At 46.6% G+C, this 72,089-nt stretch overlaps 1 protein-coding gene across 2 annotated transcripts; it reads right to left on the bottom strand.

Annotated features, from left to right (window-relative positions):
- Positions 1-20,608: 20,608 nt before the first annotated feature.
- LOC100383729 (uncharacterized) lies at positions 20,609-64,360 on the bottom strand. Of its 2 annotated transcripts, none has more exons than XM_008679403.4 (10): positions 64,027-64,360; positions 56,816-56,927; positions 56,407-56,521; positions 36,554-37,792; positions 24,715-24,785; positions 22,789-24,204; positions 21,916-22,257; positions 21,584-21,775; positions 21,149-21,237; positions 20,609-21,065 (listed from the first exon to the last, which is right to left on the bottom strand). In XM_008679403.4, the coding sequence occupies exons 1-10, from the start codon at positions 64,167-64,169 to the stop codon at positions 20,861-20,863; spliced, it is 3,924 nt and encodes a 1,307-aa protein (XP_008677625.1). In that variant the 5' UTR covers positions 64,170-64,360; the 3' UTR covers positions 20,609-20,860. The 2 variants fall into 2 exon arrangements, with proteins under 2 accessions (XP_008677625.1, NP_001308562.1); NM_001321633.1 differs by having other exon boundaries at positions 20,654-21,068; positions 64,027-64,332.
- Positions 64,361-72,089: the final 7,729 nt, after the last annotated feature.

The following is a 72,089-nucleotide window of genomic DNA, read 5'->3' as shown; positions in this document are numbered from 1 at the left end:
TGCATTCAAAGTGTAGAGCCAAGCTAATGTATGGCTGACATCAACCTGCAGGACCCAAGAACATGCCCTACAGGCCACCGACCAGAAGATCAACCTGCATGACACCAAGAACATGCCCTACAGGCCGCTCAAGTGCCAGTCCTGCTGCCCAGGATTCTTCTGCCCAGGACCACTAAATTCTTGGCAATTTTAAATCGCCTAATCTATCGCACAGCGACATCCAAGAACAATAAAGAACAGGGAATGAGCTACTGGGCTTCAGATCTGATGATCCATTAGTATGGAACAGTCCGAGGTAAGGATTCTGCGTCATTAGAAATGTAACTCAGCAGATTGTGAATGCAAGAAGCAGACTCAAAGTCCCAGATCATCTGTTTAGATGCGCCTCAGCCATGCAAAAACTTAGATGAGTTGGGCAGATTGTTGGGCAGATTGTTTAGATGCGCCTCATCCATTAGTACGGAACAATCTGTAGTGACAGTTTAGATGGCTGCTAATTTTTAATAGCTTAGATCATCTGTTTGGCCCTTTCAAATAGCTTAGATGGCTGCTAATTTTTAATGCTAATGAATCCAATATATAATTATATGTACCACTCATATCAATAGTGACAGTTTGGTCGAGTGGTCTAAGGCGCCAGATTTAGGTTCATAGATGGATAGATGGAGTACATGGCCACTAACTACAAACTGAGCCCACAAAGCCTAGCCATGTACCATTTCATTTGCTAGAAATTAAATAGGTTCATAGTCACTAACTGTTTTTAGTGTGCATCACTTGCTGTTTTCACTTTTTTGCTGAATCTGTAGTTTGATTTCAGATAGTTTGATTTTCTAGTTTGATAGTCACTTTTTTGCTGAATCTGTAGTTTGATTTCAGATAGGTTCATAGTCACTATCTCAATTAAATAGGTCCATAGTCACTGAATTTGTAGTTTGATTTTAGATAGTTTCTGTAATACTCAATCATTGGCAGAAGAGCTCAGGTAGGTGAGAATTGAGAACTAGCCCAGGTAGGTGAAAATGGTGCACTGTGGCCCCCCTTTGATAGTGACTAAAGCTAGACGATAAAACCAATCTAGACTTAGTTTATTTAATTAGGAGGAAATCAACTAGCATTGAAATTCAGGAACGTACCGCTGGTGACGGAAGTGGCTGTGTTGGCCATGGGGGGCGTCCCCAAGGCCCCATTGGATGTGTAGGATATCCCCATGGTGGTGGTGGCCAATATCCCATACCTGGTTGTGGAGGAGGAAGAATTTGTCCTCTAGGAGGCATCGACCACTGAATGTCCATCTGTGGGTTTCCTTGTCCGGTCTCAGAACCCTATAACCAAATAAAACGATGCATGATTATAATTGTAAATGAAAGTAAATATACTACAAAACTATACCTGTGTTTCGTTGGTGTTTGGGGTCTGTCCAGATTGTGACGGACGGGTGAACTGGGGTCCCATTGGAGATCCCATCTGAGCACTATACATCTGCAAATACAATAAGCTTGAGTTTTATTTTAAACTAATGTATATATAGAGTTTAAACTCACACATGGGATGGTAATCTTATCTAGCACATGCATCATAGAAGCCACAAGCAAGTTACCAACTGAAGTCACAATTCACTGATGCAGGCAACTAGCAGATGACAGAAATTGCGATTACACATTACACAAAAATCAGCTAATCAAGAAAGCAAACAGGAAAAGCCTAGATTACACATAACACAAAAAATCAGCTAATTCACTGATGCATAGATGCTGATGGCCTTGTCATCAGGTTCAGGTATATATATATATCTTCTCTCTGAAGCTATGATGTCTGAAAAAAGTGAAATGAAACGCATGGTTGAACTGATTGGTTTTTACGAGCTCGATCGATTCGTTTCCATGTCGCGCAGCAAGAGAGCTGTCGCCACTGCTGGAGGGAGACGTGGACCCCGGAGACACCAAGTCGCAGTGGAAATGCTTCCGGCTGTGGGACAACTACTGCGTGAAGAACAAGAGATGCGTCGACGAGTGCCTGGGCGTCGAGGGGAAGGGCTACACCCACGGACACTACGAGCTATGGGCGTGCATCTGTTGCAAGAAGAATGGCGAGGATGAAATACTAGCTCCTAGCGGCTGGGCGGCCCTGAGCAGCGAGCAAAATCACCCATCAGTGTCAAACAAACGAAGCGTTAGGGGGGGAGCTCAAATGGTTTCCACATTTCGCTGTATTGTAGCGTTTGAGCTTGGCTAAACTTTTTGAGGCTACAGATCGATAGAGAGAATAAGACGTAATAAGTACGCAGTTTTTGGTTCACCCAGCTTCTTTCTAAGTGCACTTGGGAAGTTGGGATTGGGTCCAGTATTTTGATGAGCTTGCCGTGGATGCCTTTTCTATGGGCTATGAGGACGGCGTCCCTTTCTTGTTTGTTTCTGTTTGTTGAGAGAGAGAGGATTGAAGGAGGGCTTCGAAAGCAAAGAACCTTTGCACTGGAGAGATCTTTGCTGCTATCAGATGCACGCAGCAATATGCTTCGCTATCCTCAGAAAACCTATGGCCTCTCCTAGGATCGAAATATCCTCTCTTTCTTTTGAAAACTCCTACCAGCTGCCCAGATCACTGGCAGAGACAAGACGAGGAGAAGGCCGGGGAAGTAGCTCACTGTTGTTTGGAGTTGGAAAGGCTCGCTCGACCAGCTGCTTTCAATTCACTCCGTGGGGAAGTTTTTCTGAACTTAAGGGTACCAACCGGATGCACGCATGCACTGGCCATGAGATAGAGATTCACGGGCAATGGCCTGCCCTGAATGAACACTACAACAGTCTGTTTGAGGCAGATGATGTTCAGCTGAAGGATGTTCTTTCGGATATGGAAGAGGGGATACAACCTCCAGCGATGATCAGTGTGTGCAACTAATTCTGGAACCAGAGCAGCTGAGAACTTTCTTGTAGAAAGCCCATGGCAGCTTGGCGTTAGACAAGTGTGTCGATGTTCTTTAATTCTTTGAATTTGCCCCCAGTTTGCTTGGCTAACGTTAAGGGATTGACATTGTCTCACTTAGCCTAGATTCAACTAATCACATCCTGAATCTGAAGTGGTTGTGCTTGTGCAGTTAAGGGTATGTTCATATCACAGGCTGTGACAACCTTCTAATAAATGCAGAAATCACTCAACAATTGACCAGACCGATTTTAGGCTGTCTAAGGCTCAGAGCGATTTAGATAAAAAAAATATGGGCAGATTCTGAGCGGATTACTAAAATTATTACCTGCATCAGCATTCCCTGCATCATCTGAACTTGTTGAGATAGTTGTTGAACTTGTTGTTGTTGTTGTCTTAGTTGCTCATCAAGCTCTGATTCCCTCGAAGTTGAAGTTCGAGATCTACTCCCCGCCGAGGAAACTGACCGACGACCAAAGCTATCGCGACTCACAACCCCATCGCTGATCCCCAACCTAGAAACATCACAAGTTATGATAATATAGTGTTTATATATCACAACTTTGATCTTATCATACCTCCCATGTGGTAGCCCACCACCGGCAACATATGCTGCATCCGGATCGAAAGGTGCCTCCCTCCAATCTAGATCATCGTCTCCTGCTTTCCTCCTAACCTCCTCAACATAACGAGTCTACAAAACAATTTATGTTAATTATAAATGAGTCACAAGTTAATTAAGAATAGATAGTTATTATTTACACCTACCAGCTTTTCTGTCGCGCTTTCGTCACATAAAACTTCTGGATGATCTGGATCTGGACCTCGGTGTCCCTCCATGTAAACGTCAATGAATCGGGGTTCAACACCATCACGAGGCTCCTGCAGTAAGAGACATAATAAAATATACAAATTTGTCTGAGGGAAAAAGACTAAATGTTACTTAGCTCGTCATACCATTCGTTGTGATTTCCCAATAAATCCATCTGCTCCAAATCGATGGAGGCCCGGTTTGCTCTTCCGGTTCAAACGATTTCTATCTGACTTCACTTTGTACTCATCTGAGGACCAGTACTCGCAGAGCTTGACCCAAGCTTCAGGATGAGCAGTGAGCCAGTCCACTTCACTTTGTTTGTACTCCTCAGCTGTCAAGTGGATTTCACATGCCTGCTTGTTGGTCATTCTTTGACCCTTCACTTTCTTGAAGTACACGGTAACAGCTTTGACCCGTGCATCTGACATTGAACCATTTATAACTTTTCTAGCAGCATTGTGGAATACACGTTTTGCATGTTCTTCGTTCGCTGTTTCGTCCAATCTAAATTGTTCCTGCAAAATGAAGAAGCAATTAAATTCATTTATAGACGCCCACGATAAGTAAATTTAAAAGACATAATAAACTCACCCAAAACGATGACCACACTGCGTCTTGGTGAGTACGGTCGGGTCCATATGGTTTGAGGCCCCAGTGAGCCCAGTGATACGCCCCTATCTCTGCCCCGTTGAGTTGTACCACCCCTGGATAGTGAAAACGAGCTATAGATCCCAGCACTGTGTTAACTGGTGTCCGATGACCTTTGCCACTCCATGCCACCTCCACCCAACTCCTCTCTCCTGCAGGGTTTATGACCCTACGTTGGTCCAAGGGTTGTGTCGGTGGAACTCTAAGGGACCGCCTAAACCTACAAAATTGTAAATTGTGCACTGGTAATAATATCAATCCAACAAAAATGGAACTCCTCGTCAAAATAAAATTACCTGAAGTTTGTTGCATGTGTCGTTGTAACAACCTCGTCATCAGCCTCTCCATCGGCCTCTCCATCGTAGTCCTCCCCATAGTCATCATCATCACGCATCGGTGAATCATGGCGTGCCAGCTCGTCCTCCTGCCTAGGTGCATTGTGCTCTGCCGCCTCGCGCGCTTGCTCAAATGCATTGTGGTCCTGCTCTAGCATAGGTCCACTTGAGCCTATCGCCTCACGCTCTGGCTCAAGTGCATTGTGGCCTGCCACATCGCGCTCTTGCCCAGGTGCACTATGGCCTGCCACCTCGCGCTCGTGCCCAGGTGCACTATGGCTTCCCACTTCGCGCCCCTGCTCCTCCATGCAACCAAGGAGCTGCTCTAGCCGTTGCCTTGACGCTGTAGAGCCCTACAAACATAATCAACAATGAGATATATCAAGTACTCGATGTATACGTAAAAGAAAAGAAAATAAAACAAATTAAATACCTGGAACAACATAGAGGATGTATCCCCACCACCTGAACCCCTAGTCGACCGTGACCTCGAGGAGTCACCACGGTCTCCGCGCTTCTTCCCTTTGAGCTTGTCCATGACCCTCATCATCTGCACAAATTTCATTACAAGAATTTAAATATATATACTTTTAGTATTGAAATAGGAATGCATATACAAGAATTTAAATATATATACTTTTCAAAAATCATCGGCATCAGAATCTGCTTCAGCAACACGCTGCTCAATTATTTCAAGTCTTTGTTGTTTTTCAAGAATTCTCTGTGACTTACGAGTCCTTGCCCTAGAAGGACCTGGTTCTTCTGCCATGAAATCTATGGCAAGACTAGCTACTTCATTGAGCCCTAAATCCTCAGATATAGTAAATTCTCTATTTTCTGACTGATCGCCATCTTCTTGATAAATATTAACAGAATCATCATCTTCGTTATTTGTGTTGTAATAATCATATCGTAACGGATGGACTTCAGGATTAATTTTGTATACAACCCAACAAGACTTCAAGTTTTCATGAGGATATGTTAGATAGTACACCTGTTGCGCTTGATGTGCAAGCACAACATTGCTATAATCGCTGCCTTTAAACCGTGATTCATGCTTTACCTCCACAATTCCAAATTCATCCTCTCGCGTTTGTTGCGGATCAAACCATTCACAATCAAATAACACAAACATGAACTCTTTGGCCCCACCAAGAGTGTACTCTGTTATGTCTTGAAGAACACCATAATAGTCATGAGTGCCTCCGTCTGCATTTGTGGCAGTTGCTACTACTCCACTGTTTGTCGTGGCTGCCTGCGGGCGGATTTTTTCTAATTTTGATGTTCGAAAACGGTATCCATTAATATCATAGCGGCTATATTTTCTTGCTTTCAACTGACCATGTGATATTTGTCGCAAATCATCCGAGACTAGAGAGTCAAGTTTCTTACACTACATAGAGCAGAAAAAAGATATAGGTAAATAGCAAGTCATATGTGCAAACTAAGTACACAAAGGAAAATTATAAAGAGATAATTACATGCTCGTGGAACCATTCAACGAAACATGGACCTCCATTCATCCCTTTCATACGTAGATTATCCAGTTCCTTTGGTGTAGGTTTGTGGCCAGCTAAATATATGGAATCAAACATTTCAAAGTATGGATCAAGTTCCTCCATGTTGGTGTACAAGTAGAGCATGGTGAAATTACGCTCTCTTATGTCAACATAATGTGCAGTAGAAGACCCGACCCCTTTCCCCTTCTAGAGAAAAACACTAAGGTCGGTCGAAGGACCTTCTTCTTCAATATGATACCGTGTTGACTGAGCATTCACGTTGTTAGTGTGTGATAAATACTGACTTGAGAAGATTGTGATCTCTTTAGCTGCAAAGGCCTCTGCGATACACCCCTCAACCCTTGCTTTGTTCCGCACAGTAGCTCTAAGTTTTTTCAATTCTCTTTCTTGACTGTACATCCATCGGAACTGCACTGGTCCTCCTACCAATGCTTCATAAGGTAAGTGCACTAGCAAATGTTGCATCACATTCATAAATCCAGGCGGAAATACTTTTTCCATCTTGCATACAAGCACCGCGATTTGTTTCTCAAATTGAATCATCAATTTCTTTGAGATATGCTTAGCACATATATGTCTATATATGTAACTAAGTTCAGCAATCATCTTCCACAGAGGAGGCTTCAAATAGCACGGAACATTACCGGCATAAGTCTTTCCATCAAAATATGGTAATCGTGAGCCTTCAAACCATTTAATTTATTAGTGTCGAGGTTAACAGTACGTTTTATGTTAGCTGCATAGCGGTCTGGAAACTTCAACATTTTCAACCATCGAAATACTTCTTTTCGCTCTTCCGGCTTTAGACATTATGGAGCTCGTGGTGTCCTCTCCTTTCCATTAGGATTTAATTTGACCTCAAGGCTAGGGCGATCGCAAAGATTAGCTAAATCTTTCATGGCATTGATGTTGTCTTTTGTTTTACCCTTAATGTTTAGACACATGCTTATGATGCTTTCAGCAACATTGCGCTCTTGGTGCATCAAATCTATGTTGTGTGGTAAAATCAATACCTTCGCATACGGAAGTTCCCAGAGAAAAGAAATATGAGTCCAGTTGTGATCTTGACCATAGCCTTCAAACTCATGACCTTCTGCAGCCCTTTGAAGGGCACGATGTTGTATCATGATATCTTCACCCATTAAACGTTTTGGTGGACCGTCTTTAACTTTTATGCCTCTTCTAAATGACTTCGTATCATTTCGAAACAGATGATTGGATGGAAGAAACCGTCGATGACAATCAAAGAATGAGACCTTTTTACCATGCTCCAATCGATATGCTTGTGTGTCCCCCATGCATATGGGACAACATAGTCGACCGTGAACACACCAGCCAGACCAAATACCATATGCAGGAAAATCATGAATTGACCACAAATATGCCGCACGTAAGGTAAATTCACGTTTTAGATGACCATCATAAGCCTTTACCCCTACCCATAGCTCTTTGAACTCTTCAATCAACGGTTGCATGAATACATTGATCTTCTTTCCAGGATGTTTAGGCCCTGGAATAATAAGGGCAAGAAATATGAACCCTTCTTTCATGCATTTGTTGGGAGGGGGGTTGTAGGGCATGATGAAAACCGGCCAACAAGAGTATGAAGTTGAACTGTTGTCGTAAGGAGTGAAACCATCAGTGGACAAGCCTAGACGAACACTCCTAGCGTCTCTTCCAAATTCTGGGTCAAAACGATCCAGAGCCTTCCAAGCATCGCCATCTGATGGATGCATCATAATGTCTGGGTCTTGGATCTCACGTTCTCCTTCCTTATGCCACAACATTAGCTTCACAGTTTCTGGGGTTAAAAACAGACGTTTAAGCCTTGGAGTGATGTGCATATATCGAAGCTGTTTAACTGCCACTTTTGTAGCAAAAGTAGCTCCATCCTCTTTTAGTACCTCCGCATATCTTGATTTACCGCATTTCTGACAATAAGTGGTCGCTTCATATTCCTTCCAGAACAACATGCAATTATCTTCGCACACATCAATCTTCTTATACTTCATCCCAAGACCGGACACAATCTTTTTAGACTGGTATAAGTCTTTTGGCATCTTATGGTTCGATGGGATGAGATCAATAATCAGATTGATTATATCGTTATAGCAATTATTCGAGAAGTTATACTTTGCCTTCATTGCCATAAGACGTGTAACCACCTGCAACACGGTCATAGTGGTGTCGTCATGCACTTTTTCCTCTGACGCGTGAAGAAGCTTGTAAAACTCCTGCACTTCATTTGGTGTATCCTGTTCTGAGGCCAATGTTGGATACTCTCTACTAATATCAGCCACCAAGTCATCCATCCGATCCTCCTCATCATCATCAATTATTTCTGACTCTGTGATATTCTGCTCTACTTCTCCATGTGAGCGCCACACAAGATAGTTAGGCATAAACCCATTCTTGCAAAGGTGATGCTCCAGTTCTTCGATCTTTCTCACATACTTAAAATTCCGACACTTGGTACACGGACACTTCACCACACGAGGTCCACCGGAAAATGCGAGATCCACGAATTGTTTTGCAACCCTAACCCATTCCTTTGAGTGACCTAGAGTCACGCTATTGAATCCATCATACATCGCCCTTCTTCTATTGTCATCCATTTCCAAAACTAAATAACCCAATGTATAAAAAATGTGTAAATAAACATAATTAAGCATATAAACATAAATAAAAATTGTGTAAATAAACATCATTAAGCATACAAACATAAATAAAAAATGTGTAAACAAACATCATTAAGCCCTTCTTCTATTAGGAAGGATCACTAGACATAAAAAAACATTTAACCAAACATTGAACCTAACATTGATTAATTTACAATGAACAAGAAATTATGCATCAATTGTAACAACTAACCAAAAATCATGCATCAAATTTTAACTAACAAACTAATTCTAATAATATGCATCAAAGAAAGAAGAAAAATACCTTCACGGAGACCGTCAAGGTGGTGATGGTCGAGGAGACGCGAGCCGGCTGTAGTTAGAGTGGAGAGAGACCGGAGACTAGAGTCAAATGGGCCTACAATTAGATGGAAACACGGCTTTAGGTTTCATAAAAAAATGCAACAGTCAATGCAAGGAGGTGGGGTGTTGTTTGCTGCTTGTGTACAGTGCTACTGCTATCTATACCATCGTCGACAAGGAGCAAGCAAGTAATAGCAACACATGTGTATTCATCAACCCTAAGAGCCAGGCAAGTTTTTCAAGTTTAGAAAATACTAAAGGCCCCAGCCCATCATGCAACTCCCAGCAGCGGCTCCTATAAAAACAGCAGCTACCACTCGGACTCAAGACTCGGACAGCAGCCAGTAGGAACACAGAGATCATCGGCCGGGGCAGCACGTTCACGTTGACCGCCAGAGCTCAAACGCAACAGCCGTCAGCCATAAATCATCAGGAGGTGCTGACGGAAATAAAAATATCGATCCATCCATCCCATCGGTCGGCCAATCATGATTCTGGGCTTGGGAATTCAAGTTACTGAGGCAATTCAAGTTGTGAACTTATTTATTGCTTCTGTTACTAGATATTTTGATGTATGGCCAATTCATTTTTTTATCTCCATAACTGCTTGTGTAATTACTCATGAAGAAATGAATACTATGAATCATAATAGAGAACATAACTTTCTTTGCACAGGCTAATGCTGCTTCCATCTCTTAGCTGCTAGATTCAACTTTACATTAGATGAAGATTTGAAGGAAGCTACACCTGATGAAAAGGTGAAGTCAGAGCTCTGGCGACGGCGGTGACCTTTGGCTGCTGGGCAGCGAGCCGAGGAGCTCTGGCGGCGGCAGTGAGTCGAGGACCTCTGGCGACGGCGGCGTGATTTTCTGGCGGCGGCGGGTGGGAAACGATGGAGGACGATAGAGGCGAGCCGAGCTTAGGTGGCCTTGCGACGAAGGACGACTGGCGACCGCGGAGGACGATGGCGGAGGACGAGCTCGGGCAGCCTTGCGGCGGCGAGGTGCTGGCAGCGGCGCGGTCAGCTTTGGATGTGGGGCGGGGGGCGCGGTGAGCTTTGCCTGCGGGGCAGCGACCGAGGAAGGGTGGCGGCGCGGTCAGCTTTGGATTTGGCGTGCTGGCGGCGGCGGCGCAGTGCTGTGTGGCGGCGCGCGGCGCGGTGGGCGGAAAAGGGCGCGCTGGTGAGAGAGAGGCACGCGGCGTGGGTTAGGGATTTAGATGTTTTCAGTTAAGTTCGACGGGGTTCCGTTGGCCCACGAACTTAAATTAAGAATGTGGGTACCCACGTTCCTAATGAGTTAAGTTCGACGGTTTTGGCTGGGACCCACGAACTTAGTTTAAGAACGTGGGTACCCACGTTTTTAACTACACCCACGAACTTAACTCATATAAGAACGTCGGTACCCACGTTCTTAGTTTTACCCACGAACTTTTATCAGTTTCTTGTAGTGAAGGTGTTTTTCGCCTTCGGCTCAAAAAGTACAAGTTTCGTCCACATCAAAGCAATGCATTCATGGATGAAAAGGTAAAATATATTACAAGGTATTGACAAATTTACAGAATAATGTTTAATTCATAGATTACAATATTTTCTACAAAGTTAACTCAAAATTTTCTCTAGAACGTTTTTGCAGTAGCTTCGTCATTTCCCAACAAGCTTCGGTTCATTGATCTTTGGCTTCATCATCCTGTACATAACAAAGTAGTATAAGGAAAGCACAAATTTCAAGGAGAAGGTAAGGCAGCAGCCATAAGGTTATTACCGGCTTGAGGTGACTTCGAGCTTCGTCACCAGCTAAGTTTTATCCACCCTTCGCCCAAATTTGAGTTACAAATCTGTTCCCAATGCTTCGGGCCAGGCCGGGGATGTCATTCAAGTCCACTGGTGATAAGCTGAAGTTCGGCATGTTTACAATATTCCCATGCGTGCAACCAGCCTTCATAAAAGCAACAGTTGTGCCACGAGAAGCTAGCAGAGCGCAGAAGTCACCATGCCTAGCTATGACTTCATCAAGAGCATCAACTCCGCCTTCAATATGATCGAAGATGTCTGGCAGGTCTTCAGCTGAAGGTTTAAATTTTTCAGAACTGGCTCCAACTGAGTTGAAGACCTGCTTCAGTTGTTGCACGCACCGGTTGCCAAAGTTCAGACATTTATCTTGAAGTTCCTTCAATGACTTTCGCAAGTTCAAACTCTTTGTAACTTCAGCTTCAAGCTTTGCATCAAAATCCTTCTTCTCTTGTTCGAAGCTTTTTGATTTCGTGGAGAGTTCACTGTTTAATCTAGCAATCTCGGCTTGGGCTTCTGCCAGCGAACTCTCCATTGTTTGAAGCACGAAATCTTTCTTCTCCAGAGCAGCTTCGTGATGTTTAATTTTGCCCTCTAAGCCCTCAATTATATTCTCATTTTTCTTGTCCTGAGGTCCTGCTGCATCCTCAAGGTTTTACTTAGTAGTAGACTCTAAAAAAATAACCTTCATCAGAAGTAATCTTCATCTCGAAAACATTAAAAAGTTAAGGTAAAAATGTTACCTTAAAATTAGAATAAAATAAGCTACTAGCGATATGTTGCCGCTGGTATCTGCTGAGGTTGGCCTCAAGCTTCGAAAAGCCAACACTCTTCGATAGAGTGCTGACAACCTTCGCTCCAGTCCGGTCCCGGAGGCATCCTAAGCTCTCTTCGTCAACGCCACCGAAGAGCAACGCTCCTGGCTGGTAGCCGCAAGATATAGCATAATCTCTTAGCTCCTCTTTTTCAGTCTTGGATAACTCTTGACCAATCATGTTTTGAAAATTGAAGTCCCCTTCCTCCGAAATATCTTCGGTAATCTTCTTCTCTCTGTTAAACACCTTCTCCCCTTTTCCAGGCACTGTGGCCAGGGTTTCCTCAGCAGTTGCAACAGTTTCTTTCGTGGCCATATCCAAAATCATCTTATCAATATCATAAAATGCGCCCTCAAGATTTGTGGCTTCGGCCACCGCAGCTTCGGCAGTTGTAGCTTCGGTGGGAGCAGCTTCGGCAGCTGGTGTTTTTGACGCTGAAGCCAATGGTGGTGTTTCTTCAATAGCATCAATAACAGTAATAATCCTTCTCCTTTTTTCAGCAGGCTTCTTGATTGTCGCAGGCTCCTCCTTCTGTAAAAGCTTCATCAGTTGTGGCCCTAGTGGACTTAGCTTGAGAGGTAAAGATTCGGTCATTACCTTTAAAATTTCCTCCATGTCAGCAGTAGGAGGCGTTGAAGGAATTTCTTCCTCTAAATCAGTTGTTTTTTGCTTCGCAGCCGCAGCTTTTCTTTTCTTCGGAACAGCCACCTTCGACTCAGGGCTGGATTTTTTCTTTTTCAAAGCTTTCTCATCTTCTTCTATCATTCTAGCAGCTTGCCTCTACATAACACTGACAACTCTTTTTCACTTTGGCCCTTCGTCACCCTTGCTTAACTGTTCATAGACAGGGTATTCAAATTTTCAGGGCATCAATTACTCGGTTCAGCCTTCGTTTCGGTCAGGTGCCGAAGGCCGCGGTCATCAATTGATCTTCTTTCTTAGTATAGTTGCCCAAAATTTCATTACACATAGCTTCAATCATTTCCAACCATTCTTGGCAAGGCTCTTTGAAATGTTTCTTGAACTTGAAGTGATAGGGCAGTCGAACAAGTTCATTCTTTTTCTTTTCTCCTTTAAGCTTCGGCATATTCCATTCCTTTAACGTCGGAAATACTCTATTGGCTAAGTATTTCTGCACCAAATCTCTAGTACCGATATGCTCAGACACAACTCGGAATTCGCCCACAGCTTCTCGGCATGGTGACCCTTGCAGCATGTCGCACAGGGGCCTAGTTAACCCGAAGGTTAGGTCCAGTGGGCTCTAGACTATCTTCTCCTTTTTCTCATCAACCTTAACATAGAACCGCTCATTTTTCCAACCGGTTGGCCATTTGGTGCGATAGCTGATCACCGGAGTCTTCATATCTTTGCGGTAAGCAAAGTTGTAACAGCCGAAATTCTTGTGTAGCCCATCTTCTCTAGCCTTCGTCTGATAATGAAGCTCGTGCACCCGGCAGAAAGCTTCGGCAAGCGGGTCCACTACTTGGCTTTGGAGAGCCCAGATAAATACGCTGAGCCTAACAATAGCGTTAGGAGTCAGCTGATGAAGATAAATTTTGAAATCTTCCAAAACATCCCCAATTATTTCATGCAAAGGAAACCTCAATCCTGCTTTGAAGAAACTTCTGAAAACTACCACTTCATCATTTTCTGGCTTGGGAGTGGTTTCTTCCCTACCAAAATGAATCAGCCTCTTCTCGGCTTCCCCGAAGTAGCCTAGCTTTATCATCATGGGCATATCAGCCTTAGAGACAGTAGACTTTCCAAAGTCCAAGTGGATGGGTTTGGATGGCATGACGGTGTTATAATCTACCTCTTCTTCATTAGCATTACCCTCTTCAATGTCAGCTTGTTCAGCTTCGGCAGCAGGTGCACCTTCGTCAGAAGCACCCTCTGTCACAACCAGTCCCGATTGCCTCATTACTTTGGAGATTGGGGCAGTCTCGGCAGCTTCGGCCACCTCTCCGTTGCGTGTAACTCTAGCAGTTGAACGCACTCTGGCCATTTGATACTGAATTTCTTACGGTTTTGACGAAGTTGATGACTTTTTGCAATTTTGCTGAAGCTCCCTCTTATGACGAAGCTAAACCAAGACGATGCTCTAATTGAGAATACGATGAATAAGCTTCGGCTATGGTCAAATTTTTCAGCAGCACAACAGTGCAATAGTAATAAATGTTGTGGTAACTTCACACCTACCCGTCTGTTTATATAGTGCTGCAGGTGGGAAGGTCAATCGTCAAGCCGCTCGCACCCGCTGAACAGTCGCCCGCACCCACTGAATAGTGGACCACAGTGCACGAGAAGGTGAATCACCAGATCGCGTGTACCCGTCGTATGGTGGGACCACCTTGCACTCGGAATATTTAATCGTTTCTCGACAACGAGCTCAGGGAAGGTGTTTTTCGGACCTTCGGCATTCTGAAGCCTAAGAGAATTTTTCACGGGTCGAGCTCGTTACGAAAAACAATCTGGCACCGTGAAGGGGCTACTATTGGGGGTCTGCTTCGTCGCCGAAGGTCCTGTAAGAAGAAACACCTTCAGAAGATCAACACAGAAGCAAAGCCGAAGCTACCATCCGGGGAGCTTCGGCATAGTGACACGCCTTAAGACGAAGGGTGGCACCGACGTAAAGATAAAAAGACCAATTAGCCCATGATAATCTCTGTCATGATTGTAATCAGTTATAAAGGACATGAATGTAAATCCACACAGGATGCGTCCTGTGCCTATAAATAGATGAACAATATCCCTGTACTGTTCACGCGGACTGGTATTCATTCTTACGTCGCGCTTGTACTTTCACCTTCTGTCAAGGCAAAGGTATAGAATGTAATCCAATATTGTTTATATTCATTCATGATTAAATAACAATAAATGTATATTATAACATCATTCAATTATTCATGTTGTTTCCCATGTTTCATATGCTTCGTCTTTCATCTAAACATACTATGATCATGAAGGTATGTCCTTCATGACCTTCGTCCGAAGATCGTTATATCCTCAGGGAAATAATGTTTCGAAGGATGAAGGGTATTATCCTTTAACCCATTTTTTGTGTTGCCTTGTTCTTAATTCATAGTAATTGAGAACAAGTCCCCAACAAATTTCTTGGATACAGTTTGTTTTCTGTTAGTCAGTTATGTCACATGGGTTACAATTATTTATTTAAAAATGTTGATGTAACTGTCTTTAGAAGGAGTAATGGTTCATTAGCATTTAAAGGTCTATCTGACGGCAAACTTTATTTAGTAGATTTTACTAAAGAGAATGATGATCTAGGCGCATGTTTACTTAATAAGACCAACATGGGCTGGCTTTGGCATCACCTTCTAGCACATGTTGGGATGAAGAATCTTCATAAACTTCTAAAGGGAGAACATGTGTTAGGACTAACCAATGTCAGTTTTGAGAAAGATAGACCTTGTGCAGCATGTCAAGCAGGTAAACAAGTGGGAACAAGTCATCCAAGCAAGAATGTGATGACTACATCAAGACCATTGGAGCTTCTCCATATGGATCTCTTCGGGCCCATTGCTTACCTTAGCATCGGTGGAAGTAAGTATGGTCTAGTAATTGTTGATGACTATTCCCGCTTCACTTGGGTATTCTTTTTACAGGATAAGTCTGAAACCCAAGAAACTCTCAAGAGCTTCCTAAGACAGGCTCAAAATGAGTTTGAACTAAAAGTAAAGAAGATAAGGAACGACAATGGATCTGAGTTCAAGAATCTTCAAGTGGAGGAATATCTTGAGGAGGAAGGCATCAAGCATGAGTTCTCCACTCCCTACACGCCACAATAAAATGGTGTAGTGAAGAGGAAGAACAGGACGCTCATTGACATGGCAAGAACGATGCTAGGAGAATACAAGACGCCGGAACGGTTTTGGTTGGAAGCCTAGAATATGGTTTGCCATGCCATTAATCGTCTCTATCTTCATCGCCTCCTCAAGAAGGTGGCATATGAACTACTCACTGATAACAAACCCAATGTTTCCTACTTTCGTGTATTTAGGAGCAAATGCTACATCTTGCTAATGAAAGGTAGACATTCAAAGTTTGCTCCCAAAGTCGTTGAAGGGTTCTTACTTGGTTATGACTCAAATACAAAGGCATATAGAGTCTTTAACAAATCTTCAAGTTTAGTTGAAGTCTCTAATAATGTTGTATTTGATGAGACTAATGGCTCTCTAAGAGAGCAAGTTGATCTTGATGGCATAGATGAATATGAGGTTCTAAAGGCCGCAATGAGGACTATGGCGATAGGTGATGTGCAACCACAGGAACAACAAGTGCAAGATCAACCTTCTTCCTCAACAATGGTGGAACCCCCAACTCAAGATGAGGATCAAGTACATCAAGACGAAGCATGGATCAAGGGGGACCACAAGAATAAGAAGGAAGGGAGGAGGAAGGAGTACCACAGGCACCTCCAACCCAAGTCCGCACCAAAATTCAAAGAGATCATCCGATGGATCAAATTATTGGTGACATTAGTAAGGGAGTAACTACTCGTTCACATATTGCAATTTTTTGTGAGCACTACTCTTTTATTTCTTCTATTGAGCCTTTCAGGGTAGAAGAAGCCTTGTAGGATCCGAACTGGGTGTTGGCCATGCAAGAGGAGCTCAACAACTTCAAGAGAAATGAAGTATGGAGCCTAGGGCCACGTCCAAAGCAAAATATTGTGGGCACCAAGTGGGTGTTTCGCAACAAACAAGACAAGTATGGAGTGTTGACAAGAAATAAAGAAAGACTTGTAGCAAAAGGTTATGCTCAAGTCGTAGGTTTGGATTTTGAGAAGACTTTTGCTCCTGTAGCTAGGCTTGAGTCTATTCATATATCATTAGCCTATGTTGCTCACCATTCCTTTAAGCTCTTTCAAATGGATGTGAAGAGCGCTTTCCTCAATGGGCCAATCAAGGAGGAGGTGTACATGGAACAACCCTTGACTTCGAGGATGACAAGTACCCTAACCATGTGTACAAACTCTCTAAGGCGCTCTATGTACTTAAGCATTCCCCAAGAGCATGGTATGAATGCCTTAGAGATTTCCTTATTTCTAATTCTTTCAAGGTTGGGAAAGTTGATCCTACTCTTTTCACTAGGACTTGCAATGGTGATTTGTTTAGATGCCAAATATATGTCGATGACATAATATTTGGTCCTACTAATCAAAAGTCATGTGAAGAGTTTAGCAGGGTGATGACACAGAAACTCGAGATGTCAATGATGGGAGAGTTGACTTACTTCCTCGGATTTCTAGTAAAGGAACTCAAGGAAGGAACATTCCTCTCTCAAACCAAGTACATCCAAGATATACTAAAGAAGTTTGGAATGAAGGACACGAAGGCTGCTAAAACGCCAATGGCAACGGATGGACACTTGGACCTCAACGTGGGAGGTAAGTTCGTAGATCAAAAGGTATACCGATCTGTGATAGGATCCTTGCTTTATATTTTTGCAAGTAGACTGTACATTATGTTTTATGTTTGTATATGTGCTAGATTTCAATCTGATCCCAAGGAATGCCACCATGTGGCTGTGAAGCATTTTCTTAGATATTTAGTTCATACGCCTTACATCGGGCTCTGGTTTCCCAAGGGGTCTGCTATTGACTTGATTGGATACATAGACTCCGACTATGCCAAGTGCAAGGTTGATAGGAAGAGCACATCAGGGGCTTGTCAGTTTTTGGGAAGGTTCCTAGTGTCTTGGAGTTCAAAGAAACAAACTTACATTGCCCTATCCACCGTCGAGGCCAAGTATGTTGCCGCAGGCCAGTGTTGCGTGCAACTACTTTGGATGAGGCAAACCCTCCGAGACTTTGGATACAATATGAGCAAAGTCACACTCCTATGTGATAATGAGAGTGCAATCCGCTTCGCGGATAATCCCGTTGAACACAGCCGCACTAAGCACATAGACATCCGGCATCACTTTCTGAGAGATCACCAGCAAAAGGGAAATATCGATGTTTTCCATATTAGCACCAATCACTAGCTAGCTGATATCTTTACCAAGCCTTTAGATGAGAAAAGGTTTTGTAAGCTGTGTAGTGATCTAAATGTCTTAGATTCGTGGAACTTGGATTGATATAGAGCACATATGTTTTTATGTATTGATAATGTCATTATAAATTTAATTATGTATTTATGGTGTTCAAGTTGTAAAATATCATCCAATGCACTTGTGCAAATGATGCATATGTTTAGGGGGGAGGATATGTTAGAACTTGGCCCTTTGAGACTAACATGTTTGCTTAAGAAATTTTGGTGTAGTCTCAAAGGTGACTTGAAATGGAAATGGTGAACTTGGACAAAGAAAAGGCTTCCACTGCATTCTGGTATCAATGTATTTAGTTCCAAGTCGCCCATGTGTTTGTTCATTGCCTTCTTACTTTTATTTCGTGATTCTTGGTGAGGCAATGAGGTTTTAAAGGCCACTAGTTTCTCTGTTTTGGTGCTTAATGCTAAAGGGGGAGAAATTAAGGCCAAAGCAACTGGATCAACTACCACTTGTGATTTTTCAAAAAAAATGTGTTAGTACTTGTCTTTTGATCAAAACCCTCTTATTGCAAAACTACTCTCTTGTGCGGGAGAAATTTGATTAACCTCCAGACATAATCATTAAATCGACTAAGTCTAACTCATATTCTCCGAAGGAAAAAATACTGGCTCATATTCTCCTAATTATGTTAGGAATTGGCCTATGTCGTAGGGCTGCTAACTTGGAAACATCGGTTTAGTGTCCCGGAACCTCCGAATATAACCTTGTCGTAGGGCTGCTAAATCGACTAAGTCTAACTCATATTCTCTAGAGGAAAAAATGATCATGAAATTTTTTTCTCTAAATCCCTCCAAGAATAGATATAGTTAGGTGGCAAGGTGGCATACAGTACGAAAGCAGTATCGATTAGGGATAATGAAAATAAATGCACGCGAAAAGCCTCCCTATAGGCCAATTCCCCTAATTGTTCTAGGAATTGGCCTATGTGCTCGTGTGTGCTCCTGCTCTGGTCACTCGAAAATTTCGTAAATTCTGGTATCCTTGCCCCCTGTGGGAGTGGGTCATAGTCAAATTGGCTATCATATGGCTTCCGATAGGACTGTCCCCCATGGACCATGTTAACTCCAAGTTTGTCTCGAAATGCCCCAACTATCTCTTCTCTTAATATGCCAGTGGCGGTCGGTGGTAATACACCGGCCCTTTGGTCCAACGGTGGGGGCGCTTGTGTTTCTATGTGTCATTCTCTTGCCCATGGGTTTGCGTTCTTTGAGGCATTAATATTGGCTCTAGGTGCCCCATATTGGGTGTTGGATTTTTCCGACCTCGTGGGGGCCGAAAAGGAATCATGCCCATGTGTTGGTGGAATCACATCACGATTTTGAGGTAGAGAGAAGTTGTGCTGGGGTGAGTAGAAGGTTTAGGGTTATACTGGCTCTAACATGCTTGAACCCATAATAATTTGCGTCTTGTTGTGCATACTCTACCTCGGACGGTTCATGCCTAGAGCCGGATGGTCCAAGCATGTTAGTCATCCTTGGCATGGGTTTTGGTGGTTCGCTGAGGAGGACGTGACCGACCGCCGTTGGGTCGAACTGTCTGGCCTCATGCCTGGATTGTCCGGTCGTGCACATGGGCATGGGTTTTTCCCATGCAGGTGGCGGTGGTTGTGGTTGTCCAATATGGGAATTCATGGGCATTCAATAAATTGGCTAGGACTGTGAGTGTCCATTTGTGGCCAATGAATCTTGTGTGGCATCAATGTCGTGTGATGGGAAGTTGGGAGCAACAAATTTCTCAAATACGCGTGTCATTCTTTTAAAATCATTTTGCATACCCCTACCTATTTGTTGAAATTGCTTCGTCTGTTCATCTACATAAACCCTAAGAACGTGAACATCGTCAGATTTACTTACAATGGGCGTGAGTGCAGTGGGTCGAAAATTTGTCATGTCACATTCCCTCTATTGGACGAGCTTGTAGTGTCGATCGACCTTGAAATCAGCCAAGAACTTTGTGTCGATTTCTTCCAGCAGCTTTTTCCTAATGTCCTCCATCTTCTTAAATTCCTCAATTAACATGCCCTCCATAGTCGGCTCGATGATGTTGCTAGGGGAGATATCAGGGTTATCCTTTCAACCGGCCATATGGGACCGTTCTGTGGTAGGTCAAACCTAGTTATGGATCTGATCTGATAAATTCAATCTCAGTTGTCCCCAGCGGAGTCGCAAAAAATGTGTTGGCGTCGATCTGGTGCTAATCACTAACAACGTGCTCTCTACGACGGTAGGAACGATTCGCAACTTAGGGTAGACGATTCGTGTGTGCGCATGAGCGGCGACGATCGCCAACAACAACTGGATCTCACCCCTTGGGAGAGGGGCGAGAAGAGAGACCCTACAATTTGTCAGCATACCACCCATGACATCTCTAGACAACGTAGAAACAAAGAGAGATAAAAATAAGGATGAAGAAGGCTCAAGAATGTAAAATAATGAAAAGAGGAAAGATCTAGACCGATTCCTAAGCGCCCCTCAACAAAATCCACATGTTTAGATGGATAAACACGGAAAAAGAGGCTAAACCACCTGATCTAATCTTCACGCAAACCGTCCGTGCCCAGCGGACCGTCCAACCTCTCCAAGTGGCACATACGATGAGGTTGTCCAAGTGGCACATATGATACAGGTAACTATAAAATTCATGCAGATTGATACTGCGGAGTGTTGGTGAGTGGGAAGGAACGGCATACATTATAATCAATGGAAAAAAAAAGACTATTAAAAAATATTTAGATATAAAAGGTGACGAAAAAAAGTTATAAAACCAAGTTCTGTAAATAGAGGCAAAGCATACATGATACTAACCGGACTGACGCATACACTGTACTGTACACGACCATATTTATCAAGCCAACATTGACCCAATAGCAAAAGGATGGAGTATACAGCAGACACACTGTTTTTTTTTCTATTTTACTCGACACATAAATACTTATAATAATAATAATAGATACAATATAAGCAATTAACAAGCGCCTACGCAGCTTTCCCAGCAACCATAGCTCGAGCTGAAACTGCCTCCTCCGGTTTGCTGGGCATACTCTGTGATCACTTTGCGAGCGCAAGCATCCCATGTCCTTGCGATTTCTCGCAGTGACATGGGCTCAGCTAGACCCCGGAGCAATACGCTGAACTTTGTCTTGGCCTTGGTAGACAGGTCGTCTGAGTTCCTGCTGCAGCCACAAAGCACCACCGTGAGGTTTTGTTCGCGGAAGCACTTAACATATATACATTGATATGCCAGTACACGCACCATTGTTCATCAGGAAACTTGTCTAGAAGCACCGGGGAGCATTTCGGGTAGCTAGCAGGAACAAGCAACCTCAACGGCAAAATTGGACTCTGCCACCCATTCCAACATCGAACAAAATGAGACAACCATACAAGCATACTACTCCATCCCAAAATACATGACGTTTTTAACTGAGACATCCTGTTTGAAAGTTCCTCTTATTCGAAAAAAAAACTGTATAAATATTATTTAATTTGTTATGACTTATTTTATCATTAGAGATACTTTAATAACGACTTATTTGTTTTATTATTTGCAAAAAACTGAATAAGACGAATGGTCAAATATGATAACTTAAAGTCAAAAGCATCATCTATTTCGAGATAGAGTAGAGAACCTTCAACCAAATAAAAGGAAGAAAAAAAACATAGCAAAGGTGTTCCGGAGCTGCCTCACCATCTGCGCTGACGCAAACACGGATTTCAAGCTGGGGCAAACAGCAACAGCAGTGAATGTGCATCTAATGACCGTCCCTTTGCCCCCCTCAGATGTAGTGAAGGACTCAGCATCATCCTCAGAGACATGGAGCTCTGTATCTATAAGCTGTTGGTTTATCTCCTGAATCTCCTCCATCAGAGCATGGTTTACCTACAAGGTTGCAAAGAGTTTGGATAAGGAATAAACAATGTTTGCCCTTTTAGGTCGAAACATGCAAGTCACGGACGACTACATGTAGAACCAATGGTCTACACAGCTTATCAACAAACATTGTAAAGAAGGGAACACACCTCAGCCCTTTGCCACTTGACACGTGAGGTTGCAGTTGATTGTAGCTCTGGAGTACCAACACCATATGATTGCTTCAAGCTATCATTCACGCTTCCAGCTGATGACACATTAAGAGGCATAGCACTCGTGTCCCGCTTCATTTTCTTTGATGCACCACTCCCGTCATGAGTTATGAAGTTCCTGGCTTGCAAGCGGCACTTTGTCATAGCGACAAGATCTTCTCCTACAGCAGCTCTAGAACCATTACCAGGCGCTGATCCAGCAATCCTGTCAATCATACTCACGACAGATCCAATATCGCTGACTGCAGCACTTAGGGACTCACGCTGTGTTGTTCGCAACTGTATTGTAACACAAAATTGAACATGAAACAGAAGATCAAAATAATGGAATGATACTATTAAACTAATTTACTAAAGGATGCCAACGACTTCATTGCATTATTACCATAAAGTCAAGAGACAGAAATAGAATGAAATCTGACTAGGCAGTACTGACCATCATATAAACTAGCTGATAAAACAAAGTACATTGTACCAACGTTAGCATGGTATCTCTAGAGGGCTTGCAAGCGGAAGGTGGCATATACCTACTATAATAGCTGAACTTTGAGGCAACATATTCTTTTATGCTAGTATGTTATGGAGATTTATAAGCATATTAGGCCATCTCCAGCAGGCCGTTTAAAGGGTCGACTATTTTGCACTGTAGATTGCACTGTTTGCAGAGTGGAGTTTGAAATAGGGAGTGAGATAGGGAGTGGGATCGGGAGTTTGCTGGGGATTTTATCATGTTCAACAGCATGTTCCAAACAGTATTGATCCAGCAACTAATTGTCAAAAGAAAAGTAAACATGGTGGCAAGTTACTGACTGCTTTAAGCAAACGGTCCAGAGGCCTTTCTGCTGCGCTTGATTTGGCTGGAACTTGAGTTGGTACATTGGCCGGACTTCCATCAGCACTTGTGAATTCTGCAAGCAAGGGTGACGCTGATATACCTGGTGTGTTAACGGCTATAGATTGTGTTTGAGGTGCAAGAGATGTTTGCTGATGTCCAGCCTGCCCAGCACTAGTAACTGAAGATAAGTTGGATAGTGGTTTATCCGAATCCATTGGCATCGGTGATGGGGCCACAGGAGGGGATGGAGATGGGACAAATGGTGAGTTAGCTGAATGCAATGGTGTCCCGGTTTTGACTTGAGATTGCAACAGACTGTGCTGATCAACCTGAGGAGAATGGTGTGAAATTTGTGGGGACGATGTTTGGAGGGTTTGCGGAGAAGAAATTGGAAAGACACCACCCTGTTTTATCTGCTGATAATAGTTACGCTGGCTCAGCTGTTGATACATTCCAGATTTGATTGCAGCTCCTTGCCTAACCTTTAGCTCATTCACATCATTTCCAGAATGAAGCTGTGGAAACTGCATCTGCCCTTGCTGCTGTTGTTTCTTTAGTTGCTGTATTGGGAGCTGCGGTTGAAGCGTTTGCTTTTGTTGTATCTGTTGCATCATCTGCTGGCGCTGCTTCATTTGCTGACTTTGCATCATTTGATGCTCCTGACGTTGCTGCTTTAACTGCTGCAATGAATTCGCATTTGCATTGTTATTAGTCTGCATTGTACTCATTGCATTGTTGGATATCATGTTGCTACTGGACTGCTGCTGTGCATTCAATGCACCCTGCATGGGACCAGTCCTTTCCTGTTGCAAAGCAGCACCCATTGAACCATGCTGCACATGATTAAAATTATTTCCCTGAGCATTCTCCAAATTAGAGCCAGCCTGTGGTGCATTTGTGACATTTTGCTGTGTTGTTGGAACACCAAAGTTTGTTCCTTGAGGCGCAGGTGCTCCAGAGGTTTGTACTCCTGTGTTCATACTTGGTAAACTTGCTTGAGGCATCTGACTAGTATGACTATCATGCTGCTGCAAACCTTGGGAAGTCTGAAGTTGCTGTGAAATGTTAGAGCTAGGAGCTTGCCCACTAGATTGCTGAAACGTTTGCTGCCCAGGTGCCTGCACAGGTTTCCTTCTTTGTGAACTTAGGATACTGAGAATTTGCCTCTCGTAAATGGGGATTTTTTCCCTCAAACCTGGATGAATGTTGCTCTTGTTAACTTGCAGGAAATGCAAAGTGCGCTCCAGCATTCCTTTAAAGCCCTTCATCTTTTCATACTGCTCTGCTGACTTTTGAGCAGGCATTTGGTTGTCAATCTGTTGTATCTTGATAGATACCTTATTGTACAATTCATTCAATTCCACAAAGTATTGGTCCTTTAAACTCTTAATCTGTGCACAAATGAAAAGAAAACCGATAAATTGGTTGCCAAGGTTACATGTTGATGAGTATACAGAAGGTAAAAATTGAATAGACCAAGTCTTTCCATTAAGTCACAAGTATAATACAAGATTTATTGGTTGCAATTACAAGCATAAAATCTGGCACAAAAAGGGAAACTTTGTAGTGTACTGAAGGAAACATGTGTTCTAGAGATCAACCCAATTAACATAAAGAAACCAACTGCCTAAAGAAAGAAGTAACCTTCATACATGCATAGACACCATCTGCTCCACAGTACATATGGAGTTCTGAACAGTACATATTAAAGGTCTGCCAGAAGATAGCACATTTACATACAATGCTTCAAAAAGAACAAAAACAAGGAGGGTTGTTTGGCAAAAGATCGACCAATAGAAAGCAGTAAAATGAGTATAGGGGCAACAGGATGTGAAATCCTATGTATAAAGGTGAAAGTGGGCTAAAAGCGATAATGCCAATGGGATTGTAGCATGCTTTACCATTTGATATAACTCCTCTTGCAAATCACCTATGCCTGGATGACCAGTTTGAGCAGTGGAATCCACAGATGCTGCGTAGAAAGCAAGGTTGTCAAAACTCAATCAGCACCGTGAACAAGCAATCAAGTAGCAACTTTGTACTGTATAGAATGAGATGCCAGTAGCGATTGAAAATTTGCTGAGCTTACAGTGGAAAGAGTGAGACAGTTAATTAAAGGATAGAGTAAAGGGCCAATAATAACCAGGTTCCCAGATCGATGGGATCAAGGAACAGGAATGTGGTACGCAATACGCTACTAAAACTAGGTTTTAACACTGTTCCCGGAACGGAACGAACATTCCCAGAACGAGGAACATGGCCAAATTCCACATTCTAGGTTTCTACCCACGGCTAGAAGCTCCCATATGACTAGGGTCTAGGAAAGGGATAGACCAAGACAAGCCTTCCTCCGCAAAGGCAGAGAGGCTGAACCAGCGAAATGGCTCGGTGAGACAACTGTCACCATTGCACCAAGCCTGCCCTTCAATTAAAGGACAGTACAGAAAAATATTGCTGAGTAACATTTAAAACAGTACCAAACACAAATGAAAACCACATTTGGTGAAGGAAAAACACTGAAGATCAACACGGTAAAATAACAGCACTGTAGACTAGTATATGACTGCATTAGAATTATGTATATATCTCTACTACTATTAAGATTGTAGTGTAGACCATGGCACAACCATGCCCACGCCTCCCCCTCCATAGCCCGACCGCGCTCTCCCCCCCGCCAACGACGCCGACAGCGCCGCCCACCAACGACTCCGACAGCGCCGCTCCCCCGCCCGCCTTCCCCGCGCCGCCTCCCCCTCCGCGCTCCCGACCCCGTTAACCGCACACGCACTCCCCGATTTCCGCCGCACGCACGCCGATTTGGCAATGCCGATCCCGAACCCCGGGGTTCGAGGCTCATCAATTTGTATTTTGTGGCATCGCACGGGCACATACCTATACTAGTATATGACTGCATCGGAATAGTTGGAATGGGAAACTCTAACCCTAACTAGGGTCCGGACCGATATATATATCAACAGATGTTGGGCCTGGCCCATTACATAAGGGTGTGACAGTAATTACAAGGGGCTAAGCCCAAAACCCTAAACGGGTACTGTAACCCCCCCCCCCCCCCCCCCCCCCCCCCCCCCCGCGCATTCTCAACTATATCCTGTAGTTGTTGAGACTGGATCGAAAATCGGTGAATACACTCGACTATAGCCCCTTGGTGAAGATGTCAACGAACTACGGCGTGGTGGGAACGCTGAGAACCCGAACGTCGCCGACAACGACACGCTCGCAGACGAAGTGCAGGTCGATCTCCACGTGTTTCGGATGTTGATGTTGCACAGGATTAGTGGAGTGGTAGACCACGCTGACGTTGTCACAGTAGACGAGGGTGACACGTTGAAGGGGGTTGTGAAGCTCCTGGAGTAGCTGGCGCCCTCTACCACGGCGTTGGACACAACACGGTACTCAGCGTCTGCGCTGGAGCGAGAGACGACGGGATGCCGCTTGGCGGCCCAGGAGACAAGGTTGGCGCCCAAGAACACGACATATCCGGAAGTGGACCGACGTGTGTCGAGACATATAGCCCAATTAGTGTCGGTGTAGACCACAAGCTCCGATGTCGGGGAGGGTCAGAGTAGAAGGCCGTAGTCGAGGGAGCCGCGGAGGTAGCGCAAGATCCTCTTGAGAGCGGTCAGATGGGGCTCCCGTAGGGTGTGCATGTGCAGGCACACATGCTGGACGACGTATGCGATGTCGGGCCTAAAGAAGGTCAGGTACCGGAGCACGCCGGTCAGGCTCCGGTAGGACGTCACGTCGGTCAGGCTCTATAGGACGTCACATCGGCAACCGGGGGCCCGTTGTCCTCAGAGAGCTGCAACCGGCAGATAGGCGTGGAGCAGGGCTGGCATGTCTGACTGGCGGTAGTGCAGGAAGAGACCCTAAGGCCGACGCTCGGCGATGATGCCAAGGAAGTGGTGAAGAGACCCCGGTCCTTCATCGCGCACTCCCGCTGAAGGGCGGCGATCGTGTATTATAGAAGGTCGGCGGTGGATGTCGTGAGCACAATGTCGTCGACGTAGAGCAGGAGGTAGACGGTGCCATTGCCGCGCTAGTAGATGAACAAGGATGTGTCCGACTTAGCCTCAACGAAGCCGATGGAGGCCAAATAGGAGGCGAAGCGACTGTACCATGCCCCCGGCGCCTGCTTGAGGTCGTGCAGGAAGCGGTTCAACCGGCAGACCAAATCCGACCAAGCGGCGTCGACAAAGCCGGTGGGCTGGCTGCAGTAGACAGTCTCTGTCAGAGTGTCGTGGAGAAAGACATTCTTGACATCGAGCTGATGGATCGCCCAGTCCCGGGAGAGGGCGAGGACGGCTCGAACGGTGGCGAACTTGACGACGTGACTGAAGGTCTCATCGTAGTCCACTCCAGGACGCTGGGTGAAGCCCTGAAGGACCCAACGGGCCTTGTAGTGGTCGAGGGAGCCATCCGAGGTCAGCTTGTGGCGAAAGAACCACTTGCCAGTGAACACGTTGGTGCCTGGTGGATGTGGCACCAGGTCCCAGGTGTGGTTAGCCAGCCGGGCTGCGTACTCCATAGCGCGACGCCAGTGGGGATCAGCGAGGGCGGCACGAACGGAGGGAACCGAGGAGGCATCCGAGGGAGTGGCAGTCCGCAATGATTTCAAGTCGGCCGACTGCTAGTCGATCCACCTAGGCGACCAGGCGACTAATCAGGTCCTACTCGACTTGGGCGTCCATACAGTTGTCCTCCATATTTACATGACCTATATATATAATATAATGTATAATATATATAGCAATATAGCATATAGGAGGCAATACCAAACGTAGCAAATATGAATATTGAATAATACAACAACAACAACAACAACAACAAAGCCTTTTTGTCCCAAGCACGTTGGGGTAGGCTAGAGATGAAACCCCGTATGAAAACCTCAGAGCTCAACCCCCAAAGAACAGAAAAGGGAAACAAAGGCAAAGGAGAACCGAAAACAACGAAACGGGGAAACACATAAAAGAGATAAAACCCACAAGGACCAGCAAGATCTAAAATGGACACAAGAAAAGGTCAAACGATTAAGGAGGAAAAGCGAAACTATCAATCAGGGTTCTGGCACGTGAATTGCACACTTCCACCCCTTCCTATCTGCGGCGAGCTCTTTGTCAATATTCCACTCCTTCAGGTCTCTCTTCACAGCCTCTGTCCACGTCAAAGTTGGTCGACCTCTACCTCTCTTCACATTTTCGGGACGCCTAATTATTCCGATATGCACTGGTGCCTCTTCAGGTCTTCGTTGGATATGTCCAAACCATCTCAAGCGATGTTGCATAAGCTTCTCCTCAATTGGCGCCACTCCTACTCTCTCTCGTATATCATCATTCCGGACTCGATCTCTCCTTGTGTGGCCACATATCCAGCGCAACATACGCATCTCTGCCACACTTAGTTGTTGGACATGTCGTCTTTTAGTGGGCCAACATTCTGCTCCATACAACATAGCCGGCCGGATTGCTGTCCTGTAGAATTTGCCTTTTAGTTTGCGTGGCACCCGGTGGTCGCATAAGACACCCGCAGCTTGTCGCCACTTCAACCATCCGGCTTTAATTCTATGACTGACATCCTCATCGATGTCTCCCTCCTTTTGAAGCATTGATCCTAAGTAACAAAAAGTGTCTTTCTTGGGTACCACTTGCCCATCAAGACTAACATCGCCATCCTCATACCCCATGGCACTGAAATCACACTTCATATACTCTGTTTTAGACCTACTAAGCCTAAAACCTTTTGCTTCCAGCGTCTGCCTCCACAATTCCAACTTTTGAGAAACACCACTCCTACTCTCCTCAATAAGTACCACATCATCGGCAAAAAGCATACACCACGGTAAAACTCCTTGTATGTCCCTTGTGACCTCATCTATCACCAAAGCGAAAAGATAAGGGCTCAAAGCCGACCCTTGATGTAGTCCTATGTTAATTGGAAAGTCATCGGTGTCTCCATCACTTGTTCGGACACTTGTCACAACATTAGTGTACATATCTTTAATAAGATTAATGTACTTTGTTGCTACTTTGTGTTTTTCCAAGGCCCACCACATTACACTCCTAGGTACTTTGTCATAAGCCTTCTCCAAGTCTATGAAGACCATATGCAGGTCTTTCTTTTGTTCTCTGAATCTCTCCATAAGTTGTCTTAGTAAGAAAATGGCCTCCATAGTTGATCTCCCGGGCATGAAACCAAACTGATTTTGGGTCACGCTCGTCATCTTTCGCAGGCGGTGTTCAATGACTCTCTCCCATAGCTTCATTGTATGGCTCATGAGCTTAATTCCACGGTAATTAGTACAACTTTGAACATCTCCTTTGTTCTTGAAGATTGGTACTAATGTACTCCGCCGCCACTCGTCGGGCATTCTGTTTGCCCGAAAGATGGTGTTGAAAAGCTTAGTCAGCCATACAAATCAGAATATTGAATAATAGAACTGGACAAATCAGAATTCAGATTTCAGAACACTAGTCGTACCAGTCACTAACACAAAGAATGAAAGAATGAAAGAAATTGAGGGTTGTGCAGGTGCAGAGATGAATTGCAGAGAGCAGTGATGAACAGAGAGATTAACATAGGGGAATCCAAGGGAACAAATCACATAGGGGTGCAGCGATGAAAGGTACCTTCAGACAATGTACTGATCTTGCTGCTGTGCAGGCTGCTGGCTGCCGCCGAGGAGGTTGCAACCGTTGAGGAACAAGGAGAGGGCATCCGCGAGAATCAAACAGTCTGATGGTTTTACTAAACCCTAACACCGATGGGTCCTATTATCAGCCCATTAGTCATTCCCACCCAAACTGGGCCGCAACCAGGAGTCCACAGCAAAAACATATCCTAGTCGTCCCCACCAAAATTGGACGACTAATCGCGCTTAGTCAACGATTAGTCGGACGACCGGACGATTAGTCGATTAGATCGGGTCGGACTTCCTAGTCGCAACAACAAAACTGACTTGCCGACTAATCGCGATTAGTCGGACGACTTGAAATCATTGGGCAGTCGTGTCTGCCGCCAGGATCAGCCGGACGACGGGGCGGAGAACGCCGGCTGCGCGGCAAGTCACCATCAGGTGGACGTGCTCGAGGTCGCGGTGGATGGCAACTGGGTGGTACACGGGAGGCTCGGTGTGGGCCGGCGGGTCGTGAGGAGCCGAGAGAGGGGCCAGCTCGCAGCGGTGGTAGACGAGGGCGGGGTCGGCAAGCGAGCCGCACTATTCGATGGTGCCGGTTCGGTGGGGGGCGATGGAGTGGCCCGCCCGCGGCGGTGATAGACGAGAGCGGGGTCGGCGAAGCGGGCCGCGCTCGTCAACGGAGCCGACGGGGCCGCGCGTGGCGCAGGCGAGGTCAACGAGACCGCACGTGGCGCAGGCGGGGTCGATGGGTCCGCACGTGCGAGGTGCATGTGAAGGCGTCAAGGCCGCGCGTGGCGTGGGTAGAGGCGCGAGCGTAGGCGTCGGGGTCGCGCGTGGCACGAGCAATGGCGCATGGCAGGGTTGGCAGGGATGGAGGGGGGACCGGATTGGACTCAAGGAGAGTGTCAAGATTGGTGGGGGGAGGAGCCAGCAAGGGGAAACACATCTTCGTCAAAAAATGATGTGACGAGAGATCAAGATGCGGTGGGAGACGAGGTCAAGACAGCGATACCCCTTGTGGTCAGGGGAGTAATCGAGGAAGAGGCAGCGAGTGGGGCGAAGAGATAGCTTATGGGGAGCAGTGACGGAAGTGTTGGGATAGCAGGCACAACCGAACAGGAGAAGGTGGTCGTAAGAGGGGGTTGTGCCATACAGGGCGAAGTGGGGAGTGGGTTGGCTCACCGCCTTCGAGGGGAGGCAGTTGAGGAGATGTGTGGCGGTGTTCAGGGCCTCTGCCTAGTAGCTGGCAGGGAGAGACCTAAAAAAGTAGGCAGTGTATCATGTTCGTGGTGGTGCGAATGATGTGTTCGGCCCGACCGTTCTGGGGAGAGGTGTAGGGGCACGAGAGACGCAAGTGGACGCCGTGGGTGAGGAAGGAGCGAGAGGCATTGTTGTCGAACTCATGGCCATTATCACACTAGAGGGCACGGACCGGGCGACGGAACTGGGTGGAGACCCGGGCGAAGAAATGGGTGAGGGTGGTGAATGTGTCGGACTTCAGTCGAAGTGGAAAAGTCCAAAGAAAATGAGAGAAGTCGTCTAGAATAACCAGATAGTATTTGTAATCAGAGAGGCAAAGGACAGGAGAAGTCAGAGATCACAATGGACAAGATCAAAGGCCTGAGCAGCCCTGGACGTGGAGAAAGGAAGACGAGAGTGACGACCGAGCTGACACGCATGACAGAGGCGCTCAGAGGAGCCCTACGGTACAGGAGATATCTGAGCGACAGAAAAGCTGGGACATCACGTCAGGTCCAGGGTGCCCGAGACAACGATGCCAAACGGCGGAGGTGGTGGCAGTAGCAAGAGCACCGGGGGAGGCTACGCTAGTGGGTGAAGTGGAGGGCAAGTGAAGAGAGTAGAGGGCGTCGAAGCTCTCACAGCAAGCGAGCACGACACGTGTGGGAAGGTGCCATATGGTGAGCCCCCAGTGATCGAACTCCATAGAACAGTGGTTGTCACTAGTGAAGCAACGAACCGAGAGAAGGGGATGAGTTAGACAAGGAGCAACAAGGATGTCATTAAGGTAGAATGGTCCCAGAAGCACCGATGCACCTACTGAGGTGACCGGGAGAGTGGAATTGTTGCCCACAACGATAGAGGGAGGATGTGAGGGGTGTGGTGGATGGGAGTGGGATAACGAGCTGGTGGGGTAGTAGTGTGGAAGGAGGCTCCGAAGTCGACCATGCAATCGATGGGAGAGGGAGAGGGTGGTGAAGGCACAATGTGCATGGAGAGGGCCAGGGGAGTAGCTCCGACAGAGCCACTGAGGGGGGTGGGAAACAACGAGGTCTCGATCGCTAGGGAAGCAACCGCAGCGCGAAGAAAGACAAGCAGTCCAAGCACTTGACGGCCCACCTGAGGGTGGATCTCGACGCACTCACGAAGAACAGGGTCCATGGCCCGATCAAAGGATACAAAAATGCCCCGGACAAGCTGGATGTCGTGAAGGAGGACACGCACAGCGATCCTGGCGGAACTGGGCGGAGCCAGAAAGGAGGGGGTGCCAGCAGTCAGGGCGAAGGCGAGGCAGAGAAACCGGGAGCTACGAAAGCAGTGGAAGGCATAGGAACCGAGGAGCATGCAGCCATAGGAGCAGGGACAAGGATGCTGGTGGGCCCGCAGGGTAGGGTGGTCACTGCTGGAACATGCAGCCCTGTCGCAGACGAGCAGATAAGCGGTACAGGCGGCGGTGGGCCGAACAGGGTGATGCCGAATGAGTAGAAGATGGGGGCCGCCATGGAGGAAGCGACGCAGCGCCAAGTGTACGGCGGTGAGGAGAGGACGGTCGGGCGCGAGGGAGACACTGGCATGGTCGCAGACCACTGGTGAGGTGGCAGGGCTATAGAGCAGGGAGGCCGAGATCCAGGGAACGAACGTTGCCGCTGCTCTGTCCAGTGAGCGGTCGCTGCTGCTGCTCCGGTGACGAGTGGCGTGGACGCAAGGGCGGAGGAGGACCAGCCCATTGGGGCAAGCGTGGGCAGGGCCACATGCGGCGCACAGAGCTGAGGCGAAGGGGAGGACTGGTGGCGGCGCACCGAGCAGGGGCGAGGGGCCCGACGTGACCGCGCGCCGAGAGGAGTCGCAGCATCGGGCACGGCGCCGAAGGACGCAGTGGCGCGGCCAGGAACAGCCCGATAGGCAGCAGTGCGGCGAGGGCCAGTGCGTCCTTGGATGGGCGGCGGCGGCGAGCATCTTCAGCGAGGATCCGACGACCGCAGCAGGGAGCTTGTGATATCCTGGCCCCGGGGATGGTGATATACTGGTCCAAGGCTTAATAGAATTAATAGAGTACTCATATTAATAAGGTGCATCTTCTTTTTTCGGAAGCCTATCTCGAAAGAACCACCAAATTAAGCATGTTTGGCTTGGAGCAATTTGGGATGGGTGACCGACCGGGAAGTTTTCTCGAGTGCACATGAGTGAGGACAAAATGTGCACAAAAGACTCGTGTTGGTCTGTGGGGACAAAGTGTGCACAAAAGACTCGTGCTGTCAGAAGTAAGTATCGCCGATCCGAGATTGGACGGGTGTTACAAGTAGTATCAAAGCCGAGCCTCGTGTTTCACGGGCGTATGTGGGTTAGGGGGGTCGGGTATATGGCGCATGGCGCACGTGAGCCCAGAGTGGACACATGGCATGGCATATGACGACACTGGACACACAGACATGCCAAGAGGGGAGGTTCCTGGCTTGGGGTTGACCGACGAGGACGTCGGTCTTCTAAGAGGGTGGATTGTGATATCCTGGCCCCGGGGGATGGTAATATCCTGGCCCAAGACCTAATAAAATTAATAGTATACTCATATCAACAAGGTGCATCTTCTTTTTTGAAATCCTATCTCGATAGAACCTCCAAGTTAAGCGTGCTTGGCTTGGAGCAATTTAGAATGGGTGACCGACGGGGAAGTTTTCTCGGGTGCGCATGAGGACAAAGTGCGCTCAAAATACTCGTGTTGGTCTATAGGGATAATATATGATCCTAGAGAGATGTCAGGAGTAAGTACCGCCGATCCGGGAGTGGACAGGGTGTTACAGAGCTCCGGCATGAGTTGGGTGGAGGATTGTGGGGCCTGCCAGGGAGGAAGGTGGCCGGCGATCGGGAAGGAGGGGAGCGATCGGCGCTTCCTAGGAAGAGAGGGGGCCGACGGCTGGGGTGGGGTGGGAGAGGGAGGACACTGGTTCTGGTACCCAGGCTGAATGAGAAACCCTAACCCTAACTAGGGTTGGGACTGATATATATATATATATATATATATATATATATATATATATATATATATATATATATATATATATATATATATATATATATATATATATATATATATATATATATATATATATGCTAGGCCTGGCCCATTACACAAGGGTGTGATAGTAATTACAAGGGCCTAACCCCAAAACCCTAAACAGGTACTCTAACAAGAATTATGTATATATGGTTGCCATTTCCAATTTTTTAATCTAAACAATTAAAAGCTTGTTCTTTCAGATAAACATTGCCAAGAATAATGTGGAAAACAGAAAATTATTACTTACCCTTAAGAGCATCTCTAGCAGTCCACCATTCTCCATCTCCAATGAGAAAAGACTGCCATTTAGAGGATTTGTTTAGCTCCAGGAGATCCCCGTTCTAGCCCTCAACGGGAATAATTTTTGCTCAGCCTCTCAAAGATTAGGCAACCCTCCATCCCCCTACCCCTACCCCCACCCCCACCCCCACCCCATACATGCAATTGTTGGCAGGTGAACCAACCATCAAGGAACCAAACTCGAGCCACCCTAAGGCACTATTTGAATCAAGTGGTGAGCTCTAGTGGCTACGGATCGGGCACCAAGCTCCTTGCAGCAACTCCATTTCTCCAGTTGTCGTTGCAGCCATGCATGTGCCGCAAGTCATGTGAGATACACTATCGTGGTAACGACACCAGGGTACCCTAAGATACCTAAATAGAATAATTAAGGAGAATGGGGAATCTTGATGCCATGCAGTATGCCTACCAGGTCATGACTATTCAAGTATAATTAGGCAGTTGCATGTGTAATACCCTACGTCCCCTTTCTGATGGTGGGATTCTATAGCCTTTGAGTATACACAATTACAATCGTCAAGCGATGGGGATGGGAGTCTTTCCAAAGAGACTAGGGACTAAGACAAGCTAACTACACTCTAGCTCTTTGGTGATCTTGCCTTGAAGTCCCTTATTTGGAGGTTGGTTGTGTGCAGTTTGTCATAAATGCACGCTCTACCACCCTTTTTATAGTCCAAAGGGGTGGAAGCATTACATACATCATGGGCTTTGACCTGACTACTCTGCTCACGCTAGAAGCCTGCCCTACACAATTCTCGGAGATGGGTCTTCGCACCATCATATTGCTCAGTCTTTTCTCATTCAATGTTCTTCATACCTTTCTCCATATTATCTTGTTCGAGCTATTTGTCTTGTGGATGCAGGCTGTCTTTCCCTACCGTGATGTGTATGTTCCTATGCCACGATGCATTATACTATATTTGTGTATAGTGCTACGGGTATCGTTCTTATGTAGGTGGAGTATGTGTATTGCTATATTTAATGTGTCTTGTTGTGGCTATCCCTGGTATTATTCGGGTTGTACTCATTCCTCGGTTGGTATTGGCACACTCGTCATGGGCTTGTGTCGTGGCCTCGTTATTTGCACTTGGCGGCTCTCTCACTCCCTTGTTTTTCCGACCAATCTAGTGTGTCGTACCCGTATTATCAGGGCCACACAATTTCTGTATACCTACTCTCAGTGCTCTCAATTGCTCTATTGTCTTGGGGGTACGCCTATACTCCCTAATACGTCATCCATCGCACTTTAAAATGTGTTGTACCATATACCCACTCGACGTGGTACTGTATTCTGACTCTCCTTCAGGTGGCCACCAAGGCGGAACCCATGTTATGGCTTCATATGGTTCCTGGTGGGCCCCATTATCCATATGTCCCTTGTGGGCCCTAACTGTAAGGGTACGTCTGTTGAGCTCCCCAAGTCCCTAGGGGCCCAAGTCCTTATCTACCCATCGTGCTAGCTGCGTGAAGCACTGCGGGCTTTGGTCCCCATGGCACAAAGGGCCACCGGTTCAGTGGGACTCAGAGGGTAACTCTATGGGGTACCCCGTGATATGACGAGATTTTTGAAGGCCCTACCGGCCAGGTGCCCCAGGGCGTGAGGGGCCCGAGGGCCTAGCAATCAAGGCCCTAGGGTGCGAATGGCCCTTGGGACTATAATGGTTAGGTGTCTCGGGATGAGGAGGGGAGCAAGGGTAGTGGACCTTACTCGTTAGGTGTCCTGGGACATGGAGGGGGAGCCCCACGGATGCTTCGGGGGCCCTGAATCATACAATACTTTAAGGGTGAGCTTAGTATTTTCCCTATGGTGTACAGGTCTCCCTTTGACAGGATCCTTGTGTGCGTCATGCTAGCTATGGGGTATACCTTTCCCCAGGCACTGACATACACCATGCAAGATTTAGTGGGGCACACAAGATCCACAGCACCGGGGGATGTAGTAGGTAGGGACGACGAAGGTAGAGGATCTGCTAGGTGGCAGGGGAGAGGTGTGACTGTGGCAGAGATGGAGAAGACAGAGGGGAGAGGTGTGGCAAAGCAAAAGTGGTGCGCTACGAGGAGAGAGGGGTGCAGCAAACCAGGTGCCCATGTTGGGCTATATCCACACGTAAGGGTGAATAGGATAGGATAGATAAAAAAACACCCACATGTGGGTCTGTTTTGGCATAGGTGCTATTGGGGATGGATTTTTCTCATTCTCCTGGAGCAGTAGCCCTCAAGCTGCCAGAAAAAAAATTAGGCTCCCCCAATAAAGCTTCTTTTTGGAGGTAGAGTTTTCTCACTCCACTAGAGATGCTTTAATATGGCTAAAACTGAAAGTGGAACCAGAAATTCTCTTCATATCTATAGGGTTACAACAATGGTATTAACTTAGTGTAACAAGGCCTCAGCTTCAAGAAAAAAATGCACAAAAAAGCTAACACAAGAATATGGGTAAACATTAATGGGTATAGTAATAGTAAAAGACTGCAAGGGCCCCATATGAGAAACTTACTACTGGGTGCTTCTTGAAGGCCCCTCTGTGCCTGAACATATTGCTTTTGATCAATGTTATTTTGTTGTAAGAGCATGCCAGCTGAAGTTTGGAGCCTTTGTTGCATTCCCAATTGTTGCTGCATTTGATTAGGCTGAGACTGGAACTGCGACATCATATGTTGCTGAGGTTGCTGAAGTTGGTTCTGCTGAGACTGAGGTTGTATCAAACCCATTGATGTCTGCTGAGCATGCTGTTGCTGCTGTGGTTGCTGAATTACCTTTTGCTGCTGTAACATATGCATACGGGCATTTGGCCCAGTTCCGAGAAGCTGCTGCTGCTGCTGATTTTGCTGATGCTGCTGCTGATGTAGACTTGACATATTTCCTTGGTTTGCCAATTGTTGTGGCTGGTGCAAGGACATAGATTGCTGGTTCATCATCTGCTGTGTTTGCTGCATATTCAAAAGATTATTTGACTGAACTGGCAGCCTTTGTTGCTGTTGCGTCTCCACAACACCACTCTGTTGATTCATTAACTGATTTTGCTGTAAATTTGACTGCTGGTTCATTAATTGTGGTTGTTGTTGTTGCAAAGGAATGTTGGGCTGTTGAGTTGGCTGAGTTTGCTGCAGAGAAGACTGCTGGTGCATGGACTGTGGATGTTGCTGCTGCCTCACTACAGATTGTGTAGGCTGATGGAGTAATGGTTGCACAGATTGTTGTACTGAATTCAATGGGTTTTGTTGAATACCACTTTGTGTAGCTGAATGCATCGTCATGGACTGAGTTTGTGGAATGGCAGTCTGCCCAGGCTGAAGACCAGATGACATTTGCATCATGGGCTGCTGTGAAGATTGCATCTGTGTTGACTGCAATAAAGGTTGCTGCTGCTGAATGTGCGATGGCATAAGTGAATTCTGCTGCAATTTCTGGTTCAAGTATTTCTGTTGTTGATAAATTAACTGATTATGTGCTTGTTGTTGTTGTTGTTGCTGCTGCCTACCAGCCATTTGCCTTTGTGCAGCATACATATCTTGTGGAGTACCTTGTGCTAAACCATTGTTCATGGTATTTTGTGGCATGACAGACATATTATGCAGCGTCGATGCCTGGCTGACACTCGACGAGTTCTGACCAAGACTAGGAAGAGAACCTTGAACAGATGTAGAGGCATTTGATTGCCGTGTCTGTTGCTGAGAAATCAATGGGATAGCTGATGACTGTGCTGGATTACTAACTTGTGGAGGAAGGCCAGGTGCTGTTTTATTAGAAAATATTACCGTATGAATGTTAAGGCAAGGAATGCTTACTTTAATTGTAAAAAAGATGCAGAAGCACTCAATGCAGCATATTACACATAAAATTGACAGTGAGATTCTGCATTCTGAAGTAAAGAGAGAAAATGGCAAGTATACTGCAACCAATAAGAAACTAAGTGATTGATTCACATCTGAACTACAGTGGTAATTTATAATGCATGTGCATCACTTTACACCCCAATAATTAATAAACATTCCCCCGTTCCAAAATGTATGGTTTTTAGTTTTGTACTTTTGTCCTAGAACTTCTATAACTTTGATCCAGTTTAGATAAAAATATATTAACATATACAATCTATAATACAAAATAAATGCACTAGAGACATATCTCATGGTGAATTAATTTGATTTGATGTTGCAGATGTTGGTGCATTTTTCTATTTTGACTTATGAGAAAGCTAAAAAGGCCTACATTTTTGGGTGAAGAATAACATATAATGATATAATGCCCTTTTACGATAAAAACATCTAAAGCCCTTGCTGCGAAGTGATTTCTGAGTATTGCAAAACTACTGTGGTTTTGTGAAAAAATATTGGAAAGCTATTGGGTGTTCAAATGGAATGAATCTTCTAGTTTTCCAAGACATGGTATAGTTAAAATTTTAGCCTTGTTGAAATCTGAGATACTCCACTCATGACTTGCTAAAAATACAGTCTTTTGAAGTTTTAGATACTCCACTTTTGTAAGGGAGCATATCAGGTGTACATGGACCAAGCGACTATGGAGCCTCCCCACCCCTCCCAGCCCCTCCCCATCTCCCGCCCTCACGGCGTCTCCAACAGCCCTCTGCCGGTGTCCACTCCGGAGCCGGTGTCCACTCCAGCAGCAGCTCCCTCAGGTGGGGCGTCACTCTACCTTCCTCAGGCGGGACGTCCGAAGCTTCGGCGGTGGATTGACACCTCCCCTGCCTCGTCGTCGGGGGGGTCCTGTCAGGGAGGCCTTGGCACTCGCTGCTCCTCTTCACCTACCCAGGCTCCGACAACCTTTCTTGAGGCGGTTATCAAGGGACCCATCAAGGCGGCCTGTCCCCCGGCGGTGCAGAAATTCCCGGTGGTTCACGACCTAAAGCTAGAGGCTTTACGTCAGTCCTCTGCTCCAGTAGCAGAGCGCTGTCCTGCTACTCAACACAGCAGGGACGAAGAAGGGTGGCAGCTCGTGGAACGCAGGCGGTCTCGGCAGGTTGAGCGTGAGCTTCGTCGTAGGTCCCCTGTGGATCTCCGAGGCAAGTGCTATAAGTGCCTGTCGACCTCTCACTTCGTGGCGGCGTGTCGTAGACCCCCTCGCTGTTTTGGGTGCCTACATCTGGGCCATCGCGTGGCACAGTGTCCTACTCACTTCAAGAAAGAGAAGAAGCCGCTCAAGGAGAGACTGGGTTCGCGGACGCCTCGCACCTCGGTTTGGCAGCGTATTGCCATGGAAGGCGGTGGTCGGGCCTTGGCTCCAACTCAGGCGAATTCAACTCAGTTGAATCCAACGAAGCTTCCGGTCTGGCGTCGTCTCTCCCCTCCAGTGTCTTCAGAGGTACCTCCTCCTCTGGCCATGGCGGATGGCAGTGACATACCCCATAAGAGGAAAAGGCGTCGCGGAAAAGGGGGTCGGGCAGACCCGCAAGTGAAGCATCCCTCCGGTTCAGTTGGAGAAGACGACGTTCGTCCGGCAACGGCCACTCACAACTTGGTTGCCAGGCCTTCTTGTGTGTTGGATTTTTCCTCCGACATGGCACGAGAAGAGGCGGCGTTTTGCCGTGCTTTGTTTGTCACGATCATTGGTACAAGGCCAGAGGTGTTAGGCTCTGAAGTCATTGAAGAAGTGGCACGAAGTTTTGAGATCGAGGCAGATTCCATGTCCATTCATCAGACCTTCCCGGAGGACTTCATCCTGATTCTTTCGGATGAGGAGGCTGCAACAAAGGTGCTCAATGGAGGAAGAGTTCTCAGAGGGCCTCAGTTTCATATTCAGTTCAAGCGCTGGACAAGGCTGGCTCATGCAACGGCAGCCGCATTGCCGTCGCTGGTCGACATCGAGATACAAGGGATTCCGTTGCACGCTTGGGGGCGGTCCACAGCTGAACTGCTACTTGGTAATTCCTGTTGGATCACAGATGTGCACCCGGATTCTTCCATGAAAAGAGATTTTTCATCCTTCAGGCTTCGGGCTTGGTGTTGCGAGTTAGAAAAGCTTCAACGTGCCATGAATCTGGTCATTGTTGAGCCAACGCCAGCGGATCATGTGAAACGGTGTTTATCCTACAGTATTGAAGTGACTGTCACCCCAGTCGAGAAGCCACTGTCTGATGGGACCCCTCCACCTCCTCCTCCTGGCAACGACAACAGGCACGAAGATGGCGATCGTCGCCGTCCTGAGGCTCCACCCCCTCGACGCCGGCGAGAAGACCTTCAGAGGGGACCCATCCACCAACGTCTGGGCCCTCTTGCTCCTGTGAATGACTGTGGTAGGGGCTCTGCTAATCACGGCACAAGCGTTGCACCCGAGGCGCCAAGATCTGCTGTGACAGTGACGGTTCAGGTTCCAAGGGCAACAAGATCCGAAGAGGCAGCGACGGTCCAGGTTTCTGCTTTGGACGATGAAGTCTTTTCAGCGCCCCTTCCTGTTCCTGAGTTGCCGGCTCTCTCGGGGGACGGGTTCTGGCCGGCGGCTGTTGGGGTAAAGAGCTACGGGGGTGAAGCCGAAGCAAAAAACCGTTTCCGTCCCGAGGCTGCCTCGGGCCTCACGTCTGGGGCACGCGTACAGCCGCCCAACAGTAATGAGGCACTCCTGGCAGTTGAAGTGGTTGGGCCGCTGGAATGGGCCAGGCAAACCTCGCCCCAGCTGTCTGGGCCGCTGATGGTTCCTGGGCCGGTTTCGCCCCACTCACTCCTGCGTAATTATCTGCTGGACATTTCTGTTTTGGATGGGCCGCTGGAATCTGGTGCGTTGGTTTCGCCCCAGCATACCATTGCTGGGTCGCTGGAACTGAGCGTCCAAATTTCGTCCCCTCCAGAGCCTGCTTGGGCCCTCAGTTTAGTTGCAGCCCAGAATAAAAATTTAACTGGCCAGGGCAGTACGTCCCTAAAAGTTTATACTAGGAGGACAGCTGATAACAGGAGGCAAAAGTATGATTCTCAGGATTCCCCACTCATTCAAGCCCTTCAGCCAAATCAAGCCTCTTCTCCTCAAGAACAGAATGATATTGGAAATGCAGTCCAAGCTTTTGTTGACAAAGTAACCAGGAAGGTGGATGGTCTGCTCCCTCCACCACTCCCCCACAGAAGACGATCCAAGCAACTTCCATCTGACTTCATCCCACGCAGAAGCAGTCGCCTGGCAAAGCGAGATAATAAAACAAATGCTGCACACAGACAGATTCAAGCTGACCTGATAAGAAGCCTGGATGTGCCTTGCGATGGAGAGTTGTTTAGTCCTAAAGCCCTTGAAGCTTATGGCAACTTGTTCAAAAATTCACTCTCTGAAGCTCATATCAAAGCACTGTCAGCCCTCTTTGGATGGACAGTCCCAGATGTCTTTGAACCTGTTAATGTGTTGTGTATCGCCGGGCAAGGCCCAGAAGACCTTGAGTAAGGTTGCTGCTCTTACAGCACCTAGTGGTTTTATTTGGTTTTTTCCGATGGATCCTTCAAAGGTTTTGTTTTGGAATGTAAGGGGTCTGAACAATAAGGCAAGAAGAGACTCAGTGCGTGTTGCGATTGATAACACTAAGCCTGATATTGTCTGTTTGCAAGAAACAAAGAAAGCGTCCATTTCTCGGCATATGATTCTCTCTCTGTTAGGTTCTGATTTTGAAGAGTATGTTGTTCTTCCGGCGGCTGGTACGCGGGGGGGAATTATTTTGGCTTGGAGGATTTTGGTGTGCAAGATGCTCCAAACTAGAATAGACAATTTTTCAGTCTCTGCTCAATTCCAGCAGCAGGATGGTGTGGCTTGGTGGTTTACGGGTGTTTATGGTCCCCAACTCGATGAGCATAAAATTCAATTTCTTAATGAGCTGCGCCTGATTCGATCACAGTGCCTCGGTCCGTGGATGATTGGTGGGGACTTCAACCTAATATATAGAGCTGAGGACAAGAGCAATGACAATCTTGATAGAGCTATGATGGGAAGGTTTAGGCGGCTGCTTAATGACTTGCTTCTAAAGGAACTGCCCCTTTCAGGTAGGAAGTTCACCTGGTCCAATGAACGGGCCTCACCTACTTTGGTTCGCCTGGATCGGATTTTCTGTACAGCAGAATGGGAGGACATGTTTCCGAATTGTCTCCTGCAGAGCTCTGCATCCCAGATTTCTGATCATTGTCCATTACTATTGGGGCTACATGATCTCGTCCAAGGAAAAAGAAGATTTCATTTTGAAAGTTTCTGGATCAGATTAGAGGGGTTCATGGAAGAGGTGGAAAATTCTTGGTCACAACCTCTGGAAGTCTGCTGCCCCTTGCAGCGGTTCCATGACAAGCTAAAAAGGCTTGCTAGGCACCTTCAAGCCTGGAGTCAGAAAAAAGTGGGCAACATTAAGCAGCAGATTCTGATGGCAAATGAGATCCTTCACAGGCTGGAAATCGCTCGTGACGTAAGAAATTTGTCTCCCTCTGAGGAATGGCTCCGTCGCTCCCTTAAGCACCACTCTTTGGCATTAGCCTCCTTGGAAAGAACTGTTGCCCGAGTAAGAAGTGGACTGCACTGGCTGAAAGAAGGAGATGCCAACACTGCCTATTTTCATCACCACGCCAGACACAGGAAAAAGAAAAACTTCATTGGAAAACTGATGGTTGATAACAGAGTAATTTCTGAGCAGCAGGAAAAGAAAGAGGTAATCTGGGATTTCTATAACAAGTTACTTGGGACAGCAGCCCCCAGGGAGTCAACTTTAAATTTGGAAGAATTTCATCGTCCTACCCTGGACCTTTCTGCTCTTGATCAAAATTTCTCTATGGAGGAGGTCTGGGCAGCAATTAAAACTCTCCCTGCTGACAAAGCTCCAGGGCCGGATGGATACACCGGAAAATTTTATAAAATATCTTGGCCAATCATCAAAGATGATGTTATGGAGGCGTTAAATAGGGTGCTACAAGGTGATGTATCCAAACTTCATCTTCTTAACACAGCTTATGTGACTCTACTGCCCAAGAAAGCTGAAGCATTGGAAGTCAAAGATTTCAGGCCCATCAGTTTAATTCACAGCTTTGCAAAAATTGTTACAAAGATTCTGGCTAACAGATTGGCCTCCAGACTTCCTGAGATAGTGTCAGCAAATCAAAGCGCTTTTATAAAAGGAAGATGCATCCATGACAATTTCATTCTGGTTCAGCAGACGGCCAAGGCTGTTCAGAAGCAGCGGGTTCCTAGAATTCTTCTGAAATTGGATATTGGAAAAGCCTTTGATTCGGTTTCGTGGCCTTTCCTCCTTGAGGTGTTAACGCACCTTGGTTTTGGTTCTGTATGGTGTAATATCATTTCCAAGATGCTCCTTTCTTCCTCAACTAGGGTGCTGGTTAATGGAGAGCCAGGGGAAATCATTCATCATCATAGGGGGCTAAGGCAGGGGGATCCTCTATCCCCAATGTTATTTATTATTGTTATGGATGTGCTGAATTCTCTTGTTTTAAGAGCCCAGGAATTGAGTCTTTTACAACCAGTGTTAAGAAGAGGAAATGGGCAACGTATCTCTCTATATGCTGATGACGTGGTGATGTTCTTGCAGCCAAGTAGAGAAGAACTCAGTGTGGTCAAAGAAATTCTGCGAATCTTTGGAGATGCTTCAGGACTTGTTACAAATGTGAGCAAATGCAGTATGACGCCCATTCATTGTGAGGAACAAGACATGGTGGCTGCGCAGGAGTTTTTTCCTTGTACTGAGGTGGCTTTTCCATTCAAATACCTGGGTTTACCCCTTTCAGTCAAGAAACTTCCCAAAAATACTTTTCTAGAACTCATTGACAAGATAGCTGATAAACTATCTGGATGGAAATCTGCCCTCATTCACACAGCAGGCCGGTTGACCTTGGTTAAATCAGTGCTCACAGCCATTCCTATCCATCACCTTATAGTGCTTCAATGCCCTAAATGGGTGATCAAGGCTATTGACAAAATTCGGAGGGGCTTCTTGTGGAAAGGCAGAAAAGATATCAGAGGTGGTCACTGCTCTGTTGGTTGGGCAAGAGTTTGCAGACCACTAAGCATGGGTGGCCTGGGTATCCATAACCTTGAAGTTCTTGGATGGGCTCTAAATCTAAGATGGCTTTGGCTCAAAAAAACTCAACCAGAAAGGCCCTGGGCAGATTTCTTGTTCAAGGTTCATTCCAATGTCAAAGCTCTTTTCTCTGCCTCGGTCCACACTACTGTAGGTGATGGCTCTCGAACCCTGTTCTGGACTGATCGCTGGATTCATGGGCAATCAATATCTGCCCTTGCCCCCACTTTGGTCAGCCATATTACAGTGAGAATCAAGAAAAGCAGATCTGTGCAAGAAGCCTTGGTAAACAATAGATGGGTTAATGACATATCTGGCAGCCTGTCAGCCCAGATTATCATCGACTTTCTAGTAATTTGGGACCTAGTGCAAGGTTTTCAGTTACATCCGGGGATTCCTGATGTGCATAGATGGTCCCCGTCTGCATCTGGAGATTATTCCACTAAATCGGCATATGATCGTTTTATGGCTGGTTCAGTCTCTTTTGAGCCGGCTACTAGAATTTGGAAAAGTTGGGCCCCCCCAAGGTGTAAATTCTTCATTTGGTTGGCTTCTCTAAATCGTTGCTGGACAGCGGATAGATTAAGCAGACGAGGTCTCGTGCATCCTGTAAGGTGCCCCCTTTGTGACCAGCAGGAGGAAACAGTTCAGCATATCTTGGTGGCTTGTGTGTTTGCCAGAGACACTTGGTGGCAGACTTTGCACAAGGTAGGGCTGCATCGCCTGACTCCAGGATTGACAACAACGGCTTTCCAAGACTGGTGGAGAGAAGCTGAGTGCCAGGTGCCAAAAAATCAGAAAAGAGGATTTAATTCCCTAGTGATTCTGGTGGCTTGGTGGCTATGGAAGCATAGAAATGAATGTGTGTTTGATGGTGCATCCCCCAACATCAGCATTATCATGCAGCATATTCATGAGGATGCTGTTCGGTGGGGCTTGGCAGGGGCAAGAGATCTTAGGAGACTGTGGCCTTAGGTGCTGGTGGGGCTGGGGGTTGTCTGGATACCCACCCCCCTATTATTTTTTCTTCTTTTTTAATGTATGTTTTGGCAGCTTGTACTGGGTCTATTTTAGACCTCTATCTCCTTTTTCTTAATATATAAGATGCGCAGTTCTCCTGCGCGTTCGATAAAAAAAAAGGTGTACATGGACCTTTACATATTCAATCACGACCATCCATCATAGATCTAACAATCTTCCACACCTTCCCTTGTTGTCATGTATGTTTTGCAAAGAACACCCTCCACCACCACCTCGCTCTGTGCACGAAGGAAAAGATGTGAGATGATGTTGGATCTGGGATGGATAGTTGTGTTAATATGTGGACCATGTGCACCAAAGGGCTATGTACACCTGATATGTTCCCCTTTTGTAAACGACGGCTTTGCATGCCTGTCTTATTTAAAACTACAGTTACTTCACACAGAACTTTCCTAAAATTATGGCATCCAAGCATGCAATATATTATGATGGCCAATGAACTTTAGCAATAATAATTTTGCTCAGCATATGTTAGCATAGTCTGGTCCCAAGTCCAGGTACAAGGAGGGTTGCGTTAGGCATGGCGAGCCAGCTATAAAAAAAACTTAGCCACTCAAATAGAGATGAAACCCAATAGAAAACCGTTGGGGCATAGCCCTCTTAGTGATGCGCCATATCGGAACCCGAGTATGGTGTTAAATGGGCAAGGGCCGGGCCGCCACCCCCTTGGTGGCGCGCTATGTCAAGTGAGCAAGAACCGGGTCATCGCTTCCTTAGTGGCGCGCTACATCGGCGCCCGAGTGTAGTGACAAATGTGCAAGGGTCTTCACATCTGTCCCAACGGGTGCGAGGGGTAAGGAAGCTAGTTGAGCCGACTAGGATCCGTGTAGATAGTTGGAACGCAGGGTCCCTTACAGGTAAGCTAAGAGAGATAGTCGATACAGCAAGCAGGAGGTGTGTTAATATCCTATGTGTCCAGGAGACAAAATGGAAGGGGCAAAAAGCGAAGGAGGTGGAGAACACTAGTTTCAAGCTTTGTCCTCAGGAACAGTGGCAAACAAAAATGGAGTAGGTATATTGATTGATAAGAGCCTCAAGGATGGAGTGGTGGATATCAAAAGACAGGGAGATAGGATTATCCTACTCAAACTTGTTTTGGGGATGTAGTCTTGAACATTATAAGTGCATATGCCCCTCAGGTTGGTCTCAGTGAGAGCGAGGAGTAAATGGTCTGGTCAAGAAAGGTCTTGACTCCCTCGTCATTTTAAGATCTTGGATGATTTGGAAGCATCGCAATAGAGCCATTTTTATGGAGGTATCAGCCTTCCTCTAATTCTGGAGCAAGCAGATGAGGAAAGAAGCTGGGAAATTGCTGGAGCCAAAGGGCTCTCCTTTTTGGCTTCCCCCTGCATAGGTTGTTGTAGGGAGTGTGTTTTTTTATGGATCCTTCCATGTACGGGTGTTACTAGCCTCCATAAGGAGTGCGTTGTTTTTTGGGACACTTTAGACCCTTGTTTCCCTCTTCTTAATATATATCTGAAATGCAGTCATGTGTTTTTCGAGAAAAAAAAGAGCGAGAAGAGTAAGTTCTGGGAAGACTTAGATGGCATGGTCAGAGCAATACCCACCAATGAGAAGCTTTTCATAGGAGGAGATCTCAATGGTCATGTAGGTTCAACAAATGCAGGTTATGAGCTGGCTCATGGAGGTTTCTGTAAGTAGAGGGACTCTAACTCTCATCAAGAGGATGACACTATGAGTTGGGGCAATTTTCTGTTTATTTCCTCAAACTCTACACAATGCCATACCCTTAGAGGGGTTGGGGACACATATTTATAACCCTAGGGGCTGCACTACCACACCTTCTCACACACACTATACAACAGGATTGTCCTCTAGATGCTAAAGAGACTACAGAGGACAGTCAAAAGCGACTGCTGTCCTCTAGATGCTAAAGCGACTACAGAGGACAGTCAAAAAGCGACTGTTGTCCTCTAGATGCTAAAGAGACTACAGAGGACAGTCAAGCTGTCCTCTAGATGCTAAAGGACTACAGAGGACAGTCAAAAGCAGGCTGTCCTCTAGATGCTCAAGACTTATTCCATCAGTTTCGGGTATGGTGGTAGGAATCAAGAAGATATTTTGGACTTCGTTGTAGCCTACAACCTAGTGATAGCCAACACTTTCTTCAGAAAGAGAGATTCTCATTTGGTGACTTTTAGCAGTGGCCATTGTTCGAGCTAGATTAACTTCATTCTCACAAGGAGAGAAGATAAACAAGCATGTTTGGATTGTAAGGTGATACCTGGAGAGGATGTTGTGCCCCAACATAATCTTGTGGTGGTTGACTTCCATTTTCGGATCCGTGCCCATAGGGATAAACAAGCCAAAATTGCGAGGATGAAGTGGTGGAAACTCAAAGGGTATTCTAGTTATGGATGTTCTTGGTCTACTGTTTTCTAAAGCTGAACACGCTGGTCTGCTCTTGGATCTTTCCCCCAGAAAACCTCTGCATCGGGTATCTATGTATGCAGATGATGTGGCACTTTTCTTACACCCTTCGGCAGCGGATATTGCTATAACTCTAGATATCTTACATCTATTTGGGGAAGCTTCAGGTCTCCGCAACAACGAACAAAAGTCTAATGTTTATCCCATTCAGTGTGGGGGTGTGGAGTTGGAAATGGTTCAGGATCTTCTCCCTTGTGGCATCTCAACCTTTCCGTGTAAATACCTGGGGCTGCCTCTGTCCCTGAAAAATCTCACCAAGGATCAGGTGCAGCCTATTGTGGATAGAATTACTGATCAACTACCGGGCTGGAAAGTAGATTTGACGACAAGAGCAGGCCGTAAAGTGCAAGTTCAGCATGTGCTTACCGGAATGCTTATTTATCTTGCTATGGCGGTAAAATATTCCCCCTTGGGCTATCAAGGCCATTGATAAAATTAGAAGAAGTTTCCTTTGGAGAGGGCGCAAGGAGGCCAGAGGTGGTCACTGCCTGGTGGCCTAGGGCAGAGTCTAAAGACCCCTACAGCTAGGCAGTCTTGGCATTTCTAGTCTTAAAGAACTTATCTGGGCCCTGCGCATGAGATGGCTTTGGCTCCAAAAGACTGAGCCTAACCGACCTTGGTGCAGCCTTCCTATCCAGGTTCCAGATAAAGCAAGGGCTTTCTTCTCGATGGTGTTGACTTCAAAGGTTGGTAATGGGGCTAATACTTTGTTCTGGACTGATAAATGGATTCATGGGCAGAAAATTGCAGATTTGGTTCCTAGATTATTTGATATCATTCCGAAAAAAATCACTAACAGAAGGACGGTTCAGGAAGCATTGACAGATAGAAGATGGATTGTTGATATCACAGGATCACTCTCGGTGGGAGTATTATTGGATTATCTTCATCTTTGGAATTTAATTTCAGATTTTGAGCTGCTGCCAGACATAGAAGATAAACATACTTTTAGTATTGTTGCAAATGGGACTTATTCTGCTAAGGCTGCATATGATGGGTTGTTCATCGGGTCTGTGCATTTCGGTCACTATGAAAGAGTTTGGAAAACTTGGGCCTTCTCTAAATGCCACTTCTTCCTCTGGCTATCGGTGCTAAATAAATGCTGGACAGCAGATAGGTTGGCAAAGAGAGGACTTGATCATCCGGAGAAATGTCCACTTTGTGACCAAGAGTCTGAAATTTTGGATCACATTTTGGTTTCTCGTGTTTTTGCGAGAGAATTCTGGTTCCGGCTGATGTGCATTTTCAGACTACAAAATCTAGCTCCTACACCTAGTACGGTGTCTTTTACGGGTTGGTGGGAGATGATTGACAATGGCTCTGGAGATATGATTATGAAGGGTGTCAACTCCCTTATTGCCTTGGGAGCCTGGATTATTTGGAATCATCGGAATCGAATTGTCTTTGATGGAATCTCCCCTAGTGTTTCTGCAGCTCTTTGTCAGGCAAGGGAGGAACATCAATTGTGGGAAATGGCAGGAGCTAAGGGTCTCTCCTTTCTTGCCGCAACCATCAGAGGGGCACCTAGCTGCCTGGTTTATCGCTGATGGGCTGGTTTTGTTTATCAGGAACTGTTTGTTTTTGTTTTTTCTCTTCTTTTTTCTTTGGTTTTTTTATCCCCTCTGGGGAGGTCTTTTGTACTATGGTCTATTTTGGACCCTCTTTTCCTTCTACTTAATATAATGATGCGTAGCTCTCCTGCGCTTTCGAGAAAAAAAAAAGAAACTCAAAGGGGAGACATCCGAAGTTTTTAAGGAAAGAGTTTTTGTGGAGGGCGCTTGGCCCGAAAAAGCAAAGAACATGTGGGTGAAGATGGCAACTTGTATTAGGAAGGTGGCGTCAGAGGTGTTTCGAATAACCAAAGGGAGCAGAGGTGAACCTAAAGATACTTGGTGGTGGACCGAGGACGTTCAAAAGGCAATAAAGAAGAAAGAGTGTTACAGGAGCGCGGTCAACATAGAGAAGTATAAGGTGGCAAAGAAAACTGCAAAGCGAGCTGTGAGTGAGGCAAAGGGTCAAGCCTATGATGACCTTTTACCGAAGACTAAGTACAAAGGAAAGGGATAAGGATGTCTATAAAATGACTAGGATTCGGAAAAGGAAGACGAAGGACCTCAACCAAGTTAAATGCATTAAGGATGAGATGGATCAACTCTTGGTGAAAGGACAAGACATCAAACAGAGTGGAAAAGTACATTAGTACCACTCTTCAAGAACAAGGGAGATATTCAAAGATGTACCAACTATCGAGGGATTAAGCTCATTTGCCACAATATGAAGCTATGGGAGAGAGTTATTGAGCATCGCCTGAGAGGAATGACGCATATCACCATGAACCAATTTGGATTCATACCTGGAAGGTCAACCATGGAAGCAATTTTCTTAATAAGAAAGGTCATGGAGCGGTATAAGGAGCAGAAGGACTTGCACATGGTTTTTATCAACTTGAAAAAGGCCTACGATAAAATACCTAGGGATCTCATGTGGTGGGCATTAGATAAGCATAAAGTCCCAACAAAGTATGTTACGCTCATCAAGGACATGTATGACAAGGTTGTGACTAGCGTCCGAACAACTGATGGTGATACAAATGTTTTCCCGATTAACATAGGACTACATCTAGGTTCAGCTTTGAGCCCTTATCTATTTGCCTTAGTGATAGATGAGGTCACGAGGGATACACAAGAAAATATCCCTTGGTGTATGCTTTTCGCTGACGATGTAATTCTAGTAGATGAAAGCCGAGAAGGAGTAAATAGAAAGTTGGATTTATGGCGTCAGACCCTAGAGTCAAGGATTTAGAATTAGCAGGACCAAAATCGAGTATATGAGATGTGACTTTGGTACTACAATTAGTGAGGATAGAGATGTAAGCTTGGGAGACCAGGTAGTACCAAAGGACACCTTCCATAATTTCGGATCGATGCTACAGAGAGATAGTGATATTGATGAAGATGTTAGCCATAGGATCAAAGCGGGGTGGATGAAATGGCATCAAGCATGGGAGTCCTATGTGACAAGAGAGTGCCACAAAAGTTGAAAGGCAAGTTCTACAGGACGACGATTAGGCCTACTATGTTATATGGGGCTGAGTGTTGGCCTACTAAGAGACAGCATATCCAACAACTAAGTGTCGCAGAGATGCGTATGTTGCGTTGGTTATGTGGGCACACAAGATTGAACCGAGTGAGAAACGATGGCATACACAATCGGCTAGAAGTAGCGCCAATTGAAGAAAAGTTTATTCAACACCGGTTGAGATGGTTTAGGCATGTCCACCGGAGACCCTCAGAGGCACCGGTGCACAGAGGCATCATAAGACGGGACAATAATGTGAAGAGAGGTAGAGGGCGACCAAACTTGACATGGGAGGAGGCAATCAAAAGGGACTTGAAGGACTGGAATATCCCAAAGGAGTTGTGTTTGGATAGAAGTGCTTGGAAAGAAGTTATCCACATGTCCGAACCGTGATTAGGCCTTTTCCCTTTTAGTGCTCTCAAAAGCTTTTCCCCTCCACTTTCTCTCTCTTTCTCTTTTTGGTGACTTCTTGTTGGGTTTCAACTCTAGCCTACCCCAACTTGCTTGGGACTAAAAGGCAATGTTGATGTTGAGACCAATAAACAACAACAACAACAAAGCCTTTTGTCCCAAGCAAGTTGGCGTAGGCTAGAGTTGAAACCCAACAAAAACCACAAGTCAAGGTTTAGACACATTGATATCTATTTTCCATGCACTCCTATTCAATGTGAAATCTTTGGTTATATTTGTTAGACTGTATGTGTTATGGACTTAACGCCCAGCCCGTTAAGGGTAGAATATATGCCATACTAATACTAGCAATCTTGTGGCCTATCAATAAATTAGGGTTTCATTGTCCAATATGTTATTCTAGCCAAAGGTCTCCCCCTCCTCCCCTAGCGACCGCGGCCAGGGACTGGCGCCCGCCACAACCAGTCAAACCCCCATTGCCAAAGCTCCTCCCCCTACTGGCTCCCCTCTCCTCTCCCACGTTGTTGGGCTTTCGTGGCCGCTGCTCCTCTCTTCCCCGTCGTCGACCCCATCACCACGGTGTCACCACCGCTAGGGCCTGGGCAACTGCCGCCGTCGACTCCCCCTGCTCATCCAACCACCAGGTCACCCATCCCTGCCCCTACGGGTGTTGGCCTGGATCCCACCAGGCGAGGGGCCGGCCTAGGCACAAGGCTCACTGTCATGGGCCTGGTCGCAACTGGCCTAGGCGTCGTCAGCCTGGTCGCCTCTGGCCTAGGCGCGACTGTCCTAGGCACAGCCTCGATGACACTAGTGGCCTGGGCGACATTCCCATCGTCCCGAACACCCCATATTGGCCCTCCTCGCCTTATGCGCCTCCGTCAACTGCTCCTCCCCATTCCGATGTCGCAACTACCCACTCCACCATGGATGCAGCCCTCAGTCATGTTCGCGGCCCTCACGAATGTTAAGGCCGCTGTGGCAACTACCCGGGAGCAAGAACGGGTCACAACCCTCGCCTAAGAGCACAGACACACCACAGCAAATGCTCACGCCCAGCAACTTGTCGAGGTTGAGCGCCATTTAATTAACTCTCCCTGCCTTGATCCCCCTGGAGTACTCAATGGTCGACTCCCCTTCGGTGTACGAAGCGACAGGTGTTTAGAACATCCACTCCCTCGTCCCAGTCCTCCTTAACCTGGCTTCCTCCACCTACACCTGCTAGCACAACCTCATCCTCATCACGCTACAGCGCTAAGTCCTTGATGACCACGTCCCCACCAACACGGTGTCCCTCACTATCCCCTCCTGACAATGGATGGATAGTGTGGTCCTCTCGTAGATCCTCGAGATGGTCACTATTGAGCTCCAGGACATCATTCACAAGTGTGGTGGTACTTCCCGCCAAGCCTAGGTTGCCATCAAGTAGTAGTTCCTCGACAACCGCGAGGTTCATGCTCTCCACCTCAACGTCGCCTTCAAGACCTTCCTCCAGAAAGACCTCTCTGTCACCAAGTACTGCCGCCAGATAAAGGGCATGGGGAACTCCCTTTGTGACCTTAGGGAGGTCATTTTTGATGGCACGCTTGTCCTCAACCTTATTCGAGGCCTTAACGAATGCTATGATCACCTTCGGACATTCACTCGATATGTCTCATTCCCTTCCTACCACACTCCGGCTATGCAATGTTCCTTGGAGACAACTTCATCTATTGGTCCTCCAAGCGTCAGCTCGTGGTCTCCCGCTCTATTGATGAGGCTGGACTATTGCTAATGGGGTGGCTGAGGTGAGTTGGCTATGCCAGCTCCTCCAGGATCTTCACAACCCTCTCTCCACGAGTATGCTTGTCAACATCAGCGTCGTTTACCTCTCTGTCAACCCCATCTAGGACCAATGCACAAAGAATGTTGAGATTGATCTTTAATTCGTCCTTCAACGCGTGGCTATCGGGGATGTTTGTGTTCATCTGTCCCAACGAGCCCGCAGTTTGTCAACATTTTCACTAATGGTCTTCCCTCCTCGTTCTCGGACTTTCGGTCCAGTCTCAGCATCTGTTGTGGCTAAAGTTTTGATTATGGACGGTGTTAGACTACTTGTGTGTGTGTTATGGACCTAAAGCCTAGCCCATTAGGGGTAGAATATAGGTCATACTTGTAATCATGAAGTCTATCAATGAATTAGGGTTTCATTGTCCAATAATATTCCATCGTTCATGTCTCCTTTTACTACTCTTATGTCAACTTCGGCCTTCCCCTGCCGCTCTTTGTGCCTTATGCTGTCTCCAGCAGCTCTCCTATCTCATCTCCCATCCCCTATTTCAAAGTCTACTCTATAAAAAGTGTTATCTACAAGTACAAAACAGTGTTTACACGGCCATATACACGATCTGCTAGACACAGCCTTAAAATCCCACTATACACTGGTGCCTCTAGGTCTCTGTTGGCCATGTCCAACCCATCAAAAAACTCGACCTGCGGGGAGTAAGACACCCCCCAAGCATTACATTAAGAAGACCTTCTCACGCAGGTAAAGAAAATGCCCAAACCCCTGCCCACCCATACACAGCGACACTGTAGCCCATGTGAGAATGACTGCGACGAGGGTCGGCCATTAGACCAGTGCTTTGGCATGGGACAGACGAAGGGACTTTTTAACCCCCACCTGAATTCGCTCCCATAGGGAGCCAAACGCAAGACCTGAGGAGTGCTACTTATACCACCTAACCAACTCAGTTAGAGCCCCTTTCGCATGTCCAACCATTCTCAAATGGTGTTGGACAAGTTTTTTCAATTGATGCTACCCCTAGCCTATCACATATAAAATCATTCTGGTTGCCTTCTTATGTGACCACAAATCCAACACAACATATGTATTCCTGCAACACTTATCTATTGGATATGTCGTCTTTTTATATGCCAACATTGTGCACCATACAACATAGCATGTCTAATTATCATCTTATAAAACTTGTCTTTCAACCAAGGTTTTAAAGGCGTCCGCCTAATCGCGATTAGTCGGCCTTATCGCTAGTCCGAGCTCGATTAGGGTCTCATACTCGACTAGAGCGACTAGGTAGCGATTAGTCGTCCTAGTCGCCGACTAATCGCGATTAGTCATCCGACTAGGGGTTATGGTCGACTAGTTATACCTGTTTTGGGCCACTAATCCGGCTTATATTATGTGCGTCAGCCCACCATCTGTATACACCACAAACATTGTTTTGTCCTACGCCCTTGCCTGTACCAATATGGTACGCACTGTTGTGTGTGCGCTCTTCCCCAACGCAGCCACCCCTTCTCCAGCGTCGCCACCCCTTCTCCAGCGATGCCGCCCTCCTCTCCTGTCGCCCTGTTGTGCTCTGGCGACCCTCTGTTCGAGCAGCAGCAGCGCCCCCTCCATCACGCGGCGGTTGTAGTCTGCAGAGGGCCCCCTCCAGCGCACTCTCGTCCTCCTCTGTTGTCTGTTCAGCGACTGAACAGGCAAGTAGCCGACCACTCCTCTGTTTAGAATTCAGAGATCGAGAAGAGGATTGAGGACCTCTTCAGACAGTAATTGCTCTGATATTTTGGTTGTTCAATGTTCTTTGTTCACTTACTGAGCAGTATTGTGCCCGCCTTGGCCTCCTCTTGAGTTGTTCTTCACTTGATTATTGTGCCACTGCAGATGAGAATAGGAGGTGGCGTAATAATGTTGAAGTCACCTTCCTAGAATTTGTGTTGCCCCAACCCCAGAACGATGGCAGTCACACGGGTACAATTCATGCAGTTTTGCAGTCTAGCTAGGCAGCTGTAGCTATATATATTCATATATATTGATATCATGGTTATTAAAGCGGTAAAACGTTAAAACGTTATGAACCACCTTTTAACATTTAAACGTTGAAACGTCTTTTCAGACTTGACATAGCACTTCAAATATAGAATAAGTTCATACATAAGTTGAGTACTTGAGTTCACAAACCAAATAGCATAAAAGGAAACAGATCAAGTTCAACAAGTTCAACCACACAAGTTATAACTTGTATCTATGATCAGTAACCATCATCCAACTCATCAATATCAAGACCTAAAAGAATGATTCACTGTGACTCAGTGATTGTGAGCAACATAAAAATAGAGCCTAAAACATAGGAACTGGCTGTTGGGATGGACCGCCTGGAAGGCTTAGGCGTTAGGAACTTAGGGTTTTCCATCTTTTGGCCTAGGAAAGGAAAAGCCCACGACGAGTAGAACGTCCTAAATGCAAGTAAAACGCCTTAAAATGCTCAGAGGACGTTTAAGCGGCGTTTAAATGCGTGAAACGGGCGTTCTACTCCATTTTGGTAAAACGTTTGGACGTTTCAACTCTTAATCATGTTTTGTCGTTTAAACGACGCTTAAACGATGTTTAAGCGATGTTTTAATAACAATGATCGATATATACACACAAATATGGTCTTGTTATAGGTGAACGGCTATAGGACGACTAGGCTCGACTAATCGAGCAAATCGTCGACTAATCGCGATTAATCACCTTATCGGTGCTCAGGCGACTAGAGTCGACTAGCCGACTTTAAAACCTTGATTTCAACTTCTGCAATGCCAAATGTGTGACGCCACTCCATCCACCCTCTTTAATTCTATGGCTAAAATCTTCATCAATATCATCATCTCTCTGCATTATTGATCCTAAATATCAAAAGGTACCCTTCTTGGGAACTACTTGACCTTCCAAACTAACATCTCCTTCATCGTGTGTAGTAGTGCCAAAGTTACATCTCATATATTCGATTTTAGCTCTACTAAGTCTAAAGTCTAAACCCTTTGGACTTTAGAGTCTCCTGCCACAACTCTAGTTTTATATTTACTCATGCCCGACTTTCATCAACTAACACTATATCATCCGCAAAAAGCATGCACCAAGGGATTTCTCCTTGTATGTCCCTTGTGACCTTATCTATCACTAAGGCAAAAAGGTAAGGCGTCTAAGTCGATCTTTGGTATTGGAAAGTCATATGTGTCTCTGTCGCTTGTTCGAACACTACAGCATTGTTGTTCATGTCCTTAATGAGTCCAACATACTTCGTTGAAACTTTGTGTTTATCCAAAGCCCACCACATAACATTCCTTTGTAATTGTTGTAAGCCTTCTCCAAATCAATGAAAAACATGTGTAGGCCCTTATTATGATCCCTATACTACTCCATCATTACAAACATATTAGGAAGCAAGTGAAAATAAAAAAACATGCATTCCACCATTGATAAGTAAACACTCCTAACATGGAAAACTTACCTATGCCCCGAATATCATGCCTGCACTCATTTTTTGAGAAATAAATACATTGATAGCACAAAAAAAGAAGCATGGTGTTGCATTTGCTGTGTATAGTACCTGGACCAGGAGGGTTTTGATTTGGAATCACTTGAACATTTCCAGGGTTCTGTTGTGTCTTTGTCTGACTTTCCATGGACAGCATTTTCAGCGAAATCTTCCGCAAATAATCAGACTGAGTGATACAAAACAGAAGGATTTAAATTGTGGTTTTGCATTAATACAATTACATGTCCAAGTTGCATGGGCTCATGCTATTTTGATACCACACCTCCTATGTATGATTACACAGAATCCACGCAATGCCCCATCATGTATGTTAGCATGATAAAAAGATGCTATAAGCAACTAAAATTTACCTAAAATCCCTTAATATTGTTCACAGATCAAACATTTATATCATGGACCCACCCCATGACTAAACATTATGACTCTGTACGGGAGCATACTAGAGCTAGGTTAAATATACCTGGCTGGTGGCTGCAGTATAGATTTTCTCTTCAAAACGCACAGCAATTTTGTGAAGCTCAGTCAGCCCCTCTGGTACTGATACTGGCAGGTGCTTCTTCAGAGTCTCCATTCTACATATATATAATGCAAGAAGTGATATATTGAGAGATGCACTGATAAATGTGTTTGATTACCATTTAATTAGTCCAGTAAACCAGAAGCCCCAGTACATGTACAAAAATAGTGTACTGGTGGAAAAAGTGGGCAAGGAATTTGTGGACTACTAATGCACATACATATGGTTGAACCGAACAACTATGGTAAAATGGACACATTCAAGTGGCAACTAGGGTCAAATTCAAGTGGCAGCTAGGGTAAAATGTGATGAAATAAGTCCTGCGGTCTCTTGTGAAGGACTCCAGTTCTTGCTGCAGTTTTTTTACTAGAGGGCAGCAGCATCTCAGTCCTTGTGGAGGGCAGCAGCATCTCAGTCCTTTGTAGGACAGCACCTTGATGCAGTCTTCGACTAGAGAACAGCAGCATCTCAGTCTTTTGTAGGACAGCACCTTGCTACAGTCTTTGACTAGTGGACGCATCTTTGTGAAGTGTGTAGTACAGTTTGTAAGAAAACATATTCGCATCTCTAGGAAGCATATGCTCGGCAGCACCTTAAGTTATAAATATGTATTACCGACCCTTACATAGGTATGGCATTGTATGTTGTGTGAGGAATAAACAAAGAAAATTGCTCCAACTCGTAGTGTCATCCTCTCCATGAGAGTACGAGTCTCATTGCTTACAATTGGTATCACAGCCAAACTATCCTGCAGTCTAAACATTTCTTGCTCATCCCCTTCATGCGCCTCTCCCCATACTCAGTCGACAGCACCGTAGCAAGAGCATCGACTATTCCTAAGCAACCCTCCTCTTCTGCTCAGACGAGCAGCCTTTCGTCTGAGACAGCCTCTTCCCCACGCAACAACCTCTCACTAGAATGCCATGTCCGAAGGACAGTCCCAGCACTCGGTCGCTTCGAGTGTGCGGCGCCGATAGGAGGACTAGGTCGCCACGGCACAAGAACGCCAGCGAGCAGCAACAGCGACTGCGGCGACAGCGGCGAGGGCAACACGGCTGGCGGCGGCGGAACTGGCAACAGCGAGGGCGGAAGTAGAAGCAGCGGAGCTCGAGGCTCTACATGGCAGTAGCGCCAGCAGCTCCGCTTCTATCGACGACAACACCAACGACGAGCTCAAGCTGGCGAGAGAGGCAGCGCAAGAGCAGGCGGTGCAGTGGGCAGCCGCACGTCCCCATGAGGGCGCGCGCGGCGGCAGCTCAGATAGGCGCAGATGCGCCAGTGGTGCTCCCGGTGGCAGCAACCGGGTCGACGGAGATCACGACTTCTACAGGTGGCGCGGCTCTCGCTCCCCGGATCGGTACCATGGTCACCGCGAGGTCCAAGCCATTGTTAGGGGCATCAATCTCAGCGGTGGGTGGCTACCCTCACCAAGACCAACTACGTCAAGTAGACCGTGGTCATGAGGGTACAGCTACAGGTTTGCCACATTTGGGAAGCAGTTCGGTACAGCGACATCGACTACTAAGAGGATCAACGGGTGCTGGATGCCCTCATTGCTGCAGTCCCGCCCGAGATGCAGTTTTCGCTTTCCCAGAAGCGGACTGCCAAGGAGGCCTAGGACGCCATCGCTACGACCCGCATCGGCAGCGACCGTGCCCGCAAGACCACACTGCAGGCACTTCGCAAGGAATGGGAAAACCTGGCCTTCAAGTCAGATGGGGATATTGATGAGTTTGCTCTCCACCTCAACACTCTATTGCAGAAGATGGTGCAGTTCGACGACGATACCTACGATGAGGAGAGAGCCGTCGAGAAGCTTTTCTGTTGCATCCCCGAGAAATAAGCAGATCACTAGTTCGATCAAGTCTCTGCTAGACCTCTCCACAATGACGATCAAAGAGGCGATAGGTCGTCTTAAAGTTGTCGACGGCGACGAACCACATGCTCTCTCTGGGCCTATCACCATTAGCGGAAAGCTACATCTCACTCGAGAGCAGTGGGAGGCCTGCCAAGGTGACAAAAAGAAGGGAGAGTCCTCTTCCTCGACAGGTGGTCGCAAACGTGGCAAGTCGCGCATGGCGCACAGAGGTGCCCAGGTCGGGACGCGACGACGTGCTGAGGGCGATGCCCGCGGAGGCGCCCATGGCAACGGCAACCAGAAACCGCCACGAGACGACACCTGCCATAACTGTGGCAAGCTTGGCCATTGGGCCAGGGATTATCGCCAGCCACAACGCGGCCAAGCCCACATCGCACATACAGAGGAGGAGGAGGCTCTGCTCCCTCGCACATGCAAGCATCGAACTACCTCCAGTGGCACCGGCCACAGCGGCTCTTCTCCACCTTGATGAGTCAAAAGCACGCGCCTTCCTCGGCGACAGCTCCAGCAAAGACATGATCGAAGGATGGTGCCTCGACACCGGCGCCACTCATCACATGACCCATCGACGGGAGTTCTTCACCAAGCTTGATTCTAGCGTCCGAGGCTCCGTCAAGTTTGGCGACGCCTCCGACGTAGAGATCAAGGGCATCGGCTCAGTCGTCTTCACCGCCACGTCTAGTGAGCACAGGCTGCTCACCGGAGTCTACTACATCCCCACGTTGAGGAACCCTATCATCAGCTTGGGGCAGCTGGATGAGAACGGTTCGCGCGTGGAAGTTGAGCACAGGATCATAAGGATTTGGGACCCCTCTCCTCGCCTTCTTGCCAAGGTACGCAGGAGTCCCAATCGGCTCTACATCCTCAACGTGAAGGTAGCACAACCCTGCTGCCTTGCTGCTCGTCGGGACAACGGGGCATGGCGGTGGCACGAGCACTTCGGACACCTTAACTTTGAGACCCTGAAGCGGCTCAGTGCACAGGAGATGGTACAAGGTATGCCGTGTCTTGACCACGTGGAGCAGTTTTGTGATGTCTGTGTGTTGACAAAGCAGAGACGGCTCCCCTTTCCCCAACAGTCGAGCTTCCAAGCCAAGGAGAGGCTTGAGCTCGTGCACGGGACTTGTGCAGCTCAATGACACCAGCCACACCAAGAGCTCTGTTGGTCTAACGCCTAGGCGCCTTGCCCGCCTACCTCACCTAGGTGTCGCCTAGGCGCCGCCTAGGCGTCCAGGCGGTGCTCCAACGCCTTGGACCGCCTTACCGCTTTAAAAACCATGACCAAGAGGACGACGTTATTTCTTGCTACTTGTCGACGACCTCTCCCGCTACATGTGGGTGATGATCCTTGGCAACAAGGGAGACGTTGTGAACGCCATCAGGCGTGTGTAGGTCACTACGGAGGCAGAGTGCGGCCGCAAGCTACGCGTGCTGCACACCGACAACGGCGACGAATTCGCGACGACTGAGTTCATGTCGTACTACGCGGATGAGGGCATTTAGCTCCACTACTCTGCGTCACACAGCCTGCAGCAGAACGGCATCGTCGAGCAACGTAACCAAATGGTTGTGAAGATGGCTCGAACTCTCCTCAAACAGAGGGGAATGTTGGTTGTTATCTGGGGAGAGACGGTGGTGATAGCGGTCTACATCCTCAACCGCTCACCCACCAAGGCACTCAACGGGATGACATCGTACGAGGCTTGGCATGCGCGCAAGTCGGCGGTCTCTCACCTACGGGTCTTCGGCTGCGTCGCGTTCACCAAGGAGCTTCACCACGTCGGCAAGTTCGACGACAGGAGCACCCTGGGGTGTTCATTGGCTACGCGGAGGGCTCGAAGGCCTACCGCACATATGACCCAGGAACACAGCGTGTGCAAACGGCGCGCAATGTAGTGTTCAACGAAGGGCGACGATGGGCATGGGACAAGGCGGTGGACGACGGCACGACTCCAACGTACGACGACTTCACCATCGAGTACGTCCACTTCGAGGGAGCTAGGGGAGTAGGCAACTCTTCACCGAGCAGGTCTACCCCAGTCCCCAAGTCTCCACCGACTGCAGCGCCACACTCTCCAGCCACAACTCCGGCTACATCAAGCTCTTCGCCACCAATGCTCTCTAGCCACAACTCCGGATCCAACGAGCTCTTTGCCACCACACACTCCAACACCGACGGTAACCCCTCCGGGCCCGTCCCCTCCGACGCCAGCTCGTGTCGAGCACGACACGGTGGAACTCGTTACTCCGCTCTCTCACGACGAGGAACGCATCGACGCGTGCCACGACGATGAGCCGTTGCGGTATCGTACAGTGGAGGACCTTCTCATCGACCCGTCGGTGCCGGGCTTGGCGTCTCGCAATCTAACGATGGAGTTGCATCTTGCGTGCGACAACGGCGAGCCTCGACCTTTCGCGGAGGTCGAGACACACGACATGGCGTGTCGCGATGAAGTCGGAGATGGATGCGGTTGAGAGGAACCGCACATGGGAGCTCGCTGACCTCCCTCGTCGTCACCGCGCGATCACCCTTAAGTGGGTGTTCAAACTAAAGAGGGACAAAGCCAGCGCCACCGTTAAGTACAAGGCTTGCTTGATGGCACGTGGTTTCTCGCAACAGGAGGGAATCAACTTCGACGATGCCTTCACCCCCATGGCACGGATGGAATCTGTGCGACTCCTTGCACTGGCAGCCCAGGAGGGCTGGCGTGTTCATCACATGAACGTCAAGCCGATGTTTCTTAACAGGGACTTAAAGGACGAGGTCTACGTACACCAGCCGCCAGGTTTTGCAGTCTCTGGCAAGGAGGGCAATGTGTTGCGTCTGCGCAAGACCCTCTATGGCTTGCGACAGACAGCGAGAACGTGGAATACCAAGTCGGATTCCACGCTCAAGAGGATGGGCTTCAGGCGAAGCCCGCAAGAGGCGGACATCTACCGGCGGGGCAACGGAGGAAATGCCTTGCTGGTGGATGCCTACGTCGACGACTTGATGATCACTAGCATCAAGAATGCATGGGTGGCAGCATTCAAGGAAAAGATGAAGGTCACCTTCCAGATGAGTGACTTGTGGCATTGAGGTGCACCAAGGCGACTCTGAGATCACACTTCGCCAGATCGTCTACGCCAAGCACATTGTTGAGTTGTTTGGGCTCACCGACTACAACCCAGCTCTAACTCCGATGGAGGAGAGGCTGAAGTTGAGTCGCGACAGCACGACGGAGGAGGTAACGCTACGCAATACCGACGTCTTGCGTGTTTCTTCGCTACCTCGTCCACACACGGACGGACTTGGCATACTCCGTCGACTACGTCAGTCGGTTTCTGCGGCGAACGACGACGGAGCACGAGCAGGCTATGAAGAGGATCATCCGCTATGTTGCGGGCACTGGTCCAAGGCCTAGGCGTCTAGGCAGCGATCCAACACCTTTTCTCGCCATACCGCTTTAAAAACCATGGTTGCGCGGACTCTCGACTACGGTCTCTACTACCCGAGGTGCCCTGTGGAGGCACACCTTGTCGGGTACGGTGACCACGCCGGCGACATCGACACTAGCAAGAGCACGAGTGGGATCCTCTTCTACCTCGACAAGTGCCCCATTAGCTGGCAGTCAATCAAGCAGCAGGTGGTGGCCATGACCAGCTACGAGGCTGAGTACATAACGGCCTCCGCCGCTTCAACTCAGTCGCTCTGGCTTGCTCGACTGCTCGGTGATCTTCTCGAGAGAGATACTAGAGCGGTGGAACTCAAGGTGGATAGCCAGTCCGCTCTGGCCTTGGCCAAAAATCTCGTGTTCCGTGAACGGAGCAACCACATCCGAGTGAGGTATCACTTCATCCGAGACTGCTTGGCAGAGGGGAGCATTAAGACGCGCTAGATCAGCACCAAGGATCAGCTTGCGGACCTGCTCACCAAACCCCTGGGGAGGATCAAGTTCCTTGAGCTTTGCTCTAGGTCCGAGATGACCCAACTTTCTCACAAGACGACGCACAAGACTTATGAGGAGAATGATGGAACAAATCATGTGGTCTCTTGTGAAGGACTGCAGTTCTTGCTGCAGTTTTTTTACTAGAGGACAGCAGCATATTTGTTAAGTGTGTAGTGCAATTTGTAGGACAACATATTCGCATCTCTAGAAAGCATATGCTCGGCATCCCCTTGGGTTATAAATATGTATCACCAACCTTTAGATAGGTATGGCATTGTGGAGTGTGTGAAAAATAAACAAAGAAAACTCCACCAACTCGTAGTGTCATCCTCTCTATGAGAGTAAGAGTCTCGTTGCTTAGAAAATAGACACTTTCGATTCGCAGACATATACATGACTTAATTAATTGGCGGAGAAAGACTGGGATCATACAGCATAACCAATGCTAAAAGCTCTCACACAAGATGAGGGTCTAGGAAGGGGATTTTTACATACTTTTATCCTTTATTATTTTGCAAGGAGGATAGCAAATTGGAGACAGCCAGCTGTCTACCGCTACGTCATGGCTGCCCTTCACTACGGGTAAGGAAGGGTTGGAAAAAAACAATCATGTCATGAGTTGTCACATGCTACACCCATACCTTAAAACAAACCCAAATGCACATAGAAGTCACCCCTCGTGGCTGAGAATTTTTTAACTCAGGTGCACATTGAAGTCATGCTTCATGGGCAATGGCTGAGAAAAAAGTTAGTAGTAAAATGTGCATTGCAAGAGTTGTGAATCCTCCAGATGTGATGATTTCACACCATATGCAGCATGTGTATGTTTCTATGCAGCTTGTGTATGTTTCCATGTGTGTTTATGGTGCAGAGATGGCTTTATAAATATTTTTAAAATATTATAGCAAGCAAAAAATAGTCAAGTAGAAACAAACAAGTAGTCATGTAGTTTCTACTAATAATTTCGATGATTAAATTTTTTAAATAGAGATATATAATTTTAGAAAGTATGATGTATTGGATTGGATGCATCGATGCGACTGTAATAGGGACATATGTCACGAACAAACGAGTCGGGGTCCGTGAGTAAACAAATGAGAGAAAGGTAAACGAATTGTTAGGTCGAAGTGCAAGGATGGATCAGCAGACCCTACCCAGCAAGCATCATACTGTTTGTTTCTATCTAAATAAGGTAAAGAGATAAGTAAAGAGGGAAGCAGGTGTACACGAATCGAATCGATCGAGTCGTAAAAGAAGCGACATGGATCCGCCATGGCGAAACGAAAGAATTGGAATCGCTTGACAGTTCCCATCAGAAGGAGGGAAGGAAGATGGAGAGGACGTACATCTTATTCACGATCCTGTGGCGCGCCTCTGGCTGAAGCTGGGTGCGCCAGTCGCTTCCGGCGGGGGCAGCCGCGTTTGGATCGACGCCGCCGGCGGCAGGGTCGGTGCCCTGCGTTGACCGCCAGTTGGCGGCGCTGTCCATAGCTTTCCGGCCTAGGGACTCGGGCGCTTCTCTTGCTCTTTCTGATTTGATTGCTAGCTTCGATCGATTCGCCGGGCGACGACGGACGGATGGAGGCGGAGGGAGCACTTTCCCCAGCTCCTCTCTGATAAGGAGGAGACTCAGGAGAGAAACAATGATACGGAATTACGGATACGGAGCTCACATTTTTCTCGGCCGGCTTTATCGCAGTCTAATTTATAATTGACATTTTTATTCCAAGTATAACCGATTTCTCTTGTTCAAAAAAAATCAAAATTATTGTTAATATTTACTGTGATATTAAGTATAGTTTTGATTTTTTTTATTTAAAAAATGAATAAATCGATCCAATCAAATTTGACACAAAAATCAAACTAAAAGGAAGTATATAATTACCATAACCATAAAAACAGTACATGATTTATAAATTTATTAAATTTTCAGTGATGTGTCAATGCTAAATCAGCGCGTCATCTTGTATGCTAACTTGTTCTTAGCCGAGAGAGACATAAAAAGTCAGTTTTACTTTTACCCTCGTTCTTATGTCATTTAAATAAACTATTGCAACGAAGGTTGTACAAGCGGTCCTTAGATGTAAGCGTGCAAGCGAGTGTTCTAGTATGTTAGATAATGATAAATCATAGATACAATCATTGTTTGTTAGAGTTTTATAAAACTACACAAGCTGGTGACCTGGTGGCGAGAGCGTTTATGTGTTAAATATTAGATAAGATTCCTGATCTAACGGATCAAGAGACTCGCTTGCACACTTGCACGTAAGAAATGTTTGCACAATCGCCGTCACCTTTAGACTGACTACAGTGAGCTCCTTGAATTGCTCTGGATCTGTTTATTGCATGTCTAAACAACATTGTTCGCTTATGTAATAGACTTCGTATCTAGGCATGCAAAATGCAAGCATATTCAAACGCTCTGTATGTTGGCAGTCTCTCTCCTCCCCACAATTCAATTGTCGTCCTCATCCATTCCTCCTCCACTGTAGCGAAGCGAGTCTCTGGGTGAAGTGAATTGGACCTAGGATTTGATTATGCAACACATCAAGAGAAGACACTTAAAGACTCGATGAAGACCTACAAGTATTAAGCAAAATCCAAGACACAAGTGGAGCAACAAGCCCAAGTGAAGACAACTGAAGAAAACAGATTAGGATGCTGACTAGTGCACCAGACCGATCCGGTGGCACACCAGACCGAAATTCCAGAGAGCCTGTTTTTCGGGCACCTGGTGAGCTAGCACACCGGACCAAGCGGGTGGCGCACCGGATCAATTCCAACGGTCAGCAACGGGTTGTCGGGTGACGTGGCTGGCACCGAACCGTGTGGTGGCACACCAGACCGGCTACAGTGCCGACAGAGGCAACGACTAGCTGACATGGAGGTTCCGAACAAGAATCCAGTGGCGTACCGGACCGATCCGGTGCGCACGTAGACAGAATTCTGCAGCTTTCCGCCAACGGCTAGAATTGAATGGGGGCTCTATATAAACCCCCTAGTCGGCCATTTGGAGAAGTTGGAGCACAAGAAACATATCCAAAGCATAGAGGCACATTTCCAAGAGCTCTATCACACAAGTGCTTAATAGAATCACTCGGTGATTATCGTATGTGCTTATGTTAGTTAGAACGTATTAGCGCTTGCTCTAGGTTTGTTCCTAGCTGTGTGAGTGAGGTTAGCAAACCCACAAACCCCTCGGCTCTTGTGCGAGCAGTTGTAATTGTACCGTGTAGTGCGAGAGTCCTGCAAGACCGTATCAACTGCGTTTGTGATACGGCCACCACCGTGTACCAGAGGGAATGAGGCACACGATGATTTGACCGGAAGCTCGATAGTGGAGACGGCGAGGACCATCTGAGAGGCTCCGTTAGTGGAGCACAACTTGCGCGTGGAGAAGGTCCGCGACTCTCTACGGAGTCACTCGCTGTAACACCCAAAATCCTAATCTTAAGTTTAAGGAAACTCTTTGGAGATTTAAGAATTTAAAGTAATTATGAAACTGGAGCTAGTTTCCTAAAGCTAAATAAAAGATAAATACTAAATTTTGTCTAGGTATCTAAACCATTTTTCTTAATGAAGTAGGTGAATATATATATACCTATGCATCATGCTAGAGTTTATTTGGTTGTGCACTCATTTCCAATAATTAATTTTGAAATCTGAACTTATTGGGATTTGAATGGGGAACTCAAAATTCAGAAAGAAAGTTTTAATTAAGTAAATGATCCTTTTCATAAGCAAACAATAGGAAATAAAATAAATAAAATCAAGGCAAACAGAGAGAGAGTTATACTCATCTTGGGACTTAATTAGGTATTTTAAGACTAAAGCTCAAAAACAAGAATTTAAATTTGGTTTGAACCTTTGAAATTGGAATCCGAAAAGAAATACAAAACAAAAAAAGGAAAATAAAATAAAACCTGTCTGGGTTGGTGATCGCGTATTTCGGCCGATCCACATTTCCTTGCGCCGGCCGAGCCAAAACTTGCGCCTCGGTGCTGACACCTGGGGGCCACTGCGCAGCCTTCTGTTTCCCTGTGCTTCGCCCTTGTCTGCGCTCGGCACCAGGTGGACCCGCCTTGTCGGTCGCTTATGCCACACGACCACTAGATTGTGGGCCCGTGGGTCGGTGCACTGTGTATCTTCCCCACGCGCTCTGCGGGGGTTGTTGCGCCCAACTCATGGAGGTTGTTGGGGCATGCCGTGGCGCCGCTTCCTCGAGACTATAAAGTTAGGGCTGCCGATCATCTCGTCGTCAACCACTGGAGCCGAGAGAATCAAGCAAGGAATTGGTGAGAAACCGGGAAGGGAGAGGGGAGCGCTAGAGTGCCTTCACGTGGTCGTCGTCCTCGTGACCGGGGTGGGTGGTCCTAGAGCCCTCCTAGTGCTCCCTTCGCGTGCTCGTGTTATACCCGAGCGGGATTATCCGACGACGTGCGGTGAATTCCTCACTGGAGCACGCCCTCCGCCGCAAAACCGCGCCACGCCGTAGCCAGGAGCCTCTGCGCCATAATCACAGTGAGAGATCTATCATGTTGTCCGCCTTGCCATACTCTTTGTATGGCACCCATTAGTTCTCGGTTTAGGACCTATGTATGTCAGGCATGGCCACGTCGGTGTGCTGCGCCACCGCGCGGATAACTGGAGGAGGGTGAAACACTGCGGGCCATTGATTCGGATGCGGGCGGCTTAGATTAGAAGCTTTGTACCGATTCGACTCAGATTAATCTCGACCGCAGATCTGTGTGTGGGCGGACAAGGTTGGTTCGGGACCGTTTTAAATCCCGAGTGTTGATATGTGATCGAACGGCCTGGGTCGCGTACCGGTTCATAAGGGAGTTCATGTAATCTGCGCTGTTGATCTTGCATCCAACGGTGCTCATGAGTCGATACCCTTTCGGTTAGACGATTTTGTATAAGAAGCCCTACCCTTTTGATTTATCAACCCGCTATCCATCATGATTCAAAGATTATTATAGCGAGGTCTAGAATTTTATAAAGACAACCCTGCATTCCTCGATATTAAGCACCGCAGTCCATAGAGTAATAAATTCTTGTAAAATACATTAGAGATAATGATTTTTAATGTAAAAATAATTCTAGGACATTGTTTATTTCATAATTAATTCATTTTAGCTCTGATTTAACCTGTTCCAATTGCACTAGGTTCGTATTAACATTAAATACAATCTAGTAACCTTATCTTGTTATGTAACATGTTGTCAAAATCAAGCACTTAATTGGTTTAGCGATGTTTAACTTGCCCAAGCATAAACAACTTTTGGAAATCATATCTTATTCGTAGTAACTCTGATTTTAGTGGTTCTCGAACCTGCGATCTCGTAGTGAATATTTTTACGTTGTTTGTTCTTATGTTTGGTGTACTATTATTTTTATGTACTTTTTGTCTATTTGTATGTATTGCTACGTGTAGCAGCGATGTTACGGGTCACCCGAAGACCAATTTGGTGAAGTACCTAGGAATCTCAAGTCTAAGGCAAGTTGTGCCCTTGATCACTCTTCTTTACCCAATAATGTTCGTGTAAATCACTGTGACATGCTCATGTTAACTTGATGGGACCTAATAGGTTTCCCTAGATTTGTTTACCCCACCCCTTGCAGACAAATGAACTATTGGGTAGACTTGTTGTTGATCTACCTGGTTTTAGAATTAATGTTACATTTGAATTATAATCATGTTCCAATTATGTTGTTGTTTTAATTATTGTTCATGACAAGATCATTGTGCTAATTGGAACATGGAGCAATTGAGATAATCGTGCTACCACAAGGGTGGAATGGGCGCCCTTGGCTAACTAATTAGGAAAGCTAGTGGAGGACTACCTTACTCGAAAGGGGCAAGGGCGGTAGAGGAGATGTGGTATAGGAAGGTTCTCGGGTCGATCATGCTGCGATGGCTTTTCGGATGAGGGATCCCTATATTGCCCTTCTTAGAAAATGTAGTGGGTTTTCTGAAGATAGTAGAACTTTGTAAAGGCCTCGTAGTGCTATCCTGCCTCATCTCCTCGATAGAGATGAATGTGAAGTCACGATCCCTTGGCAAATGGGTAACACTACTTGTGGGTAAAGGGTGCAACCTCTGTAGAGTGTAAAACTGGTATATCAGTCATGCTCACGGTCAAGAGCGACTTAGGACTCTCGCATGATTAATTTATGGAACTAAACTTAATCTGTCATATGCATTGTATTGTAGGTGTTATTATTAATTGTTATCTCTTATTTAATTGGGATAGTATCTACTTATACTTAGTAACTGCTAATAAAATTTTGACCAACTCTAAAAGCAATGCTCAACTTTAACCGTCTTCTTTGATAAGCCTTACACTTCACATGAGCCCCCACCGTATGTGAGCTCGTGCACATTATTCCCCACAACTTGTTGAGCGATGAACATATGTGATCTCACCCTTGTTGTACTCACATCCCCCTAGATCAAGGATAAGTAGTACAAGATGAGGAACATGAAGGATGTCGCGATGAGTTCGTGAGAGGTCTAGGCCATCGTCTCCCAGCCAACTATGGTTGATGGATCGTTGTCTTCTTATGATGTAATTATTTAACTACTATAGCTTCGTCGTCCATTCTTACTACCTTCGGGCTATATCTTCACCCTACCACAAGAGAAAACCTTCATCCTTAAGCCAAAGCCCCCCTGTAACGATCCATATCATACTGAAAACATATGGTTAGTCACGTTTTTGAGGACCTTCGGAAGAGGAAGGCCCCCAACAGTGCCCTTCCTCCCTCGGCTCCCATGGTGCAATGCTCGCAGCCCCTGCTCCAAGCGCCTCCCCTTCTGGTTCTAGGCCATCGAGCCTCACCTAGGGAACACCACCATGGACGTGCGTGCCCAGACCCCCCCTTCGACGGGCGAGCCCTCTCTTCCATGGGTGCCCCTCCCTGGCTTCCCCACTGCCTCTGCCATGGCCGACCCTCTCGCCCTCTCTTTCTCCTTGATGTGAGCCTATCCGCTCCCTGTCCATGGCGCCCATGCCCCAACTCCATCTTCCATGTTGTTCCCCCCCAGTGTGGCCTCTTCATCATCTACGCCCATAAGGTGTTCGTCTGCGCCCACAAGGTGTTCGATGCGTTGTCAAGCCAAGTGGTCGACCTTGTGCAGCAACACATCTTGCCCTCGTTGGGCGTTGTTCGCAGCAATTCCCGCCGAGTATTCAACGAATTGCACAACCGAGTCACGATCCCCAGCAACGACCCTACATAGCGGCACCCGACCCTCTTCCACTCATCGCGCCCTCGCGCCGCATCACAGCTACAGCGATGTCGTTCGCCTCACACCAAGCATTGCATGGACACCATCGTCGACATCGGGCACCCTGGTGAGGACCCGATGTCCGTACTCTGCTCAATTATGTGACGTTGGTTTTCCTAGCCGTTTGATTGTGTTTATGTGTGTGTGCGAAGGTGCATTATTGAATAGGCGGAATCTGAAAATTATAAACTTAAGCACACATTACAAGCCGAGGGTTAGGGTTAGAAATGAATCCGAGTCCAAAAGAGAGGGGAAAACAAATCAACCAAGAAATAAAGCGGACGAACACAATGATTTGTTTTACTGAGGTTCTGTTCTAAAGAACCTAGTCCCCGTTGAGTTGGTCACAAAGACCGGGTCTCTTTCAACCCTTTCCCTCTCTCAAACGGTCACCTAGACCGAGTGAGCTTTCTCCTTAATCAAACGGGTCACTTAGACCCCGCAAGGACCACCACACACTTGGTGTCTCTTGCTTTGTTTACAAGTTACTTGAGAACAAGAATGAGGAAGGAAGAAAGCGATCCAAGCAACAAGAGCACAAAGAATACGAACAAAACTTTCTCTCAAGTCACTAAGTGGTTGGAGTGGATTTGGCACGTGGAGAGGCTTTGATTCTTTTGATTTGTGTCTAGGAGTTAATGTACTAGCTCTTGTATTGAATGAGAACCTCAGAAAACTTGGATGCTTGGAGTGGTGGTGGTTGGGGGTATTTATAGCCCTCAACCACCAAACAACCGTTGGGGGTGGCTGATGTCGATGGGCGCACCGGATAGTCCGGTGCACCAGCCACGTCACCCAACCGTTAGGGTTTGGGAGCTTTTAACCGTTGGAGGCTTTGTCCTCTAGTGGCACCGGACAGTCTGGTCCACACCAGACAACTAATGTTCATTGTCCGTTGCGTTCTGACTCTGCACTCTGACTCTGACGCGCACTTTGCGCACTGTAGTGCTCGTCAGGAGCCATTGCAGTCGACCATTGCGCTGGGTAGCCGTTACTGCGCTGGTGCACCAGACAGTCTGGTGGCACACCGGACAGTCTGGTGAATTTTAGCAGAGTGCGCCTGGAGAAACCCGAGAGTGGCCGGTTGATTCTTGTACGGTCCTGGTGCACCGTACACTGTCCGGTGGCACGCCGAACAGTCCTGTGCGCCAGACCAGGGCACACTCGGTTCCTTGCTCCTTTGTACTTGAACCCTATCTTCAATCTTTTATTGGTTTGTATTGAACCTTTATGCACCTGTAGATCATATACTCTAGAGCAAACTAGTTAGTCCATTACTTGTGTTGGGCATTCAACCACCAAAAAAATATTGGGAAAAGGTTAACCCTATTTCCCTTTCAATCTCCCTCTTTTTGGTGATTGATGCCAACACAAACCAAAGCAAATATATAAGTGAAGAATTGAACTAGTTTGCATCAGGTAAGTGCATATGTTACTTGGAATTAAACCAATTTTCACTAGATATGCATGGATTGCTTTCTTTTATTTAACATTTTGGACCACGCTTGCACCACTTGTTTTGTTTTTGCAAATTCTTTTTGAAAACCTTTTCAAGATCTTTTTGCAAATAGTCAAGGGTATATAAATAAGATTGCAAAAGCATTTTCAAGATTTGAAATTTCTCCCCCTGTTTCAAATGCTTTTTCTTTGACTAAACAAAACCCCCCTGAATGAAATTCTCCTCTTTTTTCAAGAGGGTTTTACTAATTTTTGAAAATACTAACCAATTTAAAAATTATTTGAAAACAAAGTTAGATACCAATTTGAAAATTTGAACAACTTACGAAATGAAGTTTTTAAATTGGTGGTGGTGCGGTCCTTTTGCTTTGGGCTAATACTTTCTCCCCCTTTGGTATTAATTGCCAAAAACAGAGACTGTGTGAGCCCTTGAAACTTTCTCCCCATTGGTAAAAGTAAATAAGAGTGAAGGATTATACCAATTTGGAGTGTGCAGAGTAACGACGAAGAATAAATGATACCGGTAGAGTGGAGTGAAAGCCTTGTCTTTGTCGCATACTCCATTTCCCTTTCAATCTACGACTTAGCATAGAAATACACTTAAAAACACATTAGTCGTAGTCATGAAACAGGTATGATCAAAGGTATACAAATGAG

This window comes from Zea mays, chromosome 4 (genome assembly GCF_902167145.1).
Source record: "Zea mays cultivar B73 chromosome 4, Zm-B73-REFERENCE-NAM-5.0, whole genome shotgun sequence".
Classification (NCBI taxonomy): Eukaryota; Viridiplantae; Streptophyta; class Magnoliopsida; order Poales; family Poaceae; genus Zea; species Zea mays.
The sequence above is the reverse complement of the archived record's forward strand: the minus strand, read 5'-3'. Positions and strand labels throughout refer to the sequence as shown.

What these genes read in the sequence shown, in the direction of transcription:
- LOC100383729 (NM_001321633.1), bottom strand. Translation starts at nt 64,169, where the DNA reads ATGGACAGCGCCGCCAACTGGCGGTCAACGCAGGGCACCGACCCTGCC. An exon ending in TCAAAACCCTCCTGGTCCAG is followed by an intron (nt 37,793 to 56,406) that starts GTACTATACACA and finishes CTAATAAAACAG; the next exon opens with CACCTGGCCTTCCTCCACAA. An exon ending in TGGACCGTTTGCTTAAAGCA is followed by an intron (nt 22,258 to 22,788) that starts GTCAGTAACTTG and finishes GTTACAATACAG; the next exon opens with TTGCGAACAACACAGCGTGA.